The sequence below is a fragment of the Centroberyx gerrardi genome, chromosome 24 (assembly GCF_048128805.1).
Source record: "Centroberyx gerrardi isolate f3 chromosome 24, fCenGer3.hap1.cur.20231027, whole genome shotgun sequence".
Lineage (NCBI taxonomy): Eukaryota > Metazoa > Chordata > Actinopteri > Beryciformes > Berycidae > Centroberyx > Centroberyx gerrardi.
The window spans coordinates 7772399-7842621 of NC_136020.1; the positions used below are offsets into that span (position 1 = coordinate 7772399).

Below are 70223 nucleotides of genomic sequence, written 5' to 3' on the forward strand. Positions count from 1 at the left end.
ACAATGGAAAACAAGATTAGCCACCAGCCATGCCCCTCGTGTTGCGCAATTTGCTGGCTTGTTTGCTCTTGGCAGAAACATTACAGAAGTATTTCAAATTTGGCTGAGGGGACCAACAAGTCAGATGTCTCTCAAGCTGAAAGAAATAGTCACTGAAGTAAAACCACACATTACAAAATCTGATCCATTCAGTATTTAGACATGTAATAAATCATCACACTCATATTCCATCACACCGCCCTGGGCAACAGGAGGTGACTTTGGGAATATGAAATCTTTTCACAGCCTCAATGTAAAACAATATTGTATCAATGATGAACATTGTCTTAATGACAGGCAGAGATAAGAATTTATGCATTTAGGCCTCTCTATAGTTGCTATTTTCCTCTGCTATTTTCTTGCTCATATTTATTTATTAGTTTGTTCTTGAAAGAAGAACATAAATGTTATCAATTTCTTTCCGTTACCCACTTTTACAATCTACTGTGTTGAAATTGTAGGCAGCATATGTATACATCATGCCACAATTATTTACAGTGTATTGTTTTTTTATTCTTGCTTCTTTTTATATTCTAGTTGTGTGCTTATGATATGTCATTTTCCCCATTGAATCATATTACTTTTGCTGCTGCAACGACCACATTTCCCCACAGGGATCAATTGTTTCATATCTCATGTTAAATAGCTGCTCTGGATCTGTTCATGTCACATGTGATTGGGTATTTGTTACAAACCCCGCCTCTTTCATGTGAACACGCTGATAGCTGGAAAGGTAAATCCTGGGTTGACAGAGCCAGTTGGTAACCAGCTACATGAGACCGGTTATCTGGGATCACCAATGTTAGGTTTTGGGACTATGTTGAACTGGCTTCGTGAGACTCACACAGGGTTTACTTTCTCCTGTGGGCCTGTTGTTGTGGAGAGCGGCCCTCCTGCAGTTTGTGCAGCTGCCTCTACACGACCCTGGGGCTCCTTTCCCCCGGCTAGAAAGGCCTGGGTCAAGCTGCACACACACACACACACACACATGCAGGAACAAACACACACATGCAAACAGTGCAGTGCAGCATAGCATTGAGCCTCTAAACTGCCGTAATTACTTGCTGAAGCTTGGAAGACTGCTGGCTTTGTTCCCTGCTCAGACGGGATGGGTGGGTTTACCGTGGTTACTGCACTGATATGCAAGAGCCAATGAGGGGAGAAAAACACATGCGGGTTAGATTAGGGGGGGAGAGGGGAGAGAGAGGGCCATGTTTGGTCGAGTCAACCGGTTTAGGGACTTTCTTCCCCCAACAGCTCCATGCATGTTTACTGGTCTGCTGCACATTTATGTCCAGAAGGGATAACAGTAAGCACAAAGAGGACCTTGATTGCTGTTTTTGGAAAAGGGTCAAAGGGAAAAGGATTCTGGCTGCTGCTGTTTTGCCGTTCAGCATTCTGAAAAGCATACAAAAAAGAGGTAAGCACTTAAGTTTGCTGTTCAAATGTAGATGCAAACTTCAAACTATAGCAGGATTAAGTAATGTGCGGTCAGTTCTCTGCCTCAGAGACTGCCTGCAACTCACCCACAGAGACATGAGCGGGACAGAGGTGAAGGGAGAGGGGGGTGAGGCGAAGGAGAAGAAGGGAGAGGAGGTGGTGCACCTTCGGCGGACGATAGGCCTGGTGCCTGCCGTGTCCTTCATCATCGGGACGGTGGTGGGCAGCGGCATCTTCATCGCGCCCAAGGGAGTCCTGATGAACAGCGGCAGCGTGGGGCTCTCTCTGCTGGTGTGGGTGCTGAGTGGGGTGCTCTCCACGTTCGGTAAGACACCTCGAAACTAGGGTTTGACTCATATGGATTTTTGAAGTTGATTGTTTTGGATTGAAGCCTCAGATTGGTGAGAATCTGTACCTATCTTTAAATTTGACAATTTTCATGCCAAGAATTCCCAAAATTATAACTATTCAGTGTTTCCCCCAGATTTTTATTCTTGGCAGAGTGGAAAACAGCATTTAGACCATGGGACACTAAAACTCTCCATTGAAACCCAGGAGGACAATAATAGTAAAACATGCATATTTGTGTGGAATACGATCAAAATGTCTCATCAGAGTCAATCCCATAGACAACCACTGTAGTATTGATTGAAACTGCATCATATCCATCATATTGGAGGTGGGTGACAGTGATTGACCGATATCCAAGTTTTAATAAATGGCAAATACCAGTGCAATATATGGCAAAACTGATATAAAAACTCTATTGAAACCCTGGATATGCATGTATACTCATTCCTTACTAGTATTCCTTACTTTATGCAGATGCACAGTATTTTTTGTCTGACAATGTCAATTGCATACAAACATTTACATTCAGTCATCAGCTGGTCATTGTGTGTCTTTTGTTAACATGAAGGTGAAATGTTTATGTTCATAATTCCAAGTGAAGCATTGATGTGTCTGAATACTTGAACCCGTGAGGACATGATTTTACATGAATGCAACTTGATATGTCGCTATGCTGTTACATCATGCACTATGTATTTCATCAGGGGCCCTGTGCTATGCTGAACTGGGCACCAGTTTTACAAAGTCAGGGGGCCACTACACTTACCTGCTGGAGACACTGGGACCTCTGCCTGCCTTCTTACGACTCTGGGTTGAGTTCTTATTCATCAGGTCGGTCCATTTTGTTTTGGGCTCTATAGAAATAAAATGAAGTCAAATCACAGCACATACTAAACCTGTTTCCCCTGCACAGGCCGGCAGTGGCGTCCTATGTGTCCCTGGCGTTCGGTCGCTATGTGGTGGAGCCGTTCTTCGCGCCCTGTGCTGCTCCCACGGTGCTTATCAAAGTGGTCAGCATCCTTGGAGTGAGTGAGTGGCTCTCTCTCTGCATTTCCCATATACTGAAAGATTCGCATATGCGTGAACCTCTCTTTGATGGACTGTTTCTCTTTGTGCCCCTGTAGCGTTTGTAGTGGCGGTCAACTGCTGGAGCGTGACCATGGCCTCTCGAACTCAGGTCACTCTGACCTTCATTAAGATGTTCGCCCTGGTCCTCATCATCGTCCCCGGTGTCATCGCACTGGCCAAAGGTGGGAGGCAGGGCTGGATCGAGATAAACGCATGAATGAATTCAATAGAGAGAGTTGATTTTAAAGGTCTATTCAATCGACATGTATCTGTCAGTAATGCTCAGCTACTGTATCTCTGTATCTGCTTCCATGCAGGAAAGACAGAGAATTTCCAGAATGGTTTTGAGATGGACTCATTAACACTGGATAGGCTGCCACTGGCCTTCTATAATGGTTTATATGCCTATGGTGGATGGTAAGCATACAGTATGAGCACTAGTTCATGTTCAAAAAACATTCCTGTGCAGTTTAACCATATAAGTGGAATTTTTCACTGGCTGAATGACGCAGAATGCCAATAATATTATAAACCTTCAAGAATATTAACAGCAATGCATACAAAAATTGCAATAAAATCAGACAAGATACCAATATACTCTTAATTAACACAACATAGTCATAATGACACACAATATACCGTGTTAAACACCTGACAATCAGAACTGTTTGCCTATATGGACGTGCTTTTCCTTTTCTCTTCAGGTTTTATCTGAATTTTGTCACAGAAGAGGTCATTAACCCAAATAGGTATTTCCCATTTGATATCTGCTCTCCAGTCAATGCGTTTCGAAAAGCCATGCCAATACCTTGCAGACACTACTATGTGTGTGTGTGTGTGTGTGTGTGTGTGTGCCCTGTCTTGTCAGAAACATCCCACTGGCAATCATCTGCTCCATGGTGACAGTGACGATCTTCTATGTGCTTGTTAATGTGGCCTACTACACCGTGATGACTCCTGCTGAGCTGCTGGTGTCTGATGCCGTGGCTGTGGTCGGTGCCATACTGTATACTGCATGTGTTTGCTGCAAAATAAAGGGAAATAGATCCACTGTTTGCTGTTGTGCAAGTCTCATCCAGTGTCTGTGCCTCCGCAGACGTTTGCCAACCGCGCTCTCCAGGGCCTGGCGTCTGTGATTCCCGTTCTAGTGGCCGTATCCTGCCTGGGGGCGCTGAACGGCGGCTTCTTTGGAGCGCCCAGGTAATCTAGTTACAGAAAGGAACCAGACTCAGCGCCTGAGCTCGACCTAGGCTGACTGATTATCTGTCTTTCTGTCCACGCTGCAGGATGCTGTTCGTGGGAGCCAGGGAGGGCCACTGGCCAGGGCTCTTCTCCATGATCCACATCCGCAGACACACGCCTCTGCCGGCTGTGCTGCTACTGGTGATGTGCTTTCCACACTCTGGGAATCGGCAATGCAAGCTGACATAGATTAGAACTCATTGAATTTGACCCATTGCATTGACTCTTCATCAATGTCAGTACATGTTGATGACAGAGATGACATATCTCCGGTGAAATAATGTCAGTGTAGTGGCAAATAAAAGGGTGGGTAAATTATGACCTCCAGTTGGCGATCATCATAAGAAAAAAAAAAAAAAATCAATTATGCTTTCAGAACAGCAATAGTTCACGCCTTTTCTCCTATCTTCATATAACTTGCATCACTTTAGCATTACTTTATATGATGAATACTAGGGTTATTGGTGCAATATTGGTCTTTTATTAAAACTCAGTTAGTGTCGTTCACCTCTGATATGATGGATATGATTACATATTTATTGTGGAATTACTCAAAACTACACTGGTTGTTTATGGGAAGCCCTTAACCTGAACTGACTGAATACCATGTCATGTCAGCTTTATTTATATAGAACAAAACACTGTTACAAAGCGCTTCACAAGGTTAAAAGAGATAATATTACAGGAAAAGACTTTTCAAGAAAAGAAAAAGCAGGCAAAACACATCAGTCACACTGGAAGGCCTTGGGAGGCTTTTCTACACCACCAGGAATATTTTTTAATATTATGAAATATGATCTGAATCGGCCTTCAAAAACCCATATCAGTCATTGTCTATCATTGTTGGACTGAGTAGAGTGTCTTCGTTATAGCCTTGCCTGTGTGTCTCCAGTACCCCTTGGTGGTGATGATGCTAGCCACCGGAGAGATCTTCCAGCTCATCAACTTTGCCTCCTTCGCTCGTTGGTTCTTCATCGCCTTGGCAACCTTGGGGATGCTCATCCATCGCTATCGCTTCCCCCTCCACCCCAGACCTTTCAAGGTTACCATATCTGCCGTTATTATGCCAAATTCTAAAGCATTTTCCATCCTATCTTACCTGAAAACGACTGATTGGCCACTGTTTTTCACTTGCTCTGTTTGACCCCCAGGTGCCTCTGGCCATCGCAGTCATCTTCACTGTAGTGTGCTTCTTCATCGTGGGTCTGTCTCTGTACTCGGACCCCTGGAACACGGGGCGAAGCTGCGCCCTCACACTGACCGGGGTCCCAGTTTATTACGTGACCATCCACCGCTTTCGCCTGCCTCTGAGACTGAGACGCATCTTCAGTGAGTCATGCCAACTTGACATTACTGAGATTCCTCACATAGAAAATGTGTTGAACAAAGTCGGAAGTCTCTGTGTATCCATTCTGGTGTAAAAAGTCCAAAGTTCAACATTTACTATCTCTTAAATAGTACCTTCTATCCTTCATTTGTAATAATTTTGTGCTAACAATTTGTAAGAATAGTTTGTAAGAATCCACTTTGTGAGAATAGTTGTCTCTTTTATCAAATGGGTATATCTCATTATTATGGTGGTCAATTGGCAAGGTGTGGCACTCACCAAACCTTAGGCTAAGTGAGTCCAAATTTGATTGTGTAGTTTTCATCATTGTAATGGAGAGCAAATTGCAAGCAAAATTCAATAGAGAGAGAAATTTACTGGGAAGCCATATCCAAAAAAATCAAGTTTGGAAGTTTTGGCAGCAAATGATATGAGATGCAGGGACTTTGCTAATGCTTAGGATTTAATGTATTCTCCTCAAATATTCATCAGAAACAGATTCTTTAGAACATGTGGTAGAACATTGACAGGGTTGTTTAGCAGTGTGCTGTTAATCATGTGGAGATGGAAGAAGCCTTGACTCATTCTGACTCTCTCCCATATTCCCAGACTACTGCAGTACACAGCTGCAGATCCTACTAGAAGTGGCTCAACAGGAGGTCCAGACATACTGAAGACCCTGAGGACATCCTGCTACACTGCAAAAATATCCACCTTTTCATCTAATATTGAGTCTTAAAATCCTATTAGTCTTACTTGTGTCCAATGCAAACCAACTTGTTTCAACAGTTTCCTTGGATCAGATGTAATTTCATTGATACTAGTGGAGTTTTAAAATATTAATACCCATTTCTAGTAAATTCCAGAAAGTTTTTAGCATGCAAAAAATAGGATTTCAAGACTGAACACGAGACTAAATAAGACTACATTTTGCAGTGTAATAATGTAATGTTTCCCCCCCCCAATCATTCATCATGGACATTTTCTATAGCTCTGCTCAAGATAGACATATTTTTGCATTACTGTATGAAACAATGATTTTTTTTTTTTTAAATCACAGAGACAATCTATAAATGTTTCAGCCTTTATTCAAATTACATAAATTAAAATAGCTATCCTTGCTGTGCAGTTCTTGTGATGAAGACTTTTGTAGTATTAGCTTGTGCCAGGCTGTTGAAATTGAATGAATTAAAACAAGTTGAGCAAAGCAGAACACAGTTATGATCATATGATCATGGTCATACTGCATATGGCACCAAGACCAACAGCCTGTTTATTGTACAGCAACAGAAAGAGGAACTTAAAACAGGAAAAGGCACGTTATGGAAATTGTTTGCCAGAAAGTAAATCCAAACATTTTCAACAAGATACCACGACATCGTTATACACCTTACAAATCACAACACACCACGCCAACACATACCATGGCATGATATTCAGTGGCAGTTGTACCAATCAACTCGCTACAATGTAAAGCTTCTCACAGACAACATACATGCTAACACACACCTGAAGAAATGACCAAAGCCATACATTATTTTATGGCTTTTGTAGAAATGGGTCCATTCCTCAGGCTATGCTCTATTCCCATCTTCCAAAGACAGCGGGGCAACAAACTGCTCTGCTTGGAACCAACACACACTTTTTGCCCTATTCCCACTTCACTCTTCCTTACAAAGTCAAAGTGACAACATACATTTTTATTGAAATAGATTATCATCTACAGAGTAGGACACAAGAACAAACATCACATCACACCTATAACCTCTGCTACATAGACGAACTACAAAATATTCTGTTTTGCAAAATGCGTGCAAAATGTCCCTCACTGTAGGTACAAAGTGCACTTAAGTTGGTACTGGCATTCTGATCAGACTATTTTTGCATGGATTTATGAAGTCAGTTATACGGTTTAAAGACATCTATTGCTGTTAGTGCTATTTGTATTACATTACCATTGTTTATTGCTGTATATCAATCTACATCTAGTCATTTCCAGGAGGCTGAACCAAATGGCCTTTTCCATTTCGGCATGGGAGCGTCTCGCTGGGTGATTAGATAATATACATTCTTTCCATTTACATCTTTAAAAGCTAAATATACATTACAAATGTGCAAATCAACATATATATACACTTAGACATTTCTCTTTTCTAGCGATTCCTTCAAGAGTACAGAGGGATGTGACAGGTTAAAAGAAAATGTTAAAAGAACATATGGGCAGCTTGTGTAAAGAGAAGTTCACAGATAGAAAACAGTTGGAACGCAATAAAGAGGCAACTAGTGAGAGAAGCAACCAACGACAACAACATCCCACATGTATAAAACAGAGACGAAGTGAGCAGCTTGGTAATATTGACTTGGTAACTAAAATTGAGTTCTAATTCGTAAAAGGGAAGAGAATTTGCTTTATTCCCTTGGTAGCCACATTTGTTTTCTGTCATACTCAGGGTGGGAAACACTATCCAGAAGACAAAGCACACTCGACAGCAAGGATATGTTGAAGCAGTATTTAAGACGCTTGTATGTTTTGGCACTCATCAGTGTCTAAATTAGAGAAAGTCAAAGACTACAGCAACTGGATTGAAGTGTACATCCATGATGTTAATCCATAATGTTAGCTAATGTTAGCAGTCAGCTCTTTCATATTGTTAACTCTATATTTATCTACAAACCAACTAGGTCAATTTTTTATTAATTGTCAGCACTAACAGCCTTATCCTCAGTATTAATAATGTGCTAACAGTATGCTTCAAATCCTTAGGGGCACTTCTGATTGTTTAAGTTAGCTGTCTGCTAGAGTTAGGTGACTTTAACTAGTTAAAACTGCTACTGTAACATTAGATAACATTATGGGTTTACATGAGCTAAAATTATGGATCAAAATCATGGATGTTCCCTTCAGTCCAGTTGATGTAGCCTTTGATTTAGACCTTCTCCAGCTCTGCTCATTCTCCACCATATCCAAAGTTAAATTTGGTGTATAATTTATGTTTTTATCCAAAGGCCGGTGGAGATTTCAATAATTTCCAACTGCGTTGCCGTCTACTGGGTAGAGTTTCCCACCCAGAGTGTATCGTAAATCAAATATTCCTGCCGTGTGAATAAAGCAAACACAACTTGGAACTCCAGGCTACTTGAGTAGAGGGATGAACTCTGACCAGCTGATGTTCGCCATGTCCAAGTCCTCATCGTCCAGGCCGGAGAAGCTAACGTCCACTAGGATCTTGCTCAGGCTGTCGTTCATGGTGTCCAGGACCAGGCCCTCGGCGAGGGAGCGGTTGGCCGGCGTGTTGCCTCCCGCCTGCAGCAGCTCTCTGGAGCAGCTGCCTTGGAAGCGCTCCGCACCGGGAGAGTCCGTGGCTCCCTCCAGCCTGGAGCGGCTGGAGGTCAGCAGCTCTCTTGGCGAGCTGAAGAGAGGCAACTCTTTGAAGGGAGTGCTGCTGAAGCTGAAGGTGGTGTAGTCGTGGCCCTGCGGGGTGAAAGTGGGCCCGCCGGGGGTGCGAATGGGGCTGAAGTCCAGCACGCCCTGGCTCCCTTTGCCCAGGGGCGTCACCCTCCAGGGCTCAGGTAGTACATTAGTGGAGGGCTTGCTGGGGGTGGAGGAGGCCAGGTGGCTGCTGCTTTTGATGGGCGTCTTGAAGGAGTATTCCCGGCCGGGGCTGCACTGCTCCTGCTGGTGGTCCAGCTTGTCCCACGCGTCCTGGAAGGTCGAAGCGTCGGAGACCACGCCCGAGTCGAAGAAAGTACTGTCGGGGAAGAGGAGGACGGGCTCCTCCTGCGAAGGGCGAACCAGGCGCTGTTTACGCCGCGAGGTGCTGGCGTCTCTCCTCAGCGGGGCTCGAGGAGTCTCGGGTCTTATTGGAACACAGACCTGCTCGTCCTTCACCTGCTCCTTCAGTTCCTCGGCGGTGGGAGGGTACAGCACCACAGTGGGGGCGTCGTTGTGCGTCACCTGTCAGACAGACAACCATTCATTCAGCTTTACAATTCTAGCAGCATCTCTGCCCTTGACACTCACATTCAATCAGTGTTGGTAAGCCAAATTCTAACATTGTTCTACAATGATTCTCAGAAGTATCACATAAATTAATCATGCTCTGTCTGTAAGTTAAAGATAATTTTTACCTTAACTTGTGAGTTACTTTTGATGCAGTATCCATAAATAGATAAAAGCATGCAGTTTTGCAATGCAAAAGGCTTGGACAGTTCTCAACAATTTACTCGGTTCATGTCAGCTTCCATTTGATCCCTTCCTGTACTTTCACAATGTGACAAATAGCAGTAGGGATTGCAGATTGTGCTCACTTCTTCGATATACAAACATATGACCCCTTAGACTGCATTGGGCACTAATGTCTTCATGTAGCCTGCCTCTCCCACTTCAGATCAGCCGTACACATCCTTGACTAGCCAACAAAAACATAAAAAAAACCCCACAAAACTCTAAATCGCTGACACTGTTGCCCAAAATGTAATCCAAGGGGCTGCATGTCTTTTTTGTGCATCAGTTCATAACTAATTTTCTTTAGCCTATACTTAGCTTCTCAAATATGGGAACTCAAAAGACTGGAAACCACATCAAAGAGTGTGTGTTCGGATTTGGCCACAGTTCTGCAATGCGTGACAGAGTCTCTACCTTAGGAGCTATCCGGACCCTCTTGCCTCCTCGCGAGATGTTCCGTTTCTGCTGGGAGCCAGAGGGGGGAAACTGGGCCGATGAGGAGGAGGAAGGCAGGTAGACAGAGGAGGCGACGGGGAGTTGGATAGGGACCAAGTAGGAATCGGTACGAGGGAGAAGAGGCTTCATCTTTCTCTCTGAACATGGGGAGGAGGAAGAGAAAAACAAAAATAACTCACAACAGGGCATCTTCACAAATTATTTTCATTCTAAAAAGTTGGTGAAAGTCCAACTGTTGATATTTTCTGTCCAAAAAACTATTTTGCAGTCTCCCAGCAGCTTTTATCCCCCTATAACTCCTCTACGTCAAGCAATCTCCCTTTACTCACCAGAGCCACATGGTGTTTTCTTTGCATCAGGAAGCATTCTCTTCTGCCGCTGTGCAAAAAATAAGTTGAGATGTTGACAGCTATTTATACAGTTAACAGTCTTATCGCTTCTGACTACACTTACTGACAACCTGTAAAAACATCACAAGCTTGACCTGCTCTTGCGTTCTGCACTGACACAAGCTAGAAATGATAAAAGTAAAAGTTAGGTTTATAACGACTTAATAAGTCCTGATCATTTATACTCTATAGAGAGGCATGGTTGAGTAGAGGAGAGAAACTTAGGAGCATAATCTCTGAAAATAATCAAAAGACCCATTGCCGCTTTGAATCTCAAGTTGCAGACATTCAGTCTTTTCAGTGTTCTTGGTATTGCAAAATTACTCTTTTAGGAGCATAGGCTACAAAAATGGCAAGATGTGGTTTCTTCAGTGGGAAAGGAAAATAGTCTCAATAAAGTAGACAAGTCTTTCAGTTTGACACCAGCCTCTCTCCTTCCCTGCAGCTCACATCATCTGCCCCTGCAAAAAAGATTTGCCTTCAGTGATTTGCCTTGTGTGAAAGAATTTCCCGTCCAGCTGTAGCTGTACTCTTCAGGTCAAAGAGTGTGGACCAGGCAAGCGAAAGAGTGCATCTTCTGATTTTCTCGTCCTGCTTGTGCTGTCTCCTGCCTGACTGCGGAGCTGAAGACTGTTCTACAAGAAAGCGAAAGTGGTAAAACCTTACTTGGTGGGGAAATAACAGCACCGGCACTGGAATGGGAGCGGAAGTTGGGTCGCAACCGGGCTGCAGAGAAGGTCGTGGAATGAGAGGGAAGAAAACCGTGAAGAAAGATCGGAAAAAAGAATACAAAAATCCAAAATGGAACCTGAAAACACTCCTTATGACAGATTTATCAGGCATACTTCTGGAAATGATAAGACAGTACAAGGAAATGATGAGGACAGACACTCAAATTGTAAAAGTCAATGTTCGTTTGTTTATACGAGAGGGGTTCTTTTCAGTAACAGTGAAACATGTTAAATCTAGGGTTTAAGTGGTATTTTTTTGGATTGAAGGTCTCCATTGGGGCTATTTTGTGCCAATTTCAATATCTTTAAATTTGATCACAATCATGGCAAAAAAAATTTTCTAAGTACAAGTATTCAGGGTTAGGGTAGGGTAGAACCAATTTAGGTTAAGGGCTTCCCATAGGCAACCAATGTAAGAATAACCAACTATACAAAAGATATGTAATCAAACAAACTGCATCAAATTAAACTGTGATAACAACAGTTCCATTGTGCCCACCTTGTATATCTGATCTAGAGTGAGGCATCGATTGGCCTCGGGCCGGATGGTCCAGTAAGACACCTTGCCGTCCGGTGTCGTCTCGCGGATGAACATGTCATGCAGAGAGAGGTTGTGGCGGATGGAATTCTGCCATGATAAATGAACAAAGAAAAGTTTAGGTTTCATCTAATGCTGCCGTAGTCCATGTGACCACGATTGTTTTCTTTTACAGTTCCCATGTACCTTCCAGCCTGGCTTGGCCACCTCTCGGAAGAAAGGGAAGTGGTCCTCGATCCACGTGTAAATCTCTTTCAGCGTCATCCTCTTGTTCTTTCTGCTGTTGATGGCAAACTGGATCATGGCCATGTAGGAGTATGGCGGCCTTTCTGACATGGGTTGTTTTAGAACAGCGTCCACATCCATTTCTGTGCTGTGTGCCTGTGGAAGAAGAGAGGAAAAACAAACAGAGGCATAAATAAGCATTTACATAGTCACGCAATGGTCAGTCACACATCCATTACATGTGGCTTTATGCTGCTACAGTGAAAGCATTTGGTCAGTGATACACTGGGTATGTTGAGATGCACACTAAATATTCCCATCTTAACTTGATTAGGGTAATACTGTCATTGCCATGTTGGTCCGAATTAGAATAAGATGATCTGTGTAAGCATAGCGTGTTTAACATACCCAGATTCCTACTGAATCTTTACTTGTATTTTGGTCATGTGAACATCTTCTGTCTGATTTCGCTCAGTTTTGTAAATGTACATATTATGTCAAAAAGGTTACCAAAAATGCTGACTGGATGCAGCAGCAGTGTGCTTGTGACAAAAGGTGAGTGGTGGTGGCAAAAGGCAGCAGTTTTTGGAGCAACACTTTTCATGCCAAATGAAAGAAATTAACATTCTTAACCTTTTACATGGGCATAAGCACCAAAAATCAAATGGTAAAATGTTCAAAATCAGACAAACTGTTCAGACCCCTTTTGTCTGCTATCGAGATATCAAGGACACGAGCTGGACCTCATTGCAACACATTCTTATTTTGTTATTGCAGGAAATCATGTTACTTTGAACCATGTAAACAACACTTAAACTGAACTATCACATTAATCTGATTATTCACATTAACTATAACATGTATGGATGGATAATAACAATATGGAGGCAAACGATCAAAACAATGTGCTGGAACTCAAATACTGATTGCACTGTAAGTCACACTGAGGTGTCATTCTAGCGAGACAGACTGGATAAAGGGGGTGTTTAGGGGACATGTTGGGACATGCGCCAGAGTACTTTAACACATCAGTAATCCCTCCACACAGGACCCTGTTTACACACCCACAGTGACAGTCACACTGAGGTGACAAGAAAAAAAACGGCTGACCTGGAAAGTCTGTGGGCAGGAGTTGTGGTTCTCCTTGTTGGCATCTTTCTTGGCAGAATCTGGTCCAAGGGCACATGTGTTCATTCTGCCCAACCACTGGATATTGGTAAGGCTGTCATCTAGAGGACTGCAATCAAGATCCTTATTCACTAGTAACAGAGAAGCAAAAATAAACATTAATGCTGAAACAAATGAATGAGTAAAGATAGCTTGCCAATCCAGTGTTATCCAAAAATCACAAGCTGTTGTTTACAATAAAAATCCACAGGTACTTCAGTAAAAACATCCTACAAAATCACAGATTTCCATACATGGTTTAACTCCAGTGAGAGGTTTAGTATCCGGCGGGCTGTGCATAGTTTCTGTTTTCTCTGGTTGTCCCACACTACTCCTCGCAGAGATGTCTTCTTCTTCAACGCTAGGCTGACAAAAAGACCCATTGTCTGTGTTGCCACTCCCACTCAAAAGGATAAACTTGTTTGGTCCATGGGGACCACACTCCTTGCCCTTGGCAGTGAGAGCCCCAATAACACTTTGAAGATCTGCTGTTTTGGGGATGACAACCACTTGTGTATCAGGCATGGTAGGGTGATCCATGACGCGGATGCCATCGGGGAAGCACTGACTGGCGGGTGATTCTGAAGGCTCCTTGGGTCTTGATCCATCAGATTTATTTTGTGAGGCAGATGGTGGCGGATCATTTAGCTGAAAAGGCAACTTCCTCCTCTTGAGGATCAGGGGTCTCCTTGGGCTCCGTCTCATGGTGATCAAATCACAGAAAATTCCCCTTCACTGGTTGTCTACACAGAAATAACACAAAAGACGACATGCATTACTCTAAACATGAAAAAGATTCAACTTTTCACACTGCCTAGTGTCTTGATCATACCAGGAAATCTTGTTACCTAGCTAAAGTTAGCTAACGTTAATATTACCGTTTACCTGGCAGAAACGATGAGGCTGTTGCTAAGTAAGTCGATGGTTTTGATTCAAAAACGTTCTTATGTTCTTTGAGTAGCCTAACGTATGCTAACTGACGGAGCTAAAGAGGCACGTATAAGTCAATTCACATCAAATACTGATCACAACATACACCGACGGGACGGACAACATGCCAAGAATTTTCCTATGGGCCTCCAGGTGAAATTTAGCTCCACATTAGCCGTGTGACAGACCGCTAGCTTTGTTACTGTAGAGTTCAGCCCTGCTTTCAAATGTCAGCTGGCTATGTTCCCTGGCGACTGTCTTCTAGAACACAAGTCGTTCTCTTGACATCTCGCCAAACTCCTTTAACGTTGCCTCGCTTATCGGGAAACACACACATCTGGTCGAACATTACCCAGCACTTTATAAAATGGGTCTTCTGGTAAATTTTGCCATTAGATAATGCACCAAGCAGATCTTCATCTCAATACAATCTCAAATTTAAAACTGATTCACCCTGCTCACTACCGCCCATAAGATGTGTGACAATAAGAGGCGGAGTAATGCTAAAAGTTGAAATTTCACTTAAATAAGCGCTGCTTGTTGTATTTGATGTATGCCGAATTGAAGAGTGGCTCCGAAATTTTAATAAAATGTCTTAAATAATTTTCTACATATTATGTACATTTGCCGTTACGAAATGCAACATTAAACTGTCTGTTTTTTCAATAGAGCAGCGTGACGTTCTTTCCATACCCATGAAATGACATGCATGGTTTAGCCATTACAGTTCTTTGGCTGAGCACTGTCATGAGGAGCATTCACTATTTCTGTCATGTATCACCTGAAAAAATAAAGGGTTCGCCATCTAATATGGCTAGCTTATAGCTTTATATCTAGCGAGTGAAGTGGGAAGCTAAGCTAAGTTAGCTAGCAAGTCATCACGCTCGCTAATGATACGAACAGCAAATAAAGCCAAACCTTCATATTACAGTGACGTTTCAAGCAATTCCGCTTGGCTGGACTCCTACTAGTAGTTCAAATACTTGTTTCATATCCGATTGCAAAGTAAAGCGTCCATGTTATCTGTAATTTCTTTCAGTGTAGTTTACAAGCTGTCTTGGTCGATTCAGAAACGTTTTTGAATTTTGGCGCTGTGGGTGTTGCCCTCTTCACTAAGATCACGTGACATAAAAATGAACCAATGGCAGCTGGAGAAAAGGTCAAGATGGGACCAATCGGGGACGACAATGGTGGAAACCGGGAAATAAGACTAACAAGACGGAAAACAGAAATATTGAAGTTCAAACAACGAGCGGTAATCGTCAATATAAAACCTCCTTGGCAGTAATACTGTATCATTTATTGTGAGATGTCTGACGTGAAGTATACACATCAAGGTAAGTACAATATGAGGCAAATATTAGCTATACTGTGCATGAGAATATAAGATTCAAAGGTATCTCTACAGCTGGCTGGCCTTTCCTGGTCGGCACTATCGTTATCAGACATTTTGGATAACATCTGACTGAACATTAGTCTGGGACAGGAATTGCCTGAAAGGTATTTTCACCTACTTTATTCCACTAGGTCTTCAGTCATGATTTCTACTAATGCCCCGTAAAACCAGTAAGACACAGAAGCCTCCTCTGCTGTTCCTGGAGCCACCATTGCGTGGAGCCAGACTCCAAAATGTGCCTGATGTCCGAGCAGCGCTCAATCCCAAATCATTTACCACAGAGAGGCAATCAGCTCTTGATTCTTGGGTAAGTTGTTTAACGTTACAGAATTTCTCCCCGTGCTTCGACACCTACTCTGGGTGGCAGGGTGACCTAGTGGTTGAAAACATTGTTATTCAACCAGAGAATCTGAGTTCAAGGCCCATGTTGGGAAACATCTGCCCTGCTGATGTTTCTCTGAGCAAGACACTGAACCCATACCTGTGGAGGGGGGAGAACAAAAACATAATTTTACTATGGAGATCAATAAAGTATCCTATTATTATTATTATTATTATTATTATTAGTAGTAGTAGTAATAGTATTTAAATCCATAATAATCACTAAACTCAGGTTTTAATGGAATTGTTTATGCACTGACTGAGCATTCTCATACCTGTCATTATTTATACCTGTCATTTATTATTTACTCTTTCCCTTTTCAGGTAAGTCCACAGTTTGACCAGTCAGTTGTAGCTGCACCTCCAGTGAGACGAGGGAGGAGGAAATGCCAGTCTGCCACAAGCATTCTTGACAGATGCAGTCAGCTGTCCAGGAAAAACAGCGTCTGCAAGTTCCCCTCATTATCATTCGAGAGGAGGCCAAGAGACCAGTCTCATCAACCTAAGCGTACACACAGAAAGAAAGCTACAGAGTCTTCTGTTGCATCTGGCCCGGGAGATCAGCCGCAGGGATCACGCCAAGTCAGTAGCACAGTTTCTCACCCGAGTGCACAGTACCTGGACACCCCAAAGAGACAGTTGTCCTCGGTCAGAAAAAGGAACGCGGGGGACTCTGGGTTATCTGATGGTGCTGCATCCTCCAGCAGGTGTTTAGATCAGCCTGAAGCTCCATCAGGGACAGGGAGACGCAGAATCCCAGCACCCTCTGCTTCCACGCCTCCCTCCACAGAGTTCCGCACCCCCAATGTAAGCAGTGTCTTCACACCGCCCGATGTGGACACTCCAGAAGTACTGCAAGAAGAGAGTAGTCGTCCCTCCTCCCCCTTTATACACTTGCTGTTGCCCCAGCCATCTACCCCACCACATAATCAGGCACCGGACATTTTGGTGGCAGACACTCCAGAGAGGGACTATGGGGTGAAGGTGACATGGAGGAGGAGGAGAGGTTTGATGATGATGCTGACAGAGAGAGGTCATCTCTCCAATTCAAATGCACTGATTCACAGCTGATGTTGTGGAGAATCGGTGTCACCACTGGGCAGGAATTCATTATTCATTGGACCACTGCTGCGACCAGAATTCTTTCTCGGAACTATTTTTATTCAAACAGGCGAAAGCGCAACGCTGACGCATTGGAGGGAACTGCTGCATTCTAAAGCGCCGGTCGCATTTCAGTTCATCGAGTTTACTTTTTGATTCGACCTTATAATAGTAGGCCTGGGATGTTATGAATTTGTCCCACCCCACCCTCTCCGCACACACAGCTCTGGATGTTATAATGGTTGTCAGATCTATTTATGAGTCAGGATGAGGGCTGCATAACTAATAAAAAAATTAGACTACTGCAATATCTGAATTGCAAGCATTTTTTCATAGAGGGGAATATGTTTAGACAAATTCCAAAACATGGTATTCTGTTGTTACAGAATTCCTGACTCTAAATATCAAGTTGCACATTAGAGAGAATCATTATATGCAAATCAAATCCTAATCTTTAGCAACCAAAGCCTATTATTCCTATTATTGCTGTTATGCTTCTGCAAGTGCTGGCGATCATGTAGAGAAAGCTGTGTCTCCATGTACTGAAACTGATATCACAATACTAATATCCAGTAAATAAAATGCTATATCATTTTTGTCAGTATTGTGAAAGATGTCAGTATGGCACAACAGAGATAACCAAGATGCTGCTGAGAGATGATTCAAACACAACTGTTGATGATTGTGCTCAGTTCTCTGTTTATCTCAAAAAATGTTGTTTGTCAAATGTATTGCATAAAAGACATGAAATAAATGACATAAATGAAATGAGCTGAAATGAAAAGAACAAACTCAATTCTCTGTTTATTAAAGATTATCTTGGGTTAAAACTGGTGGGTGACATGATGGCAACTGCTTAAAGGCCCCAGAGGTTGAGACAGCAGCAATTCCTCCCGCATTGTAATGTATATTGCATTGTAATGCCTTGTAATAATCTATAAAAATGTAAAAGCAAGAGAAGCATATCTTGCTAAATTCAAAATAATATAATTTTGAAAACCTTTCCCCAAATAGAAAAACTACAGTACATTCTAGCAGAAAAGGTGTGCCGCACCTGCAGCAAAATATGAATGAACCTGTCCCAATTTCAGACAACAAATGAAAAAGAGATGCAGATTTTGTGTCTATTGATGAATTTGTCCATTCATTGATTGACTTTCTTGAACCGTTTGTTGTTATGGTCACATTGTCACGGTGGCTGACTGAATCAGTTTATATTTGTTGTAGTATTTTGGTATTTCAACCCACTAAAGAACGTTTGATTTGAATTGATAGCTGATTTCAATGTAAAATCAAGAAACATCTCTATAGCGAAGAACGTACCCTCCCCACACCTCTCGGAATGTCCACCAATCAGCATTCTGCTACATACGTCGACGACCAATAGCAAGGCCTGTTGTTAGCGTGCTTGGTAACTATGGACCGAGAAACACATTTTTACTTAACCGCGTCTACAAAAAATATACTGCCACGGGAGGCCGCCAGCTGGGGAACCTTCCATAGCAACCGTGGATAAACATGAGTTACTACAGCATAAGGTGAGCTAAAACAGATGCATTGACTGCACGACGTGTTAGTATTTGTTCTGTTTGGGCCATTATTGAATGAGAAGCTAACCGACGTGGCTAACGTTATTTTATGGGAAACTATCTGTCGCCCACCAACTTTTTTAAAGGCACTGTTGCTTACAGCTGGAGCAGCTAACGTTAGCTTCTAACGGTAACAAGCTAGCTATAACGTTACATAGCTACACTTAGGAAGCTAACCACAGATAGTAATTGGTAGATAGTAGATTTATTTTCTCACTTTATCCATATATATTATTCCTTCAATGCCAAGCCCAGTGAGCTAACGCACGAGCTTAATATCACAGAACAACATCGCTCCATAAATTACTTAACGTTATAGCTGAACAATAGAAATGGAGAGAAATTCTTCATGACCATAAGTGGCTAACGTTACTGTTGTCCCTGAAGTATATTATTGCTCAGTTGTGACGCTGGTGCTACGGTTTGCTGTAATGTTAGTTAGCTAGCTGATGAACAATGTATCCAGCTTTCCGAAGTAAGAACAATCATTACGCAATGAACTTCAACAAAAGCAGGTAAATTATTTTTAAGAGAAAGTAACGATATATGATAAAATGGAACCTGATGCGTGTGTATCTAGACTCATCTGACATGCTATTAGGGAATCAACATTTCTTGCCTCCAGATGTTAGAAATGGAAGCCCTTGCGTTTTTTGCCGACCAATTTTCTCACTCTGTTTTTGTCAGCTTGAATGATTTATGTGAGGGCTTTACAGTTTCTATTCTATTCGAGGGTTTTTTTTTCTTCCCACACATTCCGGGTCAAAAATAATGACACCCCACCCCCCTTAAATATGGAATATCGCATTGAGTTTTGGAATGTAGGATGACTAGCTGGAAGCTAACGCTCTCTGTGTAATTAACATGCTGTATCAAATTATCTGTATCAAACTCAACAGTTAGATATAGTAGCCATAGTCAGCCTCTCTCTGACACTAATCCACTAAAGACTTTTAGACATTTAGACTAAGCTTTGATCATAGTAAAGCAAGGGGCATAAGAAAAGGGAAGGTTTGCATGTCATGTTGGAGCATGCCTTTCCTTTGCTGTTCTACCTCCAGCAGTTGCGGGGCTTTTGAGGGCTATAAAATGTGCCTTTTCTGTGTCAGAGCATTCCGTTAAGACACTGCTGATACCCACCTCCCTACAACTCCTATTGAATACATGAGTAAATAAAAGCACCTCTATATTTTTGACATTTTCACTTCTTACTTTTGAGTTCACAATACACAGTGAGTGGAAGGAGAGAATATAGAGAATGGAAAACATGACAAAACTCGGTAGCCAGATTCAAACTTAACACACTGTGAGTCCTTGGAATTCACTGTAGCACACTGCACCATGGTGCTTCCAACAGCTGTCTTTTGAAGCCCACTCTGCCGGTCACGAGAACAGGTGCTGGGCCTAGGGTTCATGTGATCTTTATATATATATGTTTGTGTGTGTGTGTGTGTGTGTGTGGGACAGAGTGCATTGTAGAAGCTACCGTACGCTATTCGAAGCACTGGTTAAGGCATAGGTCTGCTTTCATTGTGCTATGAGATAAAAATCATAAGTAGCTCCCACCCTTTCCTGTTCTGCTCTTACAGTCCCACTCTGATTATTTGATTTTATCTGTTTGCAGTCTACCCCTGCAAGGAACAGCCAAATAAGGGAAAACAATGTTTTGTGAAATTCAGAAGTTAAGTTCTTTAACTTGAACTAAATACCAAGAATATGGCTTGCCATTTGAAGAAATGTTCTTCAGGATTTTTCTTAATTGTCTTTGTACAACATAGTGGACTGAGTGGTGCCAGTCAATCTCAGATGACTCATAAAAACTGCCATTTTTGAAAGGAAAAGCCTTAGCTTCGTGACTGTACCAGTTGTGTGTGTCAGTGTGTCAGTTTAGGTAATGTTGGCTGCAGCTGTGATGCACACTGCTTTCGTAGGCTAAACCCACCCAGACAGTTTGTGTAAAAGTCCAGAATTTCATAGATAGCTGGCTCAGCAATTGTAACCTGCCTTGGAAGATGCAATAAGGGACTTTTTCTATACTTCTCGTTGTCTCGTTATCTTTTGCAATCTTGTACACTAGCTCTGTCTTTCCTTGCAATTCTCTCCCAAAGCACAGGGACTTTTGACTGACTGTCTTTCTCTCTCTATCTGGCTATCAGTGTTGTTGTGGACTGCTGATGAATCACTTGGCAGTGTGGCAGCTTCAAATGGCCGAGTCTGCTTTGAGAGATGAACACAGCCGAGGAGTGACCTTTATCATAACAGCATTACATCCCAGGTGTTACACAGATTATTGCTTACAGGAGAGTGAAAGGGGACTTGATGAAGGTTTTCTGGTACCTGTGTAGCTCAGTGGGTAGAGCATGGCACTAACACTGCCAGGGTTAGTGGTTCAGTTCCCTCGGAGGCCACTCATATTGTAAGTTGCTGTGGATGAAAGTGTGCATATCCTGTGTTAACTGAGAAAAAGGATGATTATACTGTGGTGGCATGTAAAGAACTCCTGTATATACTTTGCAGTTATAAGGTAATGATAACCAACACATGGGTACAACAGTGATGCGGCTAAATACAAGGTACAACTGAGTATGGTCAGCATCACAAAAGTATCCATTGTCACTGTAAATATCCTAAAGAGTGTACAATCTTCTTTACAGAATAAAATAATGGAGAAAGCCAGAAAGGTCACTAATAAGCCCCCTGGCTGCCACAAGAGACAGCAAGCAATTCCAGTTTTTCAGAAAATTCTTATTTGGTTTATTGGAATTGTCAGCACAGTTGGAACATGTAGCTGACCAAGCAGTGTTTGGCTGAAATTACCACATTGTATAATGTGTCCCCCAAAAAGGAATAGGTTGGCTATAAACTAGAATTCAGTACCTCATCTCCTAGTTCAGCATCCCAACACCATCATTATTCCAAGTATTCCAAGAATGAGTGAGTATCCTTAATCATCTTAATCAGTCAAATTAAATCCAATTCTCCACAAGTCTAGTGGGTTGGCCTCTGCAACAGAGAGGATGACTGAGGTGAAATGTACTGTGGCTGCCCAGTGCATTCCAAACACATATGGCCCAGTTGGCTTGAGTAATCCACTCTGTTGCTCATGCACTGAGAGACTGAGAAAACATCCCTGGTATTTGTAATGGGCTCGCTCTTTCACCACATTGAATGCTGCAATATTGAATACAATTTACTAAAGCTATTATTTCTGCTCTGCTTGTTTGTTATGAGTTAACGTTGCAGCATGACACATTCTGTGTTTGCTTTGTTCAGTGCCTTACGGCTGCTCTTGCCATCAGCAGACTCAAGTTGCTAAACACTTAGTGGACATTAGCGTACATTTCATTAAATCTGACTCTAAACAAAGTAGAGCTTGCATTACAAGAGAGTTGTGGGTGGAAAGCATTCATCTGGGACCCTAACTGAAGCGGTATTGTCAACACTTGTAGCTTATTTCCATCATTTGTTTTGAGCTTGATAATTACTCCCACAGGTGAATGATTCCCATACTTAACATCAGTTGACTTCCATGCCATTTTACCCCTATCCCACAGGACAAACACATACACACAAACACACACTTCACTTTCTCTGTCCTTTCTTTCTTGCACTCCTGCGAATAAGCACAGAAAAAGAACGGGAGGCTCTGGTCTCCTAGCAACTGGACTAAGGTCCCCCACGCTTTGCCTGTATTTAGAAAGGGTAATCTATAAGTTTCCGTTTATTGAGTTACCTACCTCAAAAAAAAAAAAAAAACCTCCTTCTCAGCATTATTGAGAGGAACACAGACTGGAATATGTTATTCATATGCTGACACTCACTCATACCGTAATGCTGTAATGTTGACTGGGCATGATTTTTCAGTAGAGATTTAGGCTATTTGAAGCTTATTGAATTCCCACTATTACATATGACGGAGTTGAACATCATGTCTGGCCTCTGGTTTGATATGCAATGCCCCACCTATGAGTCAGAGGAAATGAGTTGTGGCTGATGGCTGAGTTTCTCAGAAAGTCACTGGGAAGTAGTCAGACAGTCTAATAATGGAACTTAGGCGACAGTAGCTAGACTAATTGAACTTTTGAGAAACACTGCCAGCCAAAGAGGAGGAGTGCCCCAATAACTTAAACATAAATGTGTTCAAACAGGTGTCAATCCTGTTCAAGTAGCTTTATTGAAATGTGTGTAACGCTCAGAGCTTGTTACATCCCCAGTGCAGAGTGTTAAGGCCTGTCACTTTCATACCTACCCCTAGCTGCATCCTTGTGCGTTGCCTCAAGTGAGGAGTCATGGCAACAACTCCTACCCTCCGACCTCAGTCCGCCTCAGGAGTGGTGGCTGTCACTCCCCTGGGTGGAACATAGCTACTCTTTCTCAGTGACATAATAGCAGAGGACTTGGAGCCTGCAGGGCTGACTGCTAGGTAGGACTGTACAGTGACTCTGGGCTCTGTTGTGAATGAATATCGTTGTGATACTGTAGATAGCCGAGCCCTGGACTAGCATTCCTGAAGCAGCATCCATGGACACTGTAAAGAATGGAGGATCTCAGCCTGTCTACAGTCGCTGGTCGTACAGGTACATACATACATGCTAATCTTAGTGCTAAAAAGCAGTTGTGAAAGAATGTCCTTTCTTTTGTGTGTCTTCCATGACTTGTCGTGCCTTTAGCTGCAGTCTCCGGAGGGCTGAATTGGCTCCTGCAGGATGGAGACAAAGAGATGTACACACATTTTTGCTTGATCTCTCCTAGCTGTATTGGGTTTTTGGGGCAGAGAATTGCGGAGTGGCCTGTGCCAGGAGAGGTCAGCTCTACTATAACATTTCCTCCAGTCTCTGCTCTATCCCATGTGGCCAGCTGTATGGCTAACCTACTGTCAAGGATCTGCCGCTCGCTCATGTTTCTGCAGCCATGTCGTTACTTATTCAGAGCATCAGCCTGTGACTGTGCTGTAACAAGAGTTGGTGATTTGTGTGTGTGTGTGTGTGCGCCCTGTTTTCTTTTTTTTGGATGCTGTTGGCGGCTCAATTGGAACGCTGTAACCAAGGATGTGCTCAGAATATTCATCTGCAGGATTACTGACATGAAAGAGTTAGATAGCTGAAATGACTGCCTCTTCTTTGCATTTTCTTAGTTAAGGCCCAGGAATGTCTAGACTAAAGTTAACAGCCTAACTCCTAAAACCTCAACCTTTTCCTTTATCACAGACCTTGTTTGGGAACGTAAGACTTTTTATTTAGTCAATTTAGTCAATGCATTTGCAAATGTTTAGGACAACCACCCCTCTTTTTAAAATATGGTCCAACTCATTCACTTGTATGATTTTTTAAAATATATATATATCTCTTGCTAGTAACCATTCACTCTCCCCCAGGAAATTAAGCGTTTAGTTCAATCAGACATCCTTTTATTCTGTCCCCTCTCAAAGTCAGAAAGTCAGTTGCCTGTGGCAGAAATGAAGTCACGCTCATTCAACTTTCAAATTCCTTTTTGAAGTGGTGAAGGTCTATTTTTATGGAGACCTTTCATTAAAACGAACAATGGACAAAATGGGCTGCGTTCTGATAAAGAGATCCCTCTGGTTAATGCTATGCTAATTTTTAAAATAGCTTTGATATTGTCATCTGAAAGGAAGTCATTAGTCAGCTTGTCCTCTTTTCAACCGTGAATCAACCAATGGTCTGATAGACAGAGTATTCTAACACTTTTTCTAGTAATATAAACGATGTTACAACCTAGCACATCTGCTTTTGTAATTTTCTGCTCTTTGATGGATTAGAAGGCCTTTGCCCCACCTGAGTACTGTACTTGTCTTTGTGACAAGTGCATATGAGAAACATACAACAGAGAAAAGGAGAGACACACTGCCTTCGTGTGTACATTAATCATCTTAATCTGTGTGTTGGTAAATATTGCATCATTACAAACATATCAGGCCCTACATCTTCAGGCATATGCATAATATTATACTACGCATAATATATCATAATACTCATAATACTCATAATGCTCAACACAAAGCAAAGATTTCCACGTCTTGATGGACTCCCCACTGCTTGTCAGTCTGTAAATCTTTACAGCACAGTGTTAAGAATGGCCTCCAATTACACTGGAGCCGGCCAATTGGCTGCAGTGTTTTTAATCAATGCCGGCGGAGGTGCGCTGTTGACGGAGCACAAATCTCCATGGTTACCTTGGTGTGACACACAGGGAAGGGACAAGAGCGCCATGTCCTTCTCTTGTCACCTAAGCTGTGATGGACTAATGAAACATTGATCACTCACAGCTGTGACTAGGCATTCTGTGTGTGTGTGTGTGTGTGTGTGTGTGTGTGTGTGTGTGTGTGTGTGTGTGTGTTTTCCAAGAACAGGTATGGTAGAGGACATTTTCTTGCCCCCCCAACAGATTGAAGTGTTCAGGATAATACTCCATGAAGGACCTTGTCTGTTATTTTACATAGCACCTGGTGCTGTCCTCGGACAAAAATGATCAGCTTGTTTGATTATATTGGAGGATTACTCTAGCCTATAGCATAACCTCTGCAATAGACTTTTCTTCATCAATAGACTACTACGCATGAATTAGTAGTATAGGAGCATAATGGAGACTTACTCATGCCCCAAACCATTTCTTGTTTGTTTTCTAACTTGTTCTAACTCGTTTTACTCTTATTATCCACATGTCCTGTGCTGCTGTCTGCCCTGGTGCCAAATTACCGTGGTCCCTGAAGACCCTCCAGTTCTGCCAGCTTCTCATCTAACTCAACAGCAAGGTAGGCAGCAATATCCCCTCCCCACACACACACACACACACCGTCTCCTTTCACAGTGTGAACATCGGTTTTCATGCACTTGATTTGGCTGAGAGAAGATTTTGGACACGCAGAATGGCTGTGTTGGTAAATTCTGTGTTGCAAAACTGTCGATATTATTGATTGATAGAATGACCTGCAACATTGGTGTATGTGTGAAATCAGGCGTCATGGTTTGGACTGTTTCATCAGTGATTGATGTTCTGCTTGCTGAACACACTAGGCTTCATTGTTTTGCTGTGGAGCTGCGACAACCACAAGATTGACTGAGCTCTAGTTGTAAACAGACTGTTGGTAAATCTGGCAGTCCTAAAGTAAAGCCCCCACTGGCAGCAGTAACCTAATCCACCAGTCCCTAGCCTCCACACACACACACACACACACACACACACACACCCTAGCAGAGTAGACCATAGCAACTTCTCCCAGGTCTTGCTGTTCAGTCTACCTGCGCACCTTTCACCTATTCCTTTCCTCACCGTCTTTAATGACAGTCCCGGATGTGTAATTAAAACCTACTATCTTCCTCCACTCTTCAGCCCTTCTCCCTGTCACCAGCACCTGCTCTGAGGTGTTGTAATGGCTTCCCAGGGGACCCATCTGTTTTGCCACTATCAACAGCGAGGGATACTTGGAGAAGGATCTACCAGTCATGACATGACACACTTCTAATCTGTGCTCTATAGCCAGCTTGGTGCCAGATGACTAATGTTGACATTGAATGAACAGATCATGCCTTAAGCCCAGACAGTGTGGACTTAATGAGAGTGGAACAGCATCACTGATGCACGTGTGTGCTTCTGGGCGCAAATGGGTTTCCAGCACTTGTCGCCTCTTGGCATTTGGTAGCTGTCCTTCAGAGATGAGCTGTGATGTCAGCCAGCCTCAAGCTTGCTGCCCTTAAGCCATGTGTGTCATCACCAACATTTCATGCACTGGAACTCATGGAAAGGCTATGAGATTTAGTGAGAGAGATGGAAAGAGGGAGTGAGGAGTGAGTAGAAATCTAATTAGCTTCCTTGATGGAGAAATTGCTGTTTAGATAGGCAGCACGATTTGAAGAGTTCTCATCCTATATCTCTAATTCATTCTATCAGAAAATCATTGAAGTCTAGCAGGATATGTGATATAAGATTTATTCAGCAGGAAAAGATGAGAGAGGTATGACGAGAAATAGGACCAGTGACCCACACATACTACGTCAGTCTGCTTGACTTGTGTGTGTGTGTGTGTGTGTGTGAGTGAGGTGGAGAGGTGGGTCTCTGACTCTGTCTGAATAGACTCCTGCTGTTGCCCTTCTCTCTCTTCACTGTAGCTAAGCAACATGGGCCCACAGTCCCTTTACATAGGTGTCCAGGATAAATGCCCATTGGACCCAGACAACAAGGCACTCTCTCAGCTGGAGCTTTCTCCTTTTTCTCTTTCGCTTGCTCTTTCCCTTGTTGTCTTGCTCTTGCTCTCTCTTAGTCTTGCTCTCACTTTCAGAGAGTCTATCTAGATGTCATGTTTCATCTACAAGTTCATAAAATCACTCTGCCAATTTGGCCTATTGATTTTCCGTTGTGTGGTGAACCACTAGGCAACAGGATCACTATTTATTTAAATATAGGTTGCATTTTGTCTCTTTACATTGCTGATCTATGCTTATCAAAGTTTTCATAAGCTTTTCAACTTTGGATGAAAATGCTAATACCATTACTAAACCCTATTAATGACATATCTATGTTTTTTTAATAGAAGGCCATACAGGATCCAAAATCGTTGTAGACTGTTTATTAACAGCAGTAATGCCATCTGGTGGTGTGATCTGAGAAATCACACTCAGTGCAGATGCTCTAAGAGATTCATGTGTGTGAAATTCCCAGCTTTTATTACCCTGGCTTATGCAAGTACATCAGCACCAAGGGCCCATCCCCTTTGCTGACTACTCTGGTTGCCAACTGTACTTCGATACAACAATGATTGGCTGCCACTTCAAAAATAATTGAAACCCTTGTGAGTATTTGTCACGCTCACAACTCACTTCGTAAAATCTCTCACTTTAGGCTTACCCGCCCTACGAGAAGTAGAGAAAATGGTGGCTACTGGTAGTACACCAATTTGTTTGGATGCAGCTATATTCTCAAGTTCGTCTTACAACGCTCAAGTCTACCGTAGCCTTAACTGCTAGCTGAGAGCAAGGGGAAACTATGCTAGCTAGGTGCAACCAAGCTTGCAGCGTAAAGTTGTGTTTTGACATGTTACTGTGCCCCACGTGAGGGCAGGGCGGAGCTTTAGAAGGACAAGGGTCACGATTCGTTGAATTGAGATCTTGGATATTCAGTGATCATAAATTCTATGATGACAAAGTCACCTCATTATCATGGGTTTGCCGACATAGATCAAAGGACCCTCTCCAGTCAGTCAGGTTGACTTTTTATAAGAAAGGTTTCTCCTTTTCTCTCCCCAGTGGCCTCGAAGATGACAGCGTCAGTCTTATGCAGCAGAAGCTGGAAAAACAGGTAAGAAGCCAAATTTCATTTGCACAGGAATAACAACACACCATATGAACTCTGAGAATTCGCACATTTCTTTGTGATCATATTCTTTTTAAGACTTTGGCATGTCTACTCTTTTATACAGATTCCATACAGTTTCTTCCATGTCATGGTGCTTTCAAAGGACAGCTGATGTAGTTCATGACCACTCAGCCCATACTGGCCATTGTGCTGCTGCGTTAGTCTAATTAAGCTTTCTTCCTCACATGTAGATGGCGCTTTACCATAGGATGTGATATTGTAGGATTCACAAAGGTTGTACAGGGGTTATTAATGCGGGACATAGCAAAATGTTTGCTGGGTTGAGGGCTCGCCTCTGTTCTAGTTGTGAGCTACTGCCAAGATCTGGCATGAGGCCGACAGAGAGAAAGGGCTAAGACGACCTCGTGTTCTGCCACTGTGGTGCCGCCAAGGGGAGCCCACTGTTGGCAAGACTAGCTTCAACATGAGTGCAATGGTGTGCAATTGAATGATTAATGCGCTGGTTCTGAAATCTTGAGTTTTTCACCTGCCCTGTCTTGGAATTTGAATGCCTTTTTTATCCTTCAGCTGAGTTGTTTCCTTTTATTCCACCCATGACCTGACATAGCCCTTCTTCTGTCAGGCGATTGTTCTCTTGTCAACCCTTCCTCCTGAGAGTCTGTGAGACGCCTTATCCCATCCCCAACCTCGCTGTAGCGCTGCAGCGCACGTAGCTTTGATTTAAGCCGGGAGCCATATTCCGCTATCTCTCAAACATTAGGCTGAGAGAAAGGGAGGACCAGATTGGTGAGTTCAAAGAGAGAGAAGGATTTAGTGCAGGGAGCCTAGCTTTGTGTGTGTGTGTGTGTGTGTGTGTGTGTGTGTGTGTGATGATGTGTCCCACTGTGGCTCAGCTGTGCCATGCACTGATTCAGCTGAGTCCAAACAGCCTCACTCAAGTGTTCTCTGTCCTTACATAACACATGTGCACACACACACACACACACACACTTATGCCCAGAGGGTGATCAGACGTTGGCTGCTATGGTTTTTTTTTTTTAAAGAACAAAAAAACAGAAGCAAAACAATGAAAAAACAGCTCTAAAGTACCCACCTTCACAGAGTGTTTTTTTTTTTTATTAAAGGTTTGTCTATCCCCATATTAAATAGCCCAATGAAGACCATTTAAACAGTAATACCGGGAGCACTGTGACTGTGACCGTATCCCTCTTTAAGCACTTCACCTCTCTCTCTCTCTCTCTCTCTCTCTCTCTCTCTCTCTCTCTCTGCGCCCCCCCCCCGCCCTCCCTCTCTGTTCTGGAGCTGGAGCGCTAATGACTGCTGATTCAGTTAGCAACGGTGACCGCGCGTACACACACACACACAAACACGCACACTGTCACTCAGTCTTTGGCTGAGACGGACTCCTTTTCTGTTGGAGGACCATATAGTGCAGAGGAGGCTGTTAGTTTATTGATCCTCAGACTCAGTTCCAGAAGAGGAAAGAGGGACAGGGAGACGGAGCTATGCCCAGCAGGAGTGCTGCTCCGTGGGGGAGAGTGTAGCTTCGCGTGGCCTTGAGGGGAATGGGACCTGGAGTGTTTGTTCCATTTTGTTTGTTCCATAGAGAAACTTGTACACTTTGGCCCCACGCTCATTCAGGATGTCAATGGAACGGGTTAGTAACTTCTAATGTTTCTGTTTCTGATATTTTCAGTACATTTTTTTAATCTGTTTGTGGGTAACGACCTATGCGCATGATACAGGTGTCTGTCTGTTTTTTCTCTCTGTCTTCCTGTCTGTCTGTTCCTGTCTGTCTGTTTCTGATATTTTCAGTGTATTTTTTTATCTGTTTGAGGGTAACGACTCATGCGCATGATACAGGTGTCTGTCTGTTTTTTCCCTCCATCTTCCTGTCTGTCTGTTCCTGTCTTTGTGAGATAGAAGGAGCAAGAAATCCGGACAGCATTTCAGACACTCAGACACTTTGCACATGTGTTTTTGTCTTGAGAGTTTGTTAAGTTGGCCGGACATTAATGCGATGCTTTTGTGCGCTTCTTCTTTTAACTTCTCGGTGTATGTTGTGTATCAGCTCTTCTCAGTCCATCCAGGTCATATCATTGTTATCAGGTCCTTTGGCAAGCACACACTTCCTTGTATTTGAATATCTCCTCAAATCAATGTATGCTATTTACATTAGACCACTTTTCTTGTTTTTTAAGTCCATGTTTTGGCTCAGACAGGAAGGACCATGAAAGCCTGAATGGAGTCACATCCTGGTCTGAAAATGCCAAGTACCCAGTCTTTACAAAGGAATAGAATTACAATGGATTGGCTTAAAATAGCACAGTGTGCTCACAATTACACAGGGAAGACAAAACATACTAGTCTGACTTTGCCGGTATGAAGAATTAGCCGAGTCTGTAAGCCTACACCGTAAAAAATGTCCATCTTAATAAGTCATTTAGTCTTCAAGTCCAAGTCTCATTTTGATTCTAAAATTATGACAATGTGTGAGGTAATTCATAGTTGTTTCCAATGCAGTTTCACTTCTTTCAAATTGTCAGTACCTACCTAAGACACAATGCTAGACCAAGTGAATGATTTTTTTTTTTTTTGCTGTAGCCACAATCCTGTAGCTATCTGTAGCCAAAATCTAAAGGAGAAAAAAATAAAGAGTTTGAGAAGAGTTTCAGGCCAGATCCATCTTCAAAATGAAGGCCAGTTTTAAAACTTGATCATCAGCAAAGTCTATTTCTTCATCACCATTGTTGTGCATCCTGAAGTTTGGCAATATTTCCAAATTCACTTAGCACATTAACACTAATGATGTTCATTATGATAATCCTGCTTGATGTTTTATTCATTTGTCGCTTTTATTTATAGCCATAAAGAGAGCCACATGCAAATCCTGGTCCTCTTATAACAAAGTCTTTTGAAATGATAACGAATCTAGGTCCAGATAATAAAGCTCCCAGACCTCTGCGTACTTGGGTATTAAAGAACTAATGTATTCAATAATACCCTTTGTATTCCTTAAAAAGACCCCTTTATTTTGGCTCTTATGTATGTTATTTCTTTTTCTTAGCTGTTCTGTGTTGTTCATGATCATCCGAGGCTCATAGGAATATATTGTCCCATCTATTGTCAGGACTCTATGGCTCTGGCCGCTGTACTCATTTCTCAGACATTTTCTCAGTGCTGGCACAATGACGGATGAGTTATGAAAGCTTTTTGTGCTGGCATATATGAGACAAGACCTCCTGGTCTCCTTTCCAGCTCACTAAACAGCATCACTAAACAGGACTTGTTGTTGTGCGTTCCGCGCGCTAATTAATGCACTTACGTAATCCACCGGCTGCTTTGACCACAGAGACGGAGGCTTGAGGGGCAGTTGACAAAACATGACCAGGGTGGATTTTCTATCCTTAGTGGAGCCTCACAAAGTCACTAAACTGTATACCGCACTACACACCAAGTCTGCATAGTCCTTGGGCACAAATACTAGTTACTACTAGCAAAAGGAGTAAAAAAGCTCTCCCTCACATCACTCGTCTGTTTGTGATGGATCTGAGAGTGCAACTGTCAACTCCGATATGCCCACTGGCTCATTGCTGTCCCAAATCTTCATGCTGTGGAGAGTTCAGTCATGCTTTGAAACAGAATACAGCATGACACCAAACAAGACTCTCACAGCACCCGGGATTGCAGCTTTGAGCTATTCAATAAACCCATTCAAGGCACTCAGTGGGATGTGGGCATGATTATAGGGTTTTGTGTTGGCTTTATTCAACAGTTTGAGGTTATTTTGTTGTCTCTATATAGGCTTTATCCTTCAGGTTATTTTTTCTGTTACGTATGTCATCTGATATCTGCAAACCATTACCTGTACTGTACTTCTGCATTGTCAGTGTAGTGTGGCAATTCATCACTGCACTTATTATTTGAATAGAGCATTTTTCAATGTCCCATTTTTTGTAAGAATATTTAAATGATGCCCTTACCTTTTTTATTATGCAAAACCTCAATTTGTTTATTCCATCATGTAGCCATCCATTCTGCTGGCTAACCTTGACAGGCTGTTGGCCATTTTCCCCGTAGACCCAGGTGGTTAAAAAACATGTTGTCATATGACTAACTTGTCCAGGTCAGACTGATTGTTTCATTCTGCTGAGACCATCTGAAGCTCCAAGAGACTATCACGGCCCCACTATACCTCAACAATAGTCCACCGAAGTGTCGTCATTTCGAGGCTCCCGGATCATGTCCGGTTCCTTTTATTTTTCTCCTATTTCAAAAGTGAATACGATTTCCCGTTTACCATTCGTTAAATATGTGAAACCATGACATTAGAAATATCACAGGACTAATTTATTATATGTGTTATTGACTTAATCAATTTTTAAAAAAAATATTTGTTAACAAAAATGGATGTTGTGTCACAGAGAATGATTTTCAAAAAACAACAATTTTATTGCAGCTTCAAAACTGGTTCACACCCACCTTAACAAACAAAGAAATCAAATAAATCAAATCAAAGAAATAATCAGTGTGACATAGTTAGAGGCAATCATTTTACACCCCTTATTAATTTTCCCATTAGTCTGACAAGGCGATGGAACCGGAATTCCTTATTTGGGCAGAAAATTTACGTCACGCTTCAATGGTCTATAGGAAGGGGGGGAGGGAGCTAAGGAAAGAGGGAAGGAAAGCAGGGAAGATGACAGTGAGGTGACAGCAAAAGGACAAAGATGGAAAGAAAGGAGGAAAATTCAAGCACAAGAGCCACTTCTCATTGACATCGGAATGTAGTCTGTTGCCATGGAAACGCTCCTTTGCTGTGGGGCACTGACGACACGGAGCCAGTCAGTATGACAGCCAATAGTCTTTTTGTTGGCAAAGGTACAGTCATCAAAGGTGCAACACAGGTTATGTCATGACCTTCCTATGTCTGATGAGGGAAGAGTAAGGACACACTGATTTTTAACAGTCTAGCCATGGCCATACGTAACTCTGAATGATATCCTAACCTGTCTGTTTGAACTGTCCATCTGGGCTTGAGGGTTGAATGTGGAGCACTGTCCTTAAACCTGTCTGTCAGTGTATCTTTCTGGCTGTTTGAGTTATTAGGTCTCCGTCACCAATGTCCAGGAGCAGAGAGGACAGCTTAATGTGGTTTTGATGACTGATGAGTGGCTAATTAGCACTTTAACAACAGGTAGCTTCAACCAAGCCATCTGATTGGTCAAAGAGGCTTTATAACCATGCTGATGATTCCCATATTCGTAACTACTATATCAAAGCCATTATACCCTGGAGGGTGCTCTTTACTGTTATCGTGGATACTCTGATGCTGAAGGTATTTATCACTGTGGCATCACCATCATACCTATATCTGCAACAAAGAGCTCCCTCTTGGGAATATTTGCGATAGTCATAGGGTTTTAGGGGAGAGTTAAAGCAATATACATACTGGCTAAAGAATATCATTAATACCCTGTCACACTCTTTCTGTGTGTTTGTGTGTGCAGCTGTCAGCTGTGGCTTTTCCGGAGACTTCATCTCCAGTGTTATCTTGCTGGCCAGTTGAGATACCTATTGATAGCAGATGGTACAGGGTGACGAGCTTCTCCGAGGACAGGACAAATATGCGCAGTGCTGTAACTCAGGCCTGATGTAGCTGATCTTGCACCGGGTTATTTATTATATAGTGAGAAATGCAGATTGAAACACAATGTAACTTTCTATGTATTTGTTATGCCTAGTCTGATCTAAGCATAACCTAGTACTTGCTCTTCCTTGACCAAAGTGAAGAGGCAGTGTTCTCAAGCCTGGCTAAATGATCCTTGACCTTCTTATGACATTTAAAAGATTGCAGCCTGTTATAGATGTTTGCCATAGAACAATGGTTTCCAATCATGTGCCATCACGGGAAAAGTATGCAAGTTTTCATTCCATTCAAACACTACACTATTTGCTAGTTATACCCTCCCCCTCCTTTCTGGTTGAAGTTCTGCCATCTAATTAAATCAGCTGGTGTAGCGTTTGGTTGGAATGGAAACCTGCATACTCTTGGCCCTTGATAGCACATGATTGGAGACCACTGGAATAGAATGAAGTTCCTCACCATTGCTGTCGCCCTGCTCGGTCCACAGAGGGCGCTGCTCGAACAGAAGCAGCGGAGAAAGCGCCAGGAGCCTCTGATGGTCCAGCCCAACCCAGAAGCCCGGCCCCGGCGCTCCAGGCCGCGGCGTAGTGAGGAGCAGGCCCCGCTGGTGGAGTCCCGCCTCAGTATCACTAGCGACGTCATCATTGACGGTGAGGGAGACATGTTCTAACCGCTGTAATGGCTGACAATCAGGGAGGATGGAGAGGAGTGAAAGCTGGCAGTAGGTGATGCAGATGGACCCTGGCAGGCCCATGAAAGAGGCAATCAGGGATCCCGTGATGGACGACATAGCTTTGACAAGACTTTGGTTAGAGCTAGAGACAAAGGGAGGAGTGATCAGGAGAAGGGCTTTACTCTACATTAGCAGAATGAATTAGAGTAAAGTTAAAGCCGGGATCACACTGCTTCCATAATGTATTTATGTTGGTACAAACTGTGTGCAGAGTTCTAGGCAACGATCCCACGGTTAAAACATTTTGAGATCAAACACACACCAATCATATATCAGACACTTAAAATCAACTGTTGATGGCTTTCACTCAACAACATCCCTGTCAATCCTTTGGCAAACTAGTCATTTTGCAGCAAACAGGCTGACTCTCAGATCCAGCCAAAACAGATGAGCTGACACACTCAGACAAGCAGGACCAGATCAGTAGCACAAAATGAGCAACTTACAAGCTAAGGTTACAACTGACTGTTTTCCCCTGCCATAGGTATTGATGGCCCGGCAGCTTTCTTGGGTACAGACGCCCCTGATCTGGGTACAAAAATCCAAATACTCTCGGTGAACCAGTCCCAGTCCCAACCTCAGTCCCAACCCCAGTCCCAACCCCAGTCCCCTGCTGCTGAGGAGCCTGAAAGGGACGGGGACACTGAGACGCTGCTGGAGCCCAAGACGGACATCCATGAGTTGCTACAGAAACGAGGTGAGTCCTGGCAGAGCCTAGCCCCTTTAATGTAATTTTAAATAAATTTTACTTTAAGCAGAGGGTTGGTGAGACACTGTTTTCTCATTAAAACATTTAAAACCCATGGAACTCTTTATCAAGTTTACCCAGTGGACAGGGAAGATACTGTACCTCTTGGAGCTGAGAAGGTCAAGCAAATGTAACAGCCGTTGCGGCTTCATTTGCACACCGTTCGGTTATTTGCCTAGATCATTGACTCTGTGAGTCCCCTGATGCCACTCTACAAACACAAACACAAAGTAGCATCAGAGATCCTATCCAGTGCGCTGTTGCTTGGCCTGAGTATCTGATTCACATCCCTGGGCTTTAAAAACAACACCTTGGAGTATAGCAGGAGGTCTGTATGACATCGGGTGGAAAAGGAAAGTGAGAGTGAAAGAAGTAGAGAAACAGAGAGAAAAGAGGTAAAAATAGAGAGGAAAAAAGTATGAGGTGAGAAGAGTGGTGAGGGAGGAGGAGGTTGAGTGCAGTGTATTTCGGGTCAGGACGACAATGATTCAGCTGAAGTCTGAGAGCTCCATATCCACTTTGCGTTTATGTCATGACAGTCCTTTTAAATTGCTCCAAATTAGCAGTCATTGTAAAAAAGCAACAACAAAAAAAAACAGTCTTTTCTTATCCCTAGAAGCTGAAGCACTCTGCTGCTGCAGTATGCAGCAGGGACGCAGACAGTGGCGAGATTGATAGTGACGCAGTGAGAAATGGGTCATTTAATCATAGGCCAGGGCATCGTTCACACTGCAGTGCTTATCTATGGCATCATCACAGCTGCTGCCACCTACACTCTGAGAAATATGCTGTTAAATTTTGGCTGATAGCACCAGCCACTTGGCAGGTGTTTTTGAAGTTTATGGAAGATCCATTGTATTCAAGCCCACATTTTGAATGGGGTAAAACCCAGAGTGAGTTGTGGAACTCCTAAAATAGAGATAGAGAAAAGAGACAGGAACATTTGGATTAACCTGCCACTGTATAGCAGGTAGAGCAAAAATAGTTTCCCCACCCTGAATATAAACATGTTCACTTTCATTTAAAGCAAGGAAAGGGTCTAAGAGGTTGAAACTGTACACGTGTCATATAATGTTGGCCATTGACTTGTATCCAACAGTTGATGATATGAAATTCCTAGACATTTAGTTGAGTTTGAATTGAATCTTGGCTCGAATGATCAAAGTGCAGTTTTTTTAATTACCTTATCTGTTTCCTGGGCTACAGTGTGACATGCCACGGTAACAGACGTCACTCTCCTTCTCAATAATGCAAGGCCTCATTGTTAAGTCAGCCCAGTTTAGCACAGGGACATGTCCTCAGGAGTTCCAGCAGGTATTTTTGGCTCCCCGTCCTTGCATATTACCCCAGCCCCTCAGGAAACCAAGGAGACAGAAATAGGAAGTTTTGAGGTACATTCATATTTGATAACCCCATTCAATCAAAATATGTATTTTTGGCTGACTGCAAAATTTAATATTCTTCACATACTGTGTGGTAATTATCATGCAGACGAGTGTCTTTTTGGTTTGATTTAGTAGCTTTGAGTCTGGGTGTTGAAAAGGTTTCTGGTTAGCCTATTATGAGTCCTCTCTGACATTTCCAGATGGCTGATTTTAATAAGCTACTGGCCTACACAACTTTGTTTGGGTGTTTTAATTGGAGCCCTGGAGTCACAGTTAGAGAGAAGCTAACATTTGCAATCTGTATATCATGATGGCTCTTACGTTGGCATTGGGAGAGCTACAACTCCAGGGCTCATCTCTTGTGAATACCCCAGTATAAATATTATGTTTGGCTGTGTTTCTCTCTCATTATTCATCTTGCCTACCATGGCACAGGACATTGCTCTCCCAACCAACCCCTCCCACTCTCTGGTTGAGCCTGCCCAGGATAGGTTAGTCCAGGTGACTGGCACAGAGGAGGAGGTGCCAGAGAGGTCAGAGGTCAGAAAGTCTCCCTTGTCTGCCAAGGAGAAAAGAGAGCAGCTTTCCCAGTGGTGGGACAAAATAATTCTGGTTGTTTCTCTTCAATGCTAACGATAGTTTTTAGCCCCGCGACAGCATGGGCTCTATGGATTGCTTTGTCAGCCGGTCGGTTGCTCTGTAATTCAATGTTGCAGGGTTAGACTCTTAGTCTTGTCAGATTAGATATTACTGGGCAGGAAAAACAATATTATTTTTCCTAATTTTCTCCAATGTGGGGAAATATGTTCTTCAAACCTGACACTTACCACCCTGGGTTCAAAAAGTGGCTGGAGAGAGGTGTTAGTAGGATTATAGACAATATACAATGATGACAAGAATTAAAGCAGAAATATTATATTCCTGACATGCAAAACAATCCTCTCGCTAAACCGTCCCTCTCTGCTCTTGAAAAGGCAGTAAAGACCTGTTTCTATGGAAGAAGTGTCCGTAATTTACTCTTTGCTGCTTTCAAACTCCCAACAATCGTCTGACGACAAAAGGTTTGCCTGGAGTCATGACATTGATGAGGAAATATGTGAAGCAGATTGGAAGGATATTTGTTTTAAATCCCAAGTCCTAACTATTAACACAAGATTCAAACTTTTACAACATAAATGGTTAATGAGAACTCCTTGTGCACTACATCGTTTTAACCCAAATATCCCAGACGAATTAAATACAATGAAGATAAGGGCACAGAAGGATGGAAGAAGGTCATGGAAAATGTCTCTGTCCTAAACTATGTAAACTGCCAAATAGAGCTTGGTATATTTCTATTTACTTCAAGGCAAACATACAATTGCTATGCTTTGGAAAAGCACTGGAAAACCAATTATCAGCCAATTATTATTATCATTATTATTATTATTTTACCTTTTTTATGTATTTATTCATCACGTAAAAAACATTGGTTAATAAAAGAAAAAAAGATTTATTGTGCAACATATAAATATACCAACAGCAGCAACAACATTATTATTATCCAAGTCGTTTGAAGTCAAGCAATTCCAAGGCATACTTTCTTTGCAGTTATAAAACAAAACAAAACAATGTTCTAACAATCCATAATTAGCAAAGGCCTGAGGAAACTAAATTTCTCCCTGCTCACTGAAATCTTTCCACACCGAGAGACCACTGTCATTTTTTGACAGCGCATTAAAATGTGCTGTAGCGACAGCCAAGAGTTAGGTCCTGGCTGATAAATCCAATTATCAGTGAAGAGACAGAGATGTCTCTGGCTGTCCAGACTGGCTTCAGTCAGCTCGGCCTATTTTACCGTCTGCATGACTGCATGACCGCACAGAGCTCTCTGTTCACGGACGCAAGCCACGGATTTCAGCCTCATCTCTTGACGTCAGCCTCACCTTTTCACGAATTGACATGGAAAAAGTTGTACAGCAGACTGTAGGTGGTTCAGTTAGTTAGTTAGCCTCATCCTTTCATTTCTCCTCTTGCTTCTTTTGCTGTAATAGATCTGAAAGCTGTCTGGCCCATGAAAAAGAAATACACCTTTGAATATTTGAGAGAAAGTGAGAGTGATTTTAACTGCATAATGGACAATTTTGCCTTTACCATTGCTGAGCTGTTGCATCAGTTCTTGAGAAATTAGTTGTCGTACATCAAAGACCATTAGATAAGACACAAAAACTGTAAAGTAAGATACTCTTACTCCTCGGAGACAAATTTTTTTTTCATGAAAATTAAAGAAACTCTTGGGAAGAAATCAAATAAAGTCTTTGAGATTCGGAGTTGGCGGTATGCATAGAGCCTCTGGGATCAATTTTCCTGTCCTGCCTATCGTGAATAAGATTCCAAGCATGAAAACAGTGAAGGCGTTCATGAATCATTAAAGCTCTCTCACACCACTGCCTCTTCTCCCTCACCAGGTCTGTCTGGCAGTATGAAGTTTGATGAAGCCAGTGAGGATGAGGAAGATGTGGAGGAAGAACGGACACGTTCTCTGTCCCCTAACGCGGACACCACCAGGCCCGCCTCCGCTGCCAGCGGCAAGTTAAATTCAGTACGTGGCCTAATGAATTCACTTGCCAGCACCCTTCTAACCAATCCGTGTTTAGGTTTTTTGTTGTTTACTGTGGCTACAGTCAATGGAAGGTAATTCAATCTGTGCCAGCACACTCCTCAACTCCCCACTCATCACCAAATATTGTGTATATTAACAGTTATCTTACAGATGTATGTGTGTTTATTCTATCAAGGAGCTGGTAACCCCCGGGTCGCCCACAGGGGAGAGCTCTCTAATCGATGTGGACAACCTGGAGGAGTTTGTGTTGCGTCCCGCTCCACGCGGCGTCACTGTCAAGTGCCGCATCACCCGGGACAAGAAGGGCATGGACCGCGGCCTCTACCCCACCTACTTCATGCACATGGAGAGAGAGGACGGCAGGAGGGTGAGAGGAGGGGCCATAGGCCTTTAAACTAGAGTTGAAAGGAATTGTACATGTGAAGTAGTGTGTTTTTTGAGACATATAAAAAAAAAAACAATGGAACGGGGTCCTCAACGTTTTCTTTCGTAATTTGCTTTGCTATAAATTTAAAGGGAAAATCAGTCAACCCAAATAGTCAGTTTGCCTTTTATGTTTCATCAACAAAAAATATAGCAAAACTGGATAACTGATGTCCAAGGAAACAATGTTATGAGGCATTCTGTGGGATTAAGCACTGCATCACCATGACCAACTTTTCTCATTGTTTTATCATGGATTTAGTGGGGCTGGCACACTTCTTTCAAATTGTGTTTTAAATTGTAGGGACAACCTGTGTTTATATGTAGGCAACCAATTTTAAGCATGTAAGCCACAACATAGTCAGGCCAAAGAATTAATTACCTCTCAGCGGTGCAACCACAGGCATGATGATGAAATACATTTGTCTCTTTCTCTCTCTCTCTTTCCAGGTATTTCTGCTGGCAGGAAGAAAGAGGAAGAAGAGCAAGACGTCCAACTACCTTATTTCAGTGGACGCCACTGATCTGTCGCGAGAGGGAGAGAGCTTCATGGGTAAACTGAGGTAAAAGCACTTTTCCTCTTTGATCCACCTGTGCCCACGAAGGAGGACTTCGTGTCAGTCTCAAAATGTCACTGGTGGATAGTATATGTGGCTTACCTTCTAAAAGGTCACACTGACATCTGGCTAAGTCCTAAGAAAATTGTTTTGAGCCTTCCATGCATCCTGCCACCCCTCTGGGGTCTGAAGCTGGATTAAGGGCGTGTTTACACTTTGGTGCTTTTTTTGTGGAAAAAAGCTGGAAAATTGTATTCAGTGCTGATAATAAAAAACGGTTCACACAACACACACTTTGTTTCCATAACACCTAGCTGCATTAACTGCCACTATGAGCAAACAGTACTTATGTATAACTTATGCTGCCCCCGTTGTCTTAATTGTAAAGAAGGTGCCGAGTTGGAAAAAAGCAGAAAAGTGTGAACATGCCACTGCTGTTGTGTGTTCTAACAGGTCCAACCTGATGGGCACCAAATTCACGGTGTACGACAACGGCACCAACCCCTGCAAAAACCCTGGGACACTGCTGGAAGAGAGCAACACACGGCAGGAACTGGCCGCCATCTGCTACGTGAGTTAAAGACAGAGACACACACAAGCAATGTGTTTGCTTCATCCCCTGTTCATTCATAAAATTGATGTGAAATTGTCGCCGTCTCTGTTCCATTTGGCAGGAAACCAACGTGCTGGGATTCAAAGGTCCCCGGAAGATGACTGTCATCATCCCTGGCATGAACATGAACTTTGAGAGAGTCCCAGTACGGCCCAACAGTGTGAGTCTGATGTTCCTGGATTCAAGCGGCACTCTCCCTGTGAAAGCATCTGTCCACTCACTGTCAAAACAGGGCAGTGTTGATGTTCTATGTTTAGTGTAATTTTATATATTTATTGGCTTTGTGCAGCACGTTGATCAACTTCAGTTGTTGTTAAATGTGCCTCTTTAATAAATTCAAACTAACTAAATGGCAATTCAACATGACATATATGTGACATATAAGTGTATGTATATGCATATAAATGTGTTTGATATGTACTGTAAGTGACTCTGTCTCTATTACAGGAGCAGGAGAGCCTGCTGAGTAAGTGGCAGAACCACTCACTGGACAACCTGATCGAGCTGCACAACAAGGCCCCCGTGTGGAACGATGATACACAGTCATATGTGCTGAACTTCCATGGTCGCGTTACTCAAGCCTCGGTCAAGAACTTTCAGATCGTTCACGACAATGACCGTAAGTCTCTCTCTCTCTCTCTCTCCTTTGTCTGTTCAGCCATGGTGGCTATCGCTGCTCACGCTACCCAGTTCTTCTTCTGTTTATTCCAAACAAATTGCTATTGCTGATGCTGGAATCTCTATAACACCTCTCCTCCTGTACGGCAAGCTTTTTATTCCTGGGAAAAACTCTGGGTACGGATTAAATTACTATTGTGTTATATCAATCAGTGATAGTGTAGCAAAATGGACATCAGTTGGATAGTGCTGCCCGTCAGTGACGTCATTCCACTTGCCTCTATGTGGGAATGGGTGCAGTCCATAGTTTTCATGACATAGTTTTTATATCAAAATACAGTCACAATCACATAAAAGAGAGAACAAAGTAATCTTCTGTATGCTCCAAAAGAGAATAGCCTATTAACAAACCAGCATGCTCATAGGCCAAACCTATTTTAATCTTGACTGAACCAAGACAACTCCTTATTCAGTCTGCCACAAGATCCTTCATTAACAGTTTGAACTCACAGCGCTTCAAATCATTTTGCACTAAGTTCCATGAAGAGGGAGCAGAGTGCATGAAGGTACTTTTTCCTAATATATGTATTCGCTCCATTATTTACGCTCTTCCTCTCTATTCCCTATGTTACACATTTCCTCCACTGCTCATGCTTACATTACATTATTGATTAACATGAGTATCTCTCTGTTACCCCCAACTCCAGCTGACTACATCGTCATGCAGTTTGGCAGAGTGGCAGAAGACATCTTCACCCTGGACTATAACTATCCCATGTGCGCTCTTCAAGCCTTCGCCATTGGCCTGTCAAGCTTTGACAGCAAGTTGGCCTGCGAGTGAACCACCACCAGTTCAACCATGACTAACTCCCTCACCACCAGCCCCACTTTCCCGTCTCCCCTCAAATCTCTCCTCACAGGACCACTCGGGATCACTGCACACACACTCACACATTCCCCAACAGTTAAAACACTCCTTTGCAAAGGACTGAACACATTTACATTGTTGTACCCGGACATTTGTATGGTCATAGCCACCAGCAAATCTGCCTCGGAGGAAAACCATGTACAGTAGCTGCCGGTGACCCTTGATGTCTTCTCTCAATATCAGTATCACAGCTCATCGCTGGACTCCGATCACACTGATGACACGAATCGGATATGATACTAAGAGGATACTGGGTAGGGATGTTGGTGCTCCCTGTTGGAAAAGTAAAATAAACAATCACCCCCTAAAAACTTTATCATCATAGCTCCTTTGTCATAAATGTTTTTTTTACTCTTTCATGCTATTTGAAAGGGGTTGTTGTTTTAATGTTGGTCTAGCCATTACATATCTGTGTGTGCGCACATGCATACAAACAAAAAGGGAAAAAAGACACAAAGCAAAACAGACCGCTCTCTTATGTATTTCATCTGTGCTAGAGACAGGCGCTCTTATGGTGCAAAAAGACCCTTTCATCTTATGATTTATAGCCCTAGCCATTATGTTTGACAAGCGGTGACATATGTACTAAGGATGCCTTTTCTGTTGCTTGTGTTGCCTTCAAATATGATTTCACTCAGTCTTTTTTACCCGTCTTAAATGTGGCCGTCTGGTTTTATCTGGCATCCACTTATCGCTGATTTTCAAGTCATATTCATCCAGTAACAGTTTGCCTGTGTGGAAAGTGCATTATTCAGAGAAGTATATGTCTTAATGTTTTTGTGTTTTAGTGAACAGTGTCATTTTTTATCACGTGATATTGTGATTTTCTTTGTGTCTTACCAAGTTGGATTCTCACAGAAAAGCAAGTGTAAAAGCGGAGTTGCACAGTGAAATAGAAAAAAGGGATTTATTATATTCTTATATACTGTAAGTTCATGCCTTATTGTTTGATCTCTTCCAGTGGTCTTTAAACAAAATAAAATACCGACTAAATGTCATTTCAAGACATGGAATTTTAAGATAATGGCTGTTGATATGCCAAACAAAGCCTAATCCGTTCATGGCTACACGTATAGGCCTGGTTCTAGACTAGGCTTTCTGTAGACATTTCCACAAAGAGGAACTCTGTAGTCTAAGACAAAATTTAATCTTCACTTAATGTACAAAATAGGGACATCTTCCTGATATTCAGTTGCAGCCTCTTTTGCACAATCCACTTCTCAGTTGTCTTAAAGCTTAGAAATCCTCCTCTAACTCATCTGCTTCTCTTTACCTCCTTTGTGATTGGTATAGATGTAATAAGGGAAATCAATAAGGTATAATGGCTTTTACCTGGATTCACCTCAGTGTGCTTCATGAAGAGTAAGTGTTTAATATTTTGTACATTCAGTGCATGTCTGTGAACCTGGAAACAGAACTGAACATTTCTGTATATTATACAAACGTATCTTGAGGGTCATTGTTGCGACAGAGCCAATGGGTAAATCATTTAGAGTGGCAGTCCAACCTCGGCCCTTTAAAGAAAAAGGATTTTCAATGGGGCATCCCACTCTTAATGCTGTTCAGGGTTTGACTTCATGCTATTTGAGCAGGGTGTTTCCCTCGCACAATGGTCTGTCAGACCCCTAGGTCAATTACCATTCTCTTTAACATGCAAATTACAAATACCTGCTTATTTTTAAAAGAATTAATCATGTTTCAAATAAAAAAAACAAAACTGTGTGCCAGCATTTTATGGAAGTCATAGTTTGTCATGTAATTTAGAATGATGAAGAAAGCGTGCAATGTTTTGAAGAGGAAAAAGGTTTATATAAAATATTTTGAAATATCAGATATGCTTTTACTACAAGAGACTTTGGTAAATCACATTCCATTCTGACATTTTGGAGATATGAATTCAGAAATATGGCTGTTATTTCAATAAATGAAAATATCAATGATCAGACTTGCTTATCACTTTAATATACTGAAAGATGAATGTATTCAGTAAACAGTTTATTTTCATAAACATGGCAGATTTCAATTTGATCCAGAACATCTTTGAGAGCAAAACAAATTTAATAATTTCCATCAGTGTAAACTGTTTGTTCGGTAACCAAAATAAACACATTTTGAAAAACAAAGTGCTCGCCTTCGTAACTTTGAAGATACACTACAACATTTCAACTCCTCTGCTTACATGTCTTCATTGTTGTGAAGTAACTGCACATAATCTATATATTTTATATTTAGCTAAGCTGAGGACAGTAACTAAGCTAACATTTGTCTGGCCTGGGAGAACAGCTGCAACTTCAAGTGATTTAATAACAGTTCTGGCCATCTTACATTTGGACAACTTCAAGATCTATCTGAACAATAAACATCAACAACCAACTAACGGCATCCTCTTTTTCACGCTGCCATATCAATCACTTTGGGCATCTCTCTGTACTTGATGAGGTAGTATGGGTAGCACTGACAGCTATCAAAAACTACAAACATGGAGGGATTCTCCAAGCTGTCGACGCAGGTGTCGTAGAGACAGTACTTCTTATACTTGGTGAGGGGCGGGGGGCGACGGTACCCGTTCCTTCCCATGCACACCTTCCCCACCAGCACCTTGGCCAGGAACATGTGGTGAACCTCATCCACCCCTATCTTGGCTGAATAGGAGTTGGAGAAGGAGGCGACGCAGGCGAAGTAGGAGCCGTGACCGTAGGACACGCCGTTGACTCCGGCCATCCGCGGGTCGAAGTTGTTGTGGCAGATGTCGTTCACGGCGTCCGCGTTCGTGCCGTGGAACAGATGCCTCTCCAGAGGCTCCTTCCTCTTGGTGGGGCGCTTCAGCATGTGGGACTTGTATCTGCAATGGAAATGTATTTGTGCTGCAAGTTCAAGCGTTTTGATGTAACACATATCTATTGTGCAAGTATCATGCCAACACAAACGTATGCATGAATATGCTACTAGTAGTAGCATATTCGTATTAGTAGTAGTAGTGGTAGTAGTAATATTAGTGTCCCCATGGTTTAAATGCTATTTCAGAGGATTTTCCACCTTGCATGAAAATTGTCAAATTTTAAGATGTTGAATATTGGCACAAGATATCGGCTATCGGCAGTTTAAATCTAAAATTTCTATTAGCATCAGACATTAAAAACCCATTATCAGTTGAACCCTAATTACTTAATTCACTGGCCTACAATTTTAGAACATAACTTTAACTTTAGTCTCTTCTATAACAGAGTAAGCAAGCGTTAAGTACAAAGAATGACTTCCCAGTCATTCCACTAATACCTCTCCATCCATGTTAACACACACAGGAAAAGACACAAACAGCAGCCGCACCTTTGGAACTTGTCCCAGTGGAGGAGGTTCTGGATTTGCTGGATGCCGATGATCTCCACCTTGGTCTCGGGCAGGCTCTCGTGGAACAGGTTGTGGACCTTCAGGTAGGCCTGCGTGCCTACCGGGACGTCCACCAGGCTGTACTCCTGCTCTGAGACCAGGCTCCACACCGGGGGGTACCAGCAGCTGAACTCCTCCAGAGGGTCCACGCTGAAGTTGGCCGCAGGAGGCTCACCGAGGGGCTGGGCGGGCCCACTCTGGATTCCTGTCCTGGGTGTGGGGGGTTAGAGGAGGAAGAGGAAGGGAAAGACCAAAGAAAGGGTTAGAATGCCCTATTAACTTGGCAATAAGGAGATATGGGACCATTCCAAAGGCAACATCTCACCAACTGACATCTGAAATGCATCTGAAACCCATAGACAAGTTAGAGCAGGTGATGAGTGTGCATGTTTGTATTTGGGTTCAACCGATAGTGATATTTTTCTAATTGAAGCTACTAATACCCAATACCCATATTTTCTGGTAATATTCAACATTTTATTTAGCCATTTTCATGCAAAAAAAAAAGTGTTCAGTGTTTCTAGGGCCAAATGATTGTGGCTGAAATGATAATCCCGATTATTTTGCTAGATATTGTGATCACAGTTTTTAATCACATTATTATTAGTCCTGATGACTTTTAGGATCTTATATCACCATCTTGACTATTTTCAACAACAGCTGTGATACACGGTTATACATGATTAACTATGCAGTGCTGCAAGTGTTTACCCAGAATTTTATTCTTGGCAGCATGGAAACATCTGACAAAGTATTATGGAACACTAAAACCCTCCATTGAAATCCTGGAAAAAAAAAACTAAAATAAAAACAACAATGATTATAATAATAGCATACTCATGCATATTTGTGAGAGATATGTTACATTAGAATCTTTCCAGGTCAATGGCTTCCCATACAAAACTAGTGAAATACTGACCAATTTTACAATAAAGATGTAATCAAACTGCATTGTATCCATTATATTTAAAGTGTGTCGTCTGATTTTTAATAACAGGACAATATTGGCCCGATATCAAACCAATGTATCGGTCGAACCCTAGTATGTATGTGAGTAACGCAGAGAGAGAGAAAAGAGGCAGGACACTTACTTCAGATATGGCTCCATGGAAGGAAGGGAGCGGTAGGCGGGCCTGCGGCGAATTTCTCTCTGGTATCCTGAGGCAACGTTGGTCTGGGTCATACTGGTGAAGTCCACCATGTACTCCTGTGTACCGATGTAGAAGGAACACTCCGGCTCCATGTTGTCCATCTTCTCCAGCAGCGACTTGGACACGTCCTTTGAAAAGACATATCAACATCAATGTGCAAGAAGCACGTTTTTTTAATGGGAATCGGTCACTGAAAAATGCACTCAATGGCGGAATCCAACTAAAATTCAAAATGAGAATGGGAACTAGAGCAAGAGAGGGCTGTGGAGAGTAGAGATAGATAAGAGGGAGACGAAGAGACAGTGAGGAGGGAAAAGGAGAGAGAGACAAAAAGGCTGTGAAAGCAAGAGAGGAGGGAGAAGTAGAGGCCTTTACCTCCTTGTACTCTTGCCAGTTGAAGCTGTCCCACCAGTAGATTTGCCACTTGCTGGGGAAGTAAGGGTTCTCGGCTGGGTCGTCAGTGTTAGACAGTCGTCTAATCCCGTCATAATTGGAGGGGTTGTCCAACTCCATCGATTCAAAATTCAGGCTGTAGCAGTTGTTTCTAAAAGGAAGGTAGGACACAGCAGCTTTGCGGGATTATGGGTCAAATCCAGTGACTTTTATTTGTTTTGGTCTGAAGGAGAGCTCCCACATTTACCATCATCAATACAAACTAAATCCTGACCTGGACGTTCAATTGCCATACACACACGTAGTAAATCCAGAGTATTTGATTATATTTTCATTTTGGTTATCTAAACACCACACATCACTGTTGGTGTTTTATTTTCTCTTATTTTATATTTCATATATGTGTTAAATGGGTTCTATGACACATGGGCCCTTGAAATTAAATTGAAACATGAGCATCGATGAGATAGCAGCCATTCTTTTCTTCGTTCTTGAAAAATATACTTTTTGCAGATGTGCGATTGTCAACAGAGAACGTCATCTAATAACAACACAAGCTCAAATTAGTGCTGAAACGATTAGTTGATTAATCTATTATAATTTTTATAATTGATTACTCCTTTTAGTCATTTATCAAGTAAAAATACCAAACATTTGCTTTACAAATGCTACAATTTGCATGCTTTTCTCCATTTCATATCATTATAAAATGAATACTTCGGACTACATAAGCACTTTTAAGGCATCATTTTGGGCTCTGGTAACTTGTGATGGCCATTTGTCATTGTTTTTAACATTTTATAGACTAAATGATTAATCGAAAAAATAATCGATAGATTAATCGATAATTAAATGGTTAGTTGCAGCCCTAGCTGACATCACAAATAAGCCTCCGGTCCTGCCCTCTTACTCACCCATCCTTGATGTCAATCACCTCCTTGTTGACATCGCAGTAGATCCTCTCCAGCAGGAGCTGGGAGGGAGGGGGGAAGTCGACCCACTGGTGGGTGGACACACACCACAGCTGCCAGTGGAAGGGGTAGGGGGTGTGGTGCATCTTACACTTCGCCCCTGCACAACACCGATTGAAGAGGAAATTGTCACAGATCTGGATGTTGCAGGAGCTCTTGGTGTGGAAGGGCCGGGAGACAGGTGCTTTGGGCGGGGCCGGCAGCTTGGTGGGGGTGCCTGTCGGGGTCTGGGTGACGGACAGGACCCCTTTCTTGGCAGGGGTGCTGGGCTGGGGCGCAGGCTGGGGCTGGGTGATGATGAGAGGCACTGGGACGATGAGCGAGGTGGACATCACCGGGCTTGGGGCTACCTTCTGTAGCTGACTAGGAAGGCTGGGGCTGGGCAGCGGCTGGGGGGCGTTTTGGGAGAAGGTGAGGAGGACCCTGGAGGCATTCTGGGAGGTGTCATCTTGCCGAGCTATGGGCTGGATGACCATTTGAGGCTGGAGGATGCTGGGAGGAGGAGCTGAAGTCTGTGCCAGGTTGGAAGCGCTTTCACTCTTGCTGGGACTTGCAGTCTTACCTGGCTTAGAGGGCACAGGGGTCAAGTGAACATTGATGCCGTATGGGTTGACAGCCCAGGAGATGTCGACCTGCTGGGATCTCATGGCATCCCACACTGGGAGGCTGGTGTTGGCGTCAGCAGGGATTTCCAGGAGGAGGAGAGAAGGGCTCGGGAAGGTGACCTCGGACGACATGGACGGGGGCTCAGGATCTGAAACTGCTGCTGCTGCCTTCTTTCTCTTCCTCCATTTGCTGGAAGAAAGGTCAGTCATCTTGGGAATCCTACAGAGGAGTGGTTGATTGATTATCAATTCACTTTTAATATCTGCATCAGGGATGTAGTGGAGCCTCAACCAACTTTAACCTTTTGATTTGTAGAGTAATTTACCCACCTTCTTAGGGTGACACAATTAAGATATACAATTCTGAGTATATATCATATCAAGCAGTTTGTAATTTATATGCAATGTAACGTCTTAAGGGAAAAACGCATAAATTAATGCTTTTCTGAAAACAAAGTTGATTTTTGTTCATAATGGTTGTCTCATGAAGATAATTGACTACAGGTCATATAGTTTACCCACCTTTTTATTTACATGTAACTATGTAGGAATATAACTTCAAAATCCCTAGCTATCGGCTACTTAGCTACACATAAAAGTACTATAGCTATAAATAGCTAATGGGCCGCAGGTTTTAATGCATTGGCTAACGCTACCATTAGTCATAGGCCTGTAATTGGTACTTCACCTTGCCGTGGAGTATGAAATCTTCACACAAATGATGAAAGTAACTCTTAAGGTGTGTTTTCAAATATTCAACCTAAGGTCTAACACAATAAAGCAAAAACTTTCGCTGAAGCAAAGGCTGACAAGGTCGACACGAGGTGGAGCTAGCTTAAAACTGCTTCAGCCCGAGTATTCAGTTAGGTGACCGCCTAATTGGTGGGTGCGGGGGTTCGAAGGTGCGGAGAGGAAATGAAGTGACCAATACTGCAAAAATAAATAAAGACATCCGTAATTAAATGCAATAAAGTTTAAATAAAATAAAAATTAAAAAAAAAAATACATTTCACATATACTTCAGAATATGTTTAAAGATGTTTCAAAATATACCAAAAAAATCTAGTTATTCAAAATATATTTTGGACACTGGAAGTAGGCTACACTTTATTTCTGTCCGAAAATGAATGTTAACACAAAATAATCCCTTACTAACTTCATGAAATTTACCAAAGTATAGGCTAATTTGTTTTTTGAATAGATATCACCTGAATAAAGTCCATGTTTCATCATAGTAATTACAATCAAATAAAGTGAGTTAGCCTACATATGATATTGTATTTTGTTTTGTATATTGTTTTATGTATTATAATCCCTTTTTCATTTACCACTTTCTCACCATCCTAATCTTTAGGCCTAAACTTAAAGTAACCATTCCTATTGCAAAACCTGCCTTGGATGTTAAAAGAAAGGGGAGTAGATGGTGTGCCATTGGGGTTATTATCAAATGTGCAGCCCCTCATCAGAGATGTTTCATTGAATTAGGCCAGCAACTAAACCTGTACCAACAGGGCTTGCAGGGCACACACCACCAAAAGTGTACCAAAAACCCCGGGTTTGCATGTAGATACATTTGTAATTGAATTGCAAATTTGCATGCTATCTTTAATAGCTGTACATCAAGCATTTTTAGTATTGATATCCTAACCTGACAGGGCCGATGCATAATATATGCTTGCCCTGGGGCCTCAAGGGGGATAATCCAGACATGCAACAACCAGAGGGCCCAACAGTCAATTCTACCCAATTCCCTCCACACCCACTCTCAACGCTAATTAGACGCATACCCACATACACTACATGGGAAGACTGATCCTCATAGCCTCTAGTATTCTGGCCTGCACAGCAGCTCAGAAACTGCATCGTACCACAGTCACGACACTAATGTGACCACTGGACAGTTTGACTTGCAGGATGGAGAATCATTTTTTGGAACTTTGTTAACCCATAACTCAAAATACACTTTTTTTTTCTTCAGTGTTTGCTTCGGGTTGGATTAAAATACAAGTAAAACTCTTGCTAAGCTGTCACTTTCTGTTTTGTATCAACATCTCAGACAATACATTTCAAAGCAGAAACCAGGCACAAGTACACCAAGTACATTTTCTGAAAGATGCACAGTGTGGCAGGACCTTTTGTAGTAGTTCAAATAGTGTAGGGCTGTCAAGTTGAGTGAGCTTTGGCATAGGAGGAGTAGTGAGTATGTTTTGATGAAAAATGAAGTTGAAAAACTGAAAAAGATGAGAGCACTGTATTGAGTAATGAAGAAAAATAAAGAGAGAAAGGAAGACATTTTAAATAATTCTGAGTACAATGAAGGCCTATGGGACAGTGCAGTACTAAAAGTTTTATAGCCCAGCAAGTCTACGTCTAATCACAGTATGATTTCAGATTCTGAGGCTTCTTTGTATACCTAGTGATATGAAATTTGGAACAGCTCCCATTCCTTTTGGGCAGAAGAAAACTAAGCAGCAGAGATGTGAATGTGAGGAATTTAAATGTGTTGTTTCCAAAGTCCAATAACAATATCTGCAGTCAAATCATTCACATGCATGCACATACAAGTTTTTTCTTAAGTTTTATTCAGTGATAGCATAGGCAAAGGTTTGTGCAATTAATTCTTCAAAATAAATGGTAGACAACTGTCTACAACACATGATAGAGTATGATTTTTATCATAAAATCAAAAGGCAAAGCTTCAACATTCACACAGGAAAATTCTTAGCTCAATTAGCTACATGCTCAAAAATAATCAGCAGCTGTCACAGAAAACTCCAGTGGTTCAATCTTCAAAGGACACTGCTTACAACCCAACCAGAAATAAGGGAAGACCTTCTCAGTGAAGGCATGCTTGAAGGTGTAGATGTGTGTGTTGTCAAGCGGATCATAGAAAGAAATCCTCCCCTTGTCGCAATCCAGCTGCACTCTGATTCTCTGGGGCTGCCTCTTCAAGTTCAGCCTCGTCAAAGGAGAAGTGCCCGCAAAGTACATTTTGTGGTAAAAGTACACGGACAAGTAGCCATTCTTCAGCACGGAAGACACTTTCTCTTTCCTCTGGACAGATTCTTTGGCCACGCCGAGAACCCAGGCGGTGTTTTCTCCCACTTCCACATCCCAGACGTGCTTGCCTGAGGTGAAGCCCTGGTGGGCCAGTACGCCGGTGTCAGGGTCGAACCTCTCCGGGTTGTCGGGCAGCTTCTGCTTCTCATCGCTGTCGCTGACGCTGGTGAGATCCTCCGACAGCTGGAGCCACGGGGCAGCAGTGTTGGGGTCCAGAGTCACCGGGGCTGAAGACAACAAAGCAGATTATTAGCTATCTGCAATGGCTGGAGTCTGCAGTTCAGTCAACATCATGACCTTCTGCCATCCTCCTGAATCCATGAAGCAGAGTAAACCTCGCCATGAGATTTCTTCTTATGGCCTGAACAGTGTGTACTCACTGTATGTGACGATCTTCTGCATCCTCGCCCACACAGTGTACTTGAGGGAGCTCAGGTATTTGGCCACATTTATGAGCGCTCCTGGAGCCATAACTGGAACCATGTCTGGATGCTTAATTCTGCAGGAAACAGAATTAGGCAAACTCTTCGTTTATCACACTTGATAATGCAAGTAAGAGAAAGAGAGAAAGACATAACAGGCTTCTTACCTTGTCATCGTCTTCTTGCATTTCTGAAAGACAAAATGATCGCAAATTAATAAGAGAACTCCTATCTTCCTACATGCTCACCATAGTGTTCATGCATTCTGCTAATCCAAACGTGCTCAAACGTACGTGAAGGAGCGAGATGTCCTCCAAAGCCATCTCCTCTTCTATGGCTCTGATGGAGTCAGACACAGAGGTTATGTTTCTGCTAATCTGTTCAATCATCTGCCTCATCGTTTGACTCTTCTGCTCTTCCTCCTTCTTCAGGGCCTCCATCCTGGCCTCTTCCTCGGCTTTTAGGAAACGCTGAAGCTTCTCGAACTCCTCGCGGGTCCGTCTTTCCACGAATCGCGCCTGGACCTGAAATGAAACCTGCGTTAGCGTGGCCTGTAAACGACCGGCACGGCCATGGTGTGATTTCTTATATCATCCACTGGCAAGAACTGCACTACACCTGAATGTGTGTCACAGTATCCTCATAGTTTTTCTTCATTTTGTCATAAGCCTCCCTCCTCGTCTGCAAAGAGCTGAGGGCAGACTTCATTTCCTCCTGTGCAGATAATTCAGGGAATAAAAAACAAATTTAAAAGCCTGTTGCTTAGAAACAGATTATCCAATCTTTAGACTAATAACATCCTTCAAAGACAACAGCTCATAATTGATGATCTGAACTTGTCAGCCTGTCGTTAACAGTCGTTAACAGAAAAGCAAATTTTCATTATTGCCCCTAATAATAATAATAACAATAATAATAATAATAATAATAATAAACCTTACTTATATAGCACCTTTCAAAACACGGTTACAAAGTTCTTTACAATAAAAACAGAACACATTACAAGCACAGAGAGATTAGAATGAACTAAAAGCCATAAAAATAGACACATTATAAACACAAAGGGAGTAAAAACACAAAATTAAAAAATTAAAACAATAGACATGAAATTAAAAACAAATAAAAATCAAGTAAAATAAGGAGGCAGCTCAGGTAAAATCAGGAAATGCTTTCCGATAAAAGTACGTTTTAAGAAGAGTCTTGAAAGAAGACACTGACTCAGACAGCCTTATTTCCTCGTTCCAGAGCCTCGGGGCCCTGATGGCAAAGGCTCTGTCCCCTTTAGTTTTCAGTGGACACTGGAAGGGACAGAAGACCTCTGCCCGAGGATCTCAAACTACGCAAACGTTCATAAGGGATTAAAAGGTCTAAAATATAATCTGGAGCCAGGTCATGAAGAGCCTTAAAGGTAATCAATAAGATCTTAAAATCAATCCTAAAACAAACAGGGAGCCAATGTAAAGAGGCTGAAACAGGTGTGATGTGATCGTGCCTCTTAGTTCTGGTTAGAAGAAGCCTAGATCTTTACCTTCACATCCACCATGGCCTCGCTGACAGGGCAGCAATCATGCTGTTTGTGCTTCCTGGAGGTGTGGCAAACCACACAGATGGGCTCCTTGTCCAGCAGGCAAAAGAGCTTCAGCTTCTCCCCGTGGAGTGGGCACATCTCCCCAGGATCACAGTACAGCTCTCCTGTCTGTGCCGGGACCTCCAGTGCCCCTCCGTCCTGGACGTAAGAGTCGCACAGGTTCTTCAGGGTGAGACTGGCCACAGGTTCGTCCAGAGACTCCGTCCTGCAGAGAGGGCAGTCGTGGCTCTGTCCCCGCGGAGCCCAGTACTGCTGCAGGCAGGCCGCGCAGAAACTGTGGCTGCACTTGAGCACCACCGGGTCCCTGAAGATATCGCAGCATATGGGACAGGACAGGTCCACTTCTGGGAGCGAGAGCCTGCCAGCCATTCTGCCACCCTCACTGCACTCGTGTTTTCCTCTGAAATGGAAAGTAGGGCAAAGGCCAGAGGCAGGGTGCAGGCACTGGACAAACAGAGACAGCCCTTGTTTACATCCAGAATCATTGCTTATTGCTTATACATTTTAGTCTATTCACTTTACCTTATCAAGGCTGCTGGAATTCATAACCACCTAAATGCAAATTTATTTGTAGTACATTTAATAGAAGAAAAGTTACAGTGAAACTTACCTGACACCCAACTCCAGTAGCAGACCTGCGTCTTTCAGAAGTAATGAAATGTGTGGACTTCCTGCTTCCTGTTTTGCTGAGTCACCCAAACAAGGCGGAGCCAAGCAGGCAGACAGTTTTAACCCTTAACCCACTCCAACAGCTCATTTTACTGTGCAAATATTGTCTAAGGGCGTGCTGATTCATGATCTACACTCAGCAATAATGAAAGCATTTCTCTCATGCTCAAATGAATACCAAACTAAACAATGCTGTATAGAACTATAAACATTACAGAACACTACAGAACATTAAAGATGCAAGTAATGCAATACATCTAAAGCAAATATGAAAATGTGCTTATTATGAAATGTGAATTAATCACATACTCTAGGGTGCAATACTTGCACCCTATAGTGCAAGTATTGCACTGCTGACTGTTCTCAGTGTGTCCAAGATGGTTTGTATTGAGTATTGAGAACTGCTAAACATATGACACCATCTAGTGGCGATTGGCAGCAAAGGGTCTGTTGGAATATTCCATTAGCCATTCCACTATCTTTTTGCTATCATCTGGTATTTTAATTTCTCATTTACCAGCAAAATACAACAACAATTTGTATCATGCCACCTCTCAAAGCTCAGGTTTTTTGAGAGTGATGGGTGTTTCATGAAGGTGCAGAGGGCAAATGAGACTGCTACTGTTAAAGTAAATGGGAACACTTCTCTGTGAATTCATCCTTAAATATTTATAGGTCTGTTTTAGTGAGAAAGGTCGACCATTTCACCTCTCCTTAGTCACAGTCAAGCATTTCTCGTATTACTTTCAGGATTCCCATCTACTTGTATCACATGCTGTGATTGTACAGTGCACATATCCTGTATTTGCTACTACTGTTATGCTCCAAAGTCTATTTTTCAGATTTATTGCATGACGTCAGACCACCAGCATGCAGACTTTATTTCTCAATTTGGCCACTTGGAGTCCAGCTGCCCTCCTTGATTGTAGCTCTCAGAATCCAACACATTAAGTAGAAACCTCTCTTGATTGTATGGAAGATGCTGCTCCTCTTCACAGCATGCCACGGTAGTTAGGTCATCGATGAGCTGAAGCTTGACACATGCTGTGTTTGGGTCTGTGGTCCCTCTCTGGTCTGTGATTGGAGAGTTCTGTACTCTGCACTGTTTCCTGAACGCAGCACTCAAATCACTTGAGTTACCGTAGCCTTCTTGGAAAGAAACAAAAACCTTGCTGCAGTCAACACATTCAGGCATCTTGGCAGAGTTCCCGCCAACTTTGCACTTGAAGGCCAATGTCAATGAAGGCTCCTGTGGCCTGCATAGCTTCAGAAGGGTCCCAGGACCCCGTGGTAAGGATAAACATTAGAGCTATTTTCAGAAACAAAAGAAAGAAAAGAGAACTCGTCAACTATCTATATGCAGTGGGCAGTGGGGGGAATGTAACTTCTTCATAGAGGTCATACTGTATTTGTATGAGTCATTCTTGGTGTGAGTCATGGTCTACAGTTTGTTGCTTGGATTTGGTGTGAGGAGAGTTTAACTGACTAGACAAGTCATAAATACATGGAAACTCAGAAAAACAGAATACAGAATAGTCTCACTGGCCTAATGTGCTTTTTTCCACATTTGGTCTTCAGGGTTAAAACCACAGCCTCACTTCCACCCCAACTACACATTAGCAGTGGTTCATCACAATTTGATGCTTTTATAATGTTTACATTTTACATTTATGTTTTAGGCATTTGTCCGATGCAACTTATCCAGAGAACCAAACTTTATGGGATAGTCTCTCTTACTACTAAAGTTACTTTTAATTGAGCCTCATTCTCTTCAGCTGGATGGCACTCATGGCCCCTTTGCTTTTTTGAGAACTGGCAACACAGATGGGCTGTTTGTCATCCATAAAGGAGTGTTTGAGTTTTCCAGCAGATGCTCTGGTTGTTAATTGTTTCACTTCCCTCCTGGAATGACTCACATTTTTAAGGCTAGGTTCATCAATAAAGCGTTTACTTTATTTGACGTTTATTGCAAGGCATCATAAACACACTTTAAACTTACTGCAAGCCTGTTACACACTAGTCCCACATTATAGCCACATCAGAAAATTACATGAATTCTTGTGCTTTATGATGCATTTTAACATGATTATGGTGCGACTGTTATGGAATTGGTATACAAGGTATTCAATGCTTAATTGAGGTTTTTGCACATTGTGTGTTATATAATGCACTCATAGTATGCTTATGCTGCCACATAATGTTTTATGATTAAGTAAACATTTACCCAACATTCTTTCCTACACACAATTGCTACAGTCCGTTAAAATGGCAGAACTGAACTTCGACTATTAGTGTTTTGTTGGGTAGAACTTCAGCTTCTTCCTCCAGCAGCTGTCCTGCTTCATTTCAAATGCAGGGAACTGGCAGAAAGCAGGAATACCAGTAGCATGAGCATGTTACTCATCTTTTCTGTACATCCTGGACTCCTGGAGTAAAAGCTGACCACACCTTTCGCCATGAAATGAAACCAGTAAGCCCATTTCCCCCGGTGTTGTCAATATGCATCACCACTAGATGTCAGAATGTACCCAGTTATGGAAAAGTAATGGTGAGTTCAGCCACATAAGATACTGAACTTCTGCTGAAACATCCAAGGGGATCCGAAGTGTCCTTTATGCTTTACATCAAAATGACTCTATAAAGAGACGAACACCAGGAGATGTGAGATATAATCTGTCTTATCTGCCCGTGATATGTCCTTTGAAAATGCCAGCGTTCCTTCCAGGATGAAGCAGTTAAACACACACATTTACCTGGATGTGATTGTCTGCAGCCTCTCCTCCCCCGTAAATTGGTTGTCAGCCGGTGTGACCCGGGCTAATGGTGATTCATTATTGCTCACACCCTGCTAGTGTTCACAGAGCTTCATTGGGGCCGGAGGGAGGGGAGGGGGCGGCTGTCAATCTCTCAGGATCTAATGAGCACGGGCAGGCGAACACACAGCAGAAACAATCCCAGTCAGACCTGTCTCACCGACTGATACCTTACAGAGAGCATCAGCACCGGCCTGACATCAACCTGACTGAGCTGTGAGGGGGAAGCGGCGCGACGTGAATGTCTCACCTGCAGACGCTCTCTGTGGATGGGACTCCTTCTTCTTTTGCATGGAGGAATAAATCGACGTCTGTGGCTTCGAGGACATATTAAAAAACTGTCAGAGCATAATGGTGTCATATTTATCTCCCCCTCGTATAAACCTATCTGCAAACATATGACAAAAAGTCAATAGTCCATTAGTCTGCTGTGCTACGCAGTTAGGCAGGACTAGTAACTAGTGAACAGAGGGCCATTCGTTATGGTGGATCATATGAGGAAGGAATGAGGGAGGAGGTAAAGAGAGAGAGATGGAGAAAGAGATTGTATTATTATATGGACAGAAGGTGTTAGCAGATGCATCTCCCCAGAGTCTCCTCTTCACATCACTGTTGGCTGTGTGCGCACACACGCTGCCTCGTCAACGTACAAAAAATACTGTCGGCTTCCATGTCATTAAAGCGCCATCATTGCACTCAAGGTGTTTTGCATTTTGCTGCGTCATGCCCCAGTGTGCCTGGAGAAACAGCACAGATCTGTCGAGCTAATTTTGCAACATGCTGATCTGCGCCGCAATCTTCCCCCTTTGACTGTAACCCTACCTGCACGGAGTAATACTTGGAAAGGTAATGATATTAAATGTTCCATTGAATATTGCATTTGCTGCAGTGAAAAGATTACAATAAGTAGGCAGCAGCTGAGTCCGTGTGTAGGGTGGAGAAGATATTACAAGATTAATCTCCGAGTTGAGTCATAACTGTAATTGCTACCCTGATAAGACGAGAGAAAAGGAGAGGGACAGGGGCACCAGGACTGAATTACACTTCATGCCATATCAATATTTGATCTTTTCAGAGTAAAATAGTTGTGACGTGTCGACAAATCATTTTCATGCTCTTCACATCGTGACTCATGAGCAGCGAGATCCAGCCGTCGTCAAAGGGAAATAGCACATCCATTTCATCAGAGGATGCTTTCATTTCGGCTCTTTCACACATGAATTGAGGCCTCCATATAAATTGGATTAAATGCACAATTTCACCGGGGCCTGCGAGGGGCTCTCACCAAAGACCAGTTACCTTTTTCACTCACATATTGATTTTCCCCCTTGGTAATGGTTGAGCAACTTTTGACAACAATCTCACACAGACATACCGTGAGGCCCAGAGCAGTAAAAAAAACAAAAAAAAGTTATTCCGAGTAAGGGAATTTCAAGTCATTTCCCTGGCAGCCATTTTAGATTTGGAGGTGTGTGGGAGGGGGAGACTGAAATGCCACACATGCATGCATACATGTTGCACACACACACCCACACACACGTGTACACAGTGCGGCCTACACATAAACACTCAGACGTGTCCACAAACACACATGTGTGCCGTATTGGAGTTGAATTCGATCTTATTGGAGTGGCTGGTGCAAAGCCTGGGGCTCAGAAACCTCCTTGAGTCTCTGGAAGGTCGCCAGATTCACAGGGAAACTATAGTTATCAGTGTTGCTCTCTCCCTCCCTCCCTCTCTCTCTCTCTCTCTCTCTCTCAAACACACACACATGCACATACACACACAGTCACCCAACCCCAGTCACGCACCCCAATGGAGTTTAAAGGAGTGACATCAATTCAATAAGCCAGGCCTGACAGGGACAGCGCAATACACCACAACACAGCTGCTCTCTCTCTCTCTCACTCTCTCTCTCTCTCTCTCTCTCTGCTAACCCATTTCCCCCCCCAGCCTCCCCTCCTCTTTAAACTCTAGCTCAGCAACGGAGAGTGATGACAATTTTGTTTTAGCCGGATGAATCCGCTGTCTGTGATGACCCAAATCTTTATTAGGTTTTTGCACCGCTCTACGTTATCAAAATGCTATAGAGAGTCAGGAAATAGTCCCGGTGTCAGGGAATTGCTCGCAATCATTTTCCGCCGGAATTGAGTTGCGTGTTACTTGTGTTTTTTCTTTTACCTCCTCAGCTTTTCGTGTCCTCCTGAAGTGGCGAAGGGGGATATTAATGGTGTCGCTCCCCTTCTGCGGGCGTCGTAATTCTGTCTTTTTTTTTCTGCATTGCGAGGCCTGATTCAGATCAGATGCCTCGGCTGCAGATGAGGCGAGTTGGGTCTTTGTGGTGACTGTGGTTGGACCGGGGTCATGCATTGACCGTCTCCATGTGGGTCATCTGGCCTGTGGTGGAGACGGGTCAGGCTTGTCACCATCGATGTGTCAAATCCACTGTGGCATAACACGATAGGCTGCAGGGGTGGGGGGGTGGGGGGGGGAAGCTGTGGATCTCAAAATGGAAGATCAAGAGGCAGAATGACATTAGCGGGAGCTCCAGGCCTGCAGAGTGTGCGGGGCTTCGACCAAAATTTGATTCTGCTCATCACCCGCATCACGACAAACCCAATCTGGTGCATCAAAATCCACTTTCTGGAGTGGAGCGAAAGCCTGTCCGCGGTGTTGCTCTCCAGGAATAAATTGGCCCACAGCTTCCCCTGCATTTCATCTCCGGAAAGGGAGGCCAGGGGTCTCTTTAGGGCTCAGATGGATGCGCACGCTCCTGCCGTATGACACCCAAAGGGCCTCCGTCACGTGATCGGGAGCATTAAGAGCTGCTGTGGGAGACAGATACCCCGCCCTCATTGGCTGTGTGGTCAGGCATATAGAGGAAGTGGATGGCAGTATGGGGCTGCACAATCCCCCATTGACCCCTACAAGTCCTCTATGTGTGTGTGTGTGTGTGTGTGTGTGTGTGTACCGGGGGTAATAAAGAGACAGGACAGCACATTAAGTAGTGTGTGATGCTCTTAATTCGCTTGATAAATGACCTGATAGCTGTGACCTGGACAAAGCAGTGGTTGAATACAGAGCCCACTTGAAAGATACAGGAGGACTACTTGGTGTATCTAATCTTGTGCTGAGGCGTCCACTTTTGAGGCTGTGTGTCTGGGAGGATAAATCAAGCGCACCTCCACTAGTTCAAATATTTGCCCCCGCTGCTTCGCCTGGTAGGGGATATTGGCGACCCCGCCGTTAATTAACATTCCTAAAAGAGGCTGCACACATCAGTGTGATCTCAGCCAGTAGGTGGTGTGACAGCAGTAATACTGTAAGATTATATTCATATTTTTTCTATCTTAGCCATGGGGTGGATTTGATTTCTATAAATCCCCATTGGCGGAAAAGGCATCGGAGCCGTCGTCTGACTGCAAGGTGTCAAAGCGGCCGTGAAATGCAGTAATCCTTTAATCTGGGCAGTCAGCAGCACTGCAAAGGTCCTTACTACAGTATACACAAGCGCTAACACACACACACACACACACACACACACACACACACCAACACCATTAATGCCACAGCTGCCACCAACAACACCACCGCCGCCACCACCGCCCACATGTCTTCTGTCATCGCATCCCACCTTGCATTGCTCCACGTTATCCCAGCAACCTTTTTGTCCCTCTGGTGAAATCACCGGGTTACTGTGAGAGCTCAGTAGCTATCTGCTGGTGCCGTCACATGGGAGAGGAGTCAGATAAGCTGCCAATCATATACAAGTTTCCACCGTATCATCCTATATGGCAAACGGGGGGGCCATGCAAAACAGAAGCTAAAATATCATTAAAAACACTATTTGACTCAGATCTGGCTTGCATCACGATTACAAACCTTTTCCATGACTATAAGTGGAGATACAGTGACACATTGTCTGTTTATGACCTATTAAAAATGAGTTATTTGAATGTGTGGGAGCTATCAGCATTGACATCTTGTTTGTTGAAGGTAGAACTGAACACCCATTCCTCCCAGTAAGCAGCCTGTTCCTACTCCCTTAGGTATGGGGTTTGAGGGGAGGATTTAATGGGGTTGGGAGGAGACACACACACACACACACACACACACACACACACACACACACACACACACGTTGCTTAGATACCAGAGGGCTGAATACATTGATTGCGCCTTAACACTTAAAGATGTACACTGAATTGGATTATGGTGGCTGTTTGTACCTTATTAGTCTGACATTTCTACTGGAAGAAGACGGTGTCCCCAGATGACTCCGAGGACGGCTGCATTTAAATGTCAGACTACAAGGCCTAATGATTTTTATGCCTTGACATGTTTTAATACGCCCATAAAAGTGGAGAAAACTAGTGCATAAAGTGGAAGAATGTGGAGGGAGCAGAGAAACAGATAAGAGACCTCCTTTATTATCACTGCAGCTCCTTTCAAGAAGATGAGACACAGCAAACTCCTCGAGTGAAACCCTGACTGAGTGTATTTGATGATAGCAATTGTATAATGAGACTATCCTGAGGCCTGGCTGAAGTTCTCAACTCGAAAAAATCACAGGTTCGGCGTGGGCGAGGCGGAGCAGTGTCATGTTTTGAAGACTTTGTTGTGGTCCGTCTTTATTCTTTTCAAGATTTCATAACTTTGCGACGGCCTCAATCGAATGAATGTCCCCACGGGTTTGAGGGAGGCAGGTTCCTCCGTTTTCGTTTGCTTCCCCAAAATGTCACAGCTCGACAACAGAGGAGCAGCTTTGGATTTTCTCTGAAGTTCATAAAACAACAGCGCTTGTTTTACATCATTTTAATAGGCGGTAACCCGTATTTAAGCCTCCGCTGCATTAATACGAGGGCTATAATGTGGCTACTGTCTGTATTGACTTGTGCTGCAGTACAGGACTTGACTTGCCCTGCGATGAGAGGCGCTTAAAACACAGGAGGTGCTATAATCAGCCATCGATCCGCAGGCAGAGGAGCCCTGGGTAGCTGCAGTGCTATTCAGCCGGGCCCTTCGATTTTGATAAAACAATGATGTATGGTGGGTGAGCAGTAGGGGAAACGAGCCGAGATAATTGTTTTGTTGGTGTTCGCTCCCTGATCACGCCGGGCCCTCGGTGAAGGTCATGCTTTATTGAGTGTTTGGCAGCACTTGTGACCATAACCATGCTGTTATGGGTAATAGTGTTATTGATCAAAGCCACAGCTTCCAAATAGTATATTTTACAACCTTCAGAAATCGCCCGTAAATGTACAGCCCAAGTTTTACAGAAATCTTTCCAAAAAAGTTGAGGTGGCTCAAAAGCTAATCCAATAGCCAAGGGGAATGAATTTCAATGTTCCAATGCAGCATCAGGGAGCAGCTTATAATGTGGCTTGTAAAGACTGATTAGCATGATGCTGGCAGACTGGTGGAGTGGGAGTCCAGTTCGGTACAAGACTAGAGGAGACTGTATCCTACAGGGGATTAACAAGGACAACACTGTCATAACAAGACAGACGGAGAGGCCGGCGTCTGGAGAGATGTAATGCACACTGTTGTCCTGTGGAAACCTCGTAACTCCAATTTTGTGTTTTAACTTCAACTGAAGGATTACATGCTCCTCTACTGGTTTATGAAACTCGTTCAAAACCCATTGGATAAACTCAAAAGTACATGGGGGTCAAGCTGAAAACAAGGCTGCTTTTCTTAGTACATTTTGGAGATACAAGGTTTTCACTGGACAGCAACAATATGTATATTAGAGAACAGATATAGATATAGATATTGTATATATACCTAAGTTTACCTAATTCTAATATGACTCTACGTACATACTGTACATACAAACACATACAGTATATATGTATGTATGTGTGCATATATATATCCCTAGAGAGAGATGGAGAGAGAGGGAGACAGACAGAGAGAGAGTGAGATTAACTCCACCTCAGAATTGACTGTCTGCTTGCTGATGGCCTCTCTGCCACTCTGACAGATTCGACGGAGAGCCGCACCGCGGTGAGTGATATGCATGATGCGGCCGCCGCTTCGGCCAGTTGTTTGCAATCTGTCAGGCCCCGGTGACTGATGGTTACGGGGGTGCTAAAGGTCAACGCAGTCTGGCCTCACCTGCTCGGAGCGGGGCTCTGTCTCAACCTCATTAGTGGAAATCGCAGAGCTCCTCTTGCACCAGACGCACCCTCATCTGTATGCCAGAAGACACTAATACAGACATCAATGTGGCTGGCGCGCTGCTCTGTCTGGTTGGCTCACATTGACCCACATAAAACACAAATGAAAACACGCATCCACGCAGCTGTTTGGGCGACTGAATTCTGCAAAATGTAAGTTGTGAATGCAAATGCCTCAGCTCAAAATGCTCCATTTATAATACGATGACTCAATATTTAAATATGCCTGACCCAAGAGAGTATTAATCTAAAGACTAAAGGCAATATTCAGAGTTTTAGGGGAGCTTCAGAGCCCATAAAATATGCCGGTTTTGTAGTTCTACTTACATATACCCACTCATCCAATTACAAAAAGGGAGACCATGCAGCAGACCGCATTGCAATGCTCCAATGTTTAATGCTTGCTAATGAGGATACAGCATTGGTATTGCCTGATGATGGATGAAAACTCATCAGCAGGCATTAAACGTGGCTCACTGCAATGCGGTTTATTGCACGGACTCTTTAGTTAGGTATGTGCACAGTACTGGAATTAACTCAGAAGATGACTTATTTTTGGATAAAATAACAATATAGAAATGTGTAGAATATACGCTATAAATTAAGAGCCTAGTCTTTACACTTTATCTCTCTCAGAATGTCCATTTCCATCCATAGCAAATTGCTCACTGCAGAAGCACATTCCCATTGAGGCGGCCGCATATGGTTTCATTAAAAATGGATGTTAATCAAAATGAGCTCAGAATATTGTGATCAAAGTTTAATCCCTATTTAAACAGACTCTACTTTTCCTTGTCTATAATTTCACCAGGCCATTCATGTCTCTTTCAAGCTGCTCTAACTCTCCTCTCAGTTCTTCCCAAGATTCCCCATCATCAAGTGTCATATGTTCTTAAATACGCCTCTCATTTACAAACAAGCCACTCGCGCTCAATCTGGAAAAGACAGTAGATTGATTAAAGTTGCCCGACTCGAGGGAATCAAATTGTGTGGACTCAGCACATCTGACACTCCAGGTAGGCGATCGAGCAAAACGCTCAAGATTAATTAAAAGATTTGACAGCTCGCTTCATTTCCTCGCCGTTTATTCCACTAATGTGCTTCATCTGATGAGCGCGAGCGCTGCAGTGCGAGTGCCTGCGATAACATCCGCCCTCCAGATGGTCCGAGCTGCGGCTTGTGTTGTCAGAGCGATGGACTTTTATTTACTTTACCACCTCCCGGATTGACAGCGAGCACCTGCAAAGGGCAGGACCGGGGCGCCCGCTAAGCTGATGTGTGTTTACACGCTCGGCCGACTCGGAGAGGAGCCCGCGACTGGAGAAATGAGGCCACGGGCCCCCGGTGCCAATCACAAACACTTAGCTGTCTCACTAAATCCCCATAAGAGAGAGTCGAAAAAATCGAGACAAATCCATCGCTTTTGCATACGCTCTCCGCCGCCCAGATTCTGTACGCCTGCCTCATTATTGCAAGTATTGCTCAATCATTTTTGACTGTGGCGGAACTGCAGCTGAGGCTCAGCCTCACTCAGCCCTGTGGCGAGGGCCCAGGCTGCCGGCGGTAATTTATTTTCTAATCGATTGGGACTGCAGGCCCTTCCAGACACTGACAGCCAGTGATCAGCCGGAGTGAGACAGAGGTGTTTTATTATGAGGATATCGATGTCTATCTAAATTCACTTAAGTACTGGCGGATAGGCCATCTTTCTAAAGCGCGTCGATGCATAAGGCCGCGGTCAGAGGAAGCCATTGTAGCGACTGAACATCCCCAAGTCTTCGGGGTCACCGCCGCTTTCCTCTTTCCTGGAGCCTTCCCTTTGAGGAGGAAGAGGAAGAGGAGGCGGGTTCAGCGTTCGGTCGCGGTGCCATTTCCCCCTCGTTCTCTCCCTCTCTCTCTCTCTCAATCGACAGATAAAAGGGCGGCGCAGTGCCAAGCAAACAGCCCTCAACCCACTGGCTGCAGACTAGATGACAGAGAACAAATCAAACAGAAAGACGCAGAGGAGGAGTGCTCCCTCAGGGCTTCAGGCTCCATCAGCGATAGCACTGATCCCAGTCAGTTTTTATCCTCTTTTCCCCTCCCTGCTTTTTTTTTTGTTGCTACTAATCCTATTGTTAAAGGTGAGTGCCGGGAACACCGGAACACTCCAGGCTGAAATACAGAACTCTGTGTTTTTTTTAGAAGCTGACATGAGGTTCATTTTACAGAAGCGGGCAGATGACATGTCAGTTGTTTGAGTCTTCAGCCCTCCTGCTGGCTCTCGCGTTCCTCTGTGCTTCTTCCATAGCAATTCCCTCACTAATTGGCTGTATTGCTTGGGCCTGTACGATGCAGTAAAAAGCACACTTCTTTTGGAGGAATTGGATTGTTTTGACTCGTCTTTGAGAACTTTGAACACTAGAGAAATCTATTTTCTGTTCGGAAGCAGGACGGCGTGGATGTGCGGTGTTTGTTGGAGTTAAAATATGGAAAACTATGTTTATTTCACCACAGAGCAAATAGCCAAAGGGGAAAGTGAAAATCCATAATGCCGACAAAGGCGAAGAACAAAGCACCAGTCAGAACCGTGCCTCTTGTTTTAAATATTTAATATGTTTTTCAGGCAGATAGACTACCGGACCATCCCTTTTGGCATTTTGATCACCACATGTGGAGGTTCCAAAGCCATTAATTCAGCAGCTGATGCGCTCTTGTGAAGTTGAGAAAGTGAGTCTGCAGGAGACACGTCAAGAGTTGAAGGTTGTTCTTGGTTCCACCCGGGGATTTATTTGATCAACATTGACCCAATACTGCGCTGAAGAATCCCTCACCCTCCCTCACCCTCCCTAAACTTGATGTGTAGTTCCTGCACTCTCTCCATCTCTATTAGCACACACACACACACACACACACACACACACACACCCACATACACACACACACACACACACACACAGACAGACACCAGACCTGGGTGTCTAATAATTCTTAGTGTTTGTTGAAGTACCATATGGGTTGGGTTTACTAGACTCTCTCTCTCTCTCTCTCTCTCTCTCTCTCTCTCTCTCAATTCAATTTCAGTTCAATTCAATTTGCTTTATTGGCATGAAAGTTTACAAACAATGTTGCCAAAGCATGAAGGTACAGAGTGTGTGTGTGTGTGTGGGGGGGTGTGTGTGTGCGTGTGTGTGTGTGTGTGTGTGTGCATGCATCTGTGTGTGTGTGTGTGTGCATGTGTGAGTGTGTGTGTGCTGGGTTAGCACTCCATCATATAATGACTATCAATAGTCATAACAGTTCAACAATAAAAAATACATTCAATAAAACAAGAATCAAAAACACAACACATTGGTCAACGTCTGTGTGTGTGTGTGTGTGTGTGTGTGTGTGTGTGTGTGTGTGCGTGCGCACATGTGTATGTGTGTATGTGTTGGTCACTCACTGTTCCTCAGGTTGTGGCAGGTTAACACATATTGTGCAGTCAGATCTGCTGTGTTTCCTTCTCCCAGGACAATTCCTAGTCTGGACTTGTCATCCAGCTCTTCGAAGTTGGGAATTGGGGGCTGAGTTTGTTAAAGAACATTTCTCTGGCTGGTTTGAATTTTTCACATTTTAGGAGGAAGTGCATCTCCGTCTCGACCTCACCTGTCGAACAGTGACCACATGTTCTGTTTTCTTTTGGTTGCCATGATTTCTTATGTCTTCCTGTTTCGATTGCCAATTGGTGGTCACTGAGCCTGTACCTGGTGAGGATCTGTCTCTGCTTCCTATCTCTGACAGTAGAGAGATATTCTGCTAATTTATATTCTCTGTTTAGGGTCAGATAACATTCTAATTTGCTTTGACTTTTGGTTTCTTTTTTCCAATGTTCCAAATAGGTTTCTTTGCATTGTTTAATAATTTGGTTTACACAAATTGGTGTTAGTAAAGTAGTGTTGGTGTGAGCCTGGTCCAGGTGTGGCTGAGGGGGGGCGGTTAGTCTCAGGACCAACTGACACAGCGGACTCTTTTCTGGGTTCAGCTCTTGGGTTTGGAGGGCTTTGGAGTGGAGGCTGTCTGGGGAACTGGATTTAAGGTGATTTAAAAATTTTAGCGCTCTCTTTTGAATGTTAATTGTTAATGGATAATGGCTTAATTCTGATCTGCATGCATTTGTTGGTGTTTTTCTTTGTATGTGTAGGATGTGTCTGCAAAGTTCAGCATGTAGGCATTCTGTTGGATGTTTGTCCCAGCTGGTGAAGCTATGATGACTGAGTGGACCCCAGACTTCACTACCATACAGCGCAATGGGCTGGATCACACTATCAAATATTCTAAGTCAGATTTTAATGGGAATTTGGATATAACATTTCATTTTGATTGCATGTAGAGCTCTTCGAGCTTTTTCTTTTAGTGCATTCACTGCCAGGCTGAAGCTGCCTGAGGCTGTTATTGTAAGGCCGAGGTAGGTGTAGCTCATGGTGTGTGGTATGATGGTGTTTCCTAAGGTGAACTGGTGTCTGTTTTCCTGACATCTGGCCTTTTTTTGGAACACCATGATATTGGCCTTTTTCAAATTGACTGCCAGGGCCCAGCTCTGGCAGTAGCGGTCCAGCAGGTCCAGTTGCTGCTGTAGTCCCTGTTTTGTGGGAGACAGCAGAACTAGATCATCTGCATAGAGCAGGAATTTGATTTCTTTGTCTCTCTCTCTCTCTCTCTCACACACACACACACGCACTCATACACACACACACACACACACACACACACACACACTCCTTTGCAGTCATCATCCCTCCTACACCAGATCTCAAACTTGATTATCTGCTACCACCAACATCAAATAACTACAAGAAGAATCACATACACTTTCTGCTTCAAGACATGTTTCTGCTGTATCGCATAAGATTGAAAAGCCATTAATGAGAACATACACAGGCCATACTGGCAACACAGAACTAAGCCATTAGAGATTAATGAGTTTTCGGGAGGTGGGGTGGGTGGGGGGGGGGGGGCATATGGAGGCGGATAAACGGCGGGTGCGACCGGGGCCAGACTGTCGGCTGGGAGACGAATCGGGACGAGAGCTGGGGTTTTTTTGCGCCAACGCTGTCACGCTCCGACGGCCACGCCGGGGTGTTCGGCTCCCGCAGATTAATTGTCAGTCGTAAATGAAGTTCCTCTCCATCCAAAATGCAGGGGCTGGAAACAGACGCTCCCCCACCCCCCCTTCTCTCTCTCCCTCTCTCTCTCTCTCTGACATGTTGGAGAGATGAGAGATTGTGGGTTGGAACATCAGGAGCTGTCAGGTTTGCCCTGCCCATATGGAGTCAGGAATCAGTTCAGTAGGAGGGGGGTGGGTGCATTGGTTTTACATGAGGAAACAGCCTTGGTTCGAATCACATTGAAATTCAGCTGAGCAAGTTCTGAGGCGTCACACACAGCAGAATCTACATTGTGCTGTATTGGATTTCCATTTGGTCGACTGGCAGTACGCTTCCCCACTCTAAAACTTTTTTGTTTTTTATCCCTTGGGCTCACTGGTAGGCATTTGGTTTCCAAATGTGGGGCGCCCAGATTCAAATACCTGCTAGAGCTGCATTATCATACAAATGCAGCAGTCCAGTAGTTCAACATTCATTCATTTTCAGTCTGATTGTTTCCCTAATCGATACATTTTCACCTTTGCTCTGCGGATGTGAAAAGCGCATGATGAGTAATCGCTATCAAATGGATTTTAAATGGAGATTAAACGTTGTATTAAGACCAGAATAACAAATGCAGCTGCGGAGATGGCAGCATCAGAGGTAAGCCTTTGGTCGTGATATTGCTTTATCTACAATAAAAATGAAAAAAGTATTGCCTAAAGTTGCTAGCCACTGAACAACTGTTCCTTTAGAAGAAAAACACATCCTCTCTCCTCGGGGAACGCTAAGGATGATCTTGGGCAAGCGAAAATCTCTTTACTTTTATTAGCTAGGGCACAGACGTATAAATATTAATATTCAACCGAGAGCTCATGCTTTATTAATGAAACCGAGCTTCTTGTGAAATTAAATCGGCATAATGGGATTCCGTTCATTACTTCACGCTGAATAGATGAGGGCCATAAACATCAGGAGATAGGTTCTGCTTTCAAAAGGATTGGATCATGGACTTTTACTGAGGTGTTTGTTTTTGCGGTGGGGGGATTCTCCACTTGCCGGCCTGGGGAGCGAGGCGGTGTGTGTATAGAGTGACATGAGCCCGCAAAGAAAATATGAAGTTAAGAAAGCGGCTGTCACCTGTACTGAGCAGGTCCAGTGATAAATGATCAGGATCAGAGGGGACTGTTACTGAGCTGTTTCATTACATACTGTAGGTGTAGACAGATTTGAGTGTCGGCCGTGGCCCCGCAGATACTCAATGCATGTGTGTGTGTGTGTGGTGATTTGACTGTCAGTCTGCCAAGGTAATGTAATGCATGTATAACATTGAAGAAAGTACATCTCGCTTGCTTCAAAACTGCCCTTGACTGAGGAAGACGCTCCTTTGCTGTCTGTTATTATCTTCTATCCAAACATGTTTTTGAGTGATTTGAGATGATCTTATGTCTTGGAGCAGTCAACTAACCCTGAGACACTTATTTTCTCTCTCCCTCCTCTCTCCCTCCTTCTCACTCTGCCATAAGTTCAATCTCCATTTCCTCCCAGACATGCAGCACAAATTGAATACTTTAAAAAAAAAAGGTGTTGGGGAAAAATGGCTGCTCTGCCATTTCCATGTCGCTCTCATCTTAGCAGCTCCTTTGTGGTGTTTGTGTCAGGGAAGGATGGAGCGGCGGAGCCGCAGTAACAAATGCC

General features: G+C 43.2%; 6 protein-coding genes across 6 annotated transcripts; 3 read left to right on the plus strand and 3 right to left on the minus strand.

Annotated features, from left to right (window-relative positions):
- The first annotated feature begins 1284 nt into the window (after positions 1-1284).
- On the plus strand, positions 1285-6670 carry LOC139916718 (cystine/glutamate transporter). The gene is made up of 13 exons (XM_071905701.2): positions 1285-1459; positions 1535-1804; positions 2535-2661; positions 2744-2859; positions 2955-3080; positions 3216-3315; positions 3603-3647; positions 3767-3890; positions 3995-4098; positions 4185-4281; positions 5033-5182; positions 5292-5469; positions 6077-6670. The coding sequence occupies exons 1-13, from the start codon at positions 1330-1332 to the stop codon at positions 6139-6141; spliced, it is 1632 nt and encodes a 543-aa protein (XP_071761802.2). The 5' UTR covers positions 1285-1329; the 3' UTR covers positions 6142-6670.
- A 15-nt stretch (positions 6671-6685) lies between these two features.
- Positions 6686-15091, minus strand: foxm1 (forkhead box M1). Its single transcript, XM_071905680.2, has 9 exons — positions 15047-15091; positions 13453-13941; positions 13142-13290; positions 11993-12187; positions 11768-11896; positions 11204-11263; positions 10478-10526; positions 10107-10285; positions 6686-9422 (listed from the first exon to the last, which is right to left on the minus strand). Exons 2-9 carry the CDS (start codon positions 13901-13903, stop codon positions 8601-8603), a joined length of 2034 nt encoding a protein of 677 aa, XP_071761781.2. The 5' UTR covers positions 13904-13941; positions 15047-15091; the 3' UTR covers positions 6686-8600.
- A 251-nt stretch (positions 15092-15342) lies between these two features.
- On the plus strand, positions 15343-17343 carry rhno1 (RAD9-HUS1-RAD1 interacting nuclear orphan 1). The gene is made up of 3 exons (XM_071905742.2): positions 15343-15465; positions 15656-15831; positions 16230-17343. Exons 2-3 carry the CDS (start codon positions 15679-15681, stop codon positions 16974-16976), a joined length of 900 nt encoding a protein of 299 aa, XP_071761843.2. The 5' UTR covers positions 15343-15465; positions 15656-15678; the 3' UTR covers positions 16977-17343.
- A 1116-nt stretch (positions 17344-18459) lies between these two features.
- tulp3 (TUB like protein 3) lies at positions 18460-44122 on the plus strand. The gene is made up of 12 exons (XM_071905636.2): positions 18460-18544; positions 25326-25367; positions 27856-27907; positions 34060-34222; positions 34790-35002; positions 38886-39019; positions 39216-39407; positions 39914-40026; positions 40474-40591; positions 40695-40793; positions 41081-41252; positions 41959-44122. The coding sequence occupies exons 1-12, from the start codon at positions 18525-18527 to the stop codon at positions 42090-42092; spliced, it is 1452 nt and encodes a 483-aa protein (XP_071761737.1). The 5' UTR covers positions 18460-18524; the 3' UTR covers positions 42093-44122.
- Positions 44123-44256: 134 nt separating this feature from the next.
- Positions 44257-48896, minus strand: LOC139916751 (protein mono-ADP-ribosyltransferase TIPARP-like). Its single transcript, XM_071905744.2, has 5 exons — positions 48025-48896; positions 47093-47261; positions 46658-46845; positions 45507-45761; positions 44257-45021 (listed from the first exon to the last, which is right to left on the minus strand). Exons 1-5 carry the CDS (start codon positions 48894-48896, stop codon positions 44571-44573), a joined length of 1935 nt encoding a protein of 644 aa, XP_071761845.2. The 3' UTR covers positions 44257-44570.
- A 2351-nt stretch (positions 48897-51247) lies between these two features.
- On the minus strand, positions 51248-54409 carry trim35-14 (tripartite motif containing 35-14). The gene is made up of 7 exons (XM_071905713.2): positions 54367-54409; positions 53697-54200; positions 52787-52882; positions 52462-52692; positions 52336-52358; positions 52127-52245; positions 51248-51973 (listed from the first exon to the last, which is right to left on the minus strand). The coding sequence occupies exons 2-7, from the start codon at positions 54123-54125 to the stop codon at positions 51429-51431; spliced, it is 1443 nt and encodes a 480-aa protein (XP_071761814.1). The 5' UTR covers positions 54126-54200; positions 54367-54409; the 3' UTR covers positions 51248-51428.
- Between the last annotated feature and the right edge of the window lie 15814 nt (positions 54410-70223).

Excerpts from the sequence above, each read along its gene's own strand:
- LOC139916718 (XM_071905701.2), top strand. The coding sequence starts at position 1,330 with ATGTCCAGAAGGGATAACAGTAAGCACAAAGAGGACCTTGATTGCTGT. Across the intron at positions 2,662-2,743 it reads GTTGAGTTCTTATTCATCAG|GCCGGCAGTGGCGTCCTATG; the intron begins GTCGGTCCATTT and ends TCCCCTGCACAG. Across the intron at positions 5,183-5,291 it reads TCCACCCCAGACCTTTCAAG|GTGCCTCTGGCCATCGCAGT; the intron begins GTTACCATATCT and ends TTTGACCCCCAG.
- foxm1 (XM_071905680.2), bottom strand. The coding sequence starts at position 13,903 with ATGAGACGGAGCCCAAGGAGACCCCTGATCCTCAAGAGGAGGAAGTTG. Across the intron at positions 10,286-10,477 it reads GAAAACACCATGTGGCTCTG|AGAGAAAGATGAAGCCTCTT; the intron begins GTGAGTAAAGGG and ends CCCCATGTTCAG. Across the intron at positions 9,423-10,106 it reads GGGTCCGGATAGCTCCTAAG|GTGACGCACAACGACGCCCC; the intron begins GTAGAGACTCTG and ends TCTGTCTGACAG.
- rhno1 (XM_071905742.2), top strand. The coding sequence starts at position 15,679 with ATGCCCCGTAAAACCAGTAAGACACAGAAGCCTCCTCTGCTGTTCCTG. Across the intron at positions 15,832-16,229 it reads AATCAGCTCTTGATTCTTGG|GTAAGTCCACAGTTTGACCA; the intron begins GTAAGTTGTTTA and ends TTCCCTTTTCAG.
- tulp3 (XM_071905636.2), top strand. The coding sequence starts at position 18,525 with ATGAGTTACTACAGCATAAG. Across the intron at positions 40,592-40,694 it reads AACTGGCCGCCATCTGCTAC|GAAACCAACGTGCTGGGATT; the intron begins GTGAGTTAAAGA and ends TCCATTTGGCAG. Across the intron at positions 41,253-41,958 it reads GATCGTTCACGACAATGACC|CTGACTACATCGTCATGCAG; the intron begins GTAAGTCTCTCT and ends CCCCAACTCCAG.
- LOC139916751 (XM_071905744.2), bottom strand. The coding sequence starts at position 48,896 with ATGACTGACCTTTCTTCCAGCAAATGGAGGAAGAGAAAGAAGGCAGCA. Across the intron at positions 47,262-48,024 it reads GTGATTGACATCAAGGATGG|AAACAACTGCTACAGCCTGA; the intron begins GTGAGTAAGAGG and ends CCTTCCTTTTAG. Across the intron at positions 46,846-47,092 it reads ACTGGCAAGAGTACAAGGAG|GACGTGTCCAAGTCGCTGCT; the intron begins GTAAAGGCCTCT and ends GTCTTTTCAAAG.
- trim35-14 (XM_071905713.2), bottom strand. The coding sequence starts at position 54,125 with ATGGCTGGCAGGCTCTCGCTCCCAGAAGTGGACCTGTCCTGTCCCATA. Across the intron at positions 52,883-53,696 it reads AGGCCATGGTGGATGTGAAG|GAGGAAATGAAGTCTGCCCT; the intron begins GTAAAGATCTAG and ends TTATCTGCACAG. Across the intron at positions 52,359-52,461 it reads AGGACATCTCGCTCCTTCAC|AAATGCAAGAAGACGATGAC; the intron begins GTACGTTTGAGC and ends TTTGTCTTTCAG.